The 72,089-nt window shown below is 45.0% G+C and overlaps 1 long non-coding RNA gene across 1 annotated transcript; it reads right to left on the reverse strand.

Moving 5' to 3' along the window:
* Window positions 1-9,542: 9,542 nt before the first annotated feature.
* On the reverse strand, window positions 9,543-24,140 carry LOC138521900 (uncharacterized). The gene is made up of 3 exons (XR_011283163.1): window positions 24,022-24,140; window positions 18,486-18,721; window positions 9,543-12,520 (listed from the first exon to the last, which is right to left on the reverse strand). It is a non-coding gene; the product is annotated as an uncharacterized lncRNA (long non-coding RNA).
* Window positions 24,141-72,089: the final 47,949 nt, after the last annotated feature.

Here is a 72,089-nt window from a genome sequence, read left to right on the forward strand (position 1 = left end):
GTGATTGATGTGGACCCATTTTTCCTATGTCTGTTCTCCTTTTGGGATGCAGATCTTGTAGGCAACAGGTGATATTTTATTTACAATTTCAAAGGTGTCATGCCAAGATGGAAGGAATTTTGGCTCTTTGCCTGATTCCTTTGAAAACTGTACAGCTAAACCTTGCCACTTACTTCATACTCTTTCTGAGTGGTCTTTAGGTCATAATGGGTCTTCATTCCTTCAGCTGACATTTCAAAATTGCGCTGAGCATAGACAAAAGCATGCTGGAGGTGCTTCCTTAAATTTTCAATGTACTCATGAGTAGTGGACGCATTTATCAGTGTCTGCTCTTGAGTTCGGTAGAGCAGATAATGAGGTAACACCATTTTTTGTCTGGCCATGAGCTCAAATGGAGACATCTTTGTTGCAGAAGATGGTGTAGACCGAAAAGCTATCAAGACAACCAGTAATCAGATGTCCCAACTGAGTCCAGGATTTGCCACAAACTACTTTAAGATACTCACAATATTTCAATGTGGAGTTTTCCTTTTACTCCTAGACTCTCCCACATCTTCGCCATCCCCTCACTGGTAAAATGGCTTTATCGGTATGACTCAATCCTTTGTGGGAGGCTGAAATGAGAGAAGATGTGGTTGATGATTGGTGCGGCAGCTTTCTCTGCCTTACAATTCAGGGCTGGAAGACCTTCTACCTACTTTGTGAACAAGCATGTCACAGTCAACATGTACTTGTTTCCTCTCAAGGAGCAAATCATTGGCACTAGGAAATCGACTTGCAAATCTGACCAAGGCAGTGTCAATCCCCCTTTTTCTGTAGGGGAGCTCTGTGTGTGAGTGAACTGTGTTGGAATTGAGCACAACAAGAGACCCATTTAGGTAAGTGTCAAAAGTCCTGGTCCATGTGTGGCCAGTAAGCAACCTTGTGCAAGATTTCTAATGTTGTGTGAAACCCCCTATCACCCGCAGTGGCCGTGTCATGGGTGTGGTTCAACACCAGGCTCCGGAATGAGGTAGGTACCATTGACTGGTCACAGCCAGATAGGGCTCTCCCTACCAACAAACAGTCTTGGATCGGGAACATCTTGGAGACCTTCATCAACTCCTGGAGACCCTCTTTTTCAGTATAATTTGACTATTAGATGGAAGCTCATGGGATCTTCGATATGTCAATACCATTTCCGAATTATTGTGTCCTCTTTCTGTCCAGTGATCAAATCTGCATCAGGGTATCTTTACTTCACTGGGCAATCGAGAGTTCTCTATTCGCACAAGTTTGTGACCTGTGACAGCATCAATTTGGATTTCTCACAGCAGGATTCCATTTCTATGAAATCCCCCTGCAGAGCTCTGGTTTTAGCCAGCTGATCAGACAAATCATTCCCAGTCTTATCTGGGCCCTCTACCTTGAATGTTCCCCATATCTTCTTCCAATAGATGGTCATCTCATTGGAGGTCACCAGATCATCAATTGACTGGATCAGTTTAGCATGTTTTAGGTGTTTATTGGTAGCACAAAGCATGCCTCGATTCTTCCAGTTAATCAGGTGCTCCACAAACCCATCCCTGACATAATCCAAGTCAGTGATTATGACCAGTTCATTGAGTTAGTGTTGCACTGCAATGAGGATAGCTTGATGAACGGCCATCAACTCTGCAACCTGACTACTTTGGGGTCCTATTTGATAACCAGCAGAGGGTTCTTTAGTAACATTCACCCAGGCATTCCCCGTTGCAATCAACATGGTAGGAGCACCCATCCAAATAAACTGTGGGTATCCCCTGATACGTGCCTCCTTCATAGACCTTGTGCGGGGAAGTTAAGTATGCCTCCATGTTGTTGTTGGTCATAAGGCTTTCGCTCTTGAGACAGTTTTCTTGAGCAAAAACATGTCCACCAACCCTTGCGCTAGGGGGACTCTTCTTGTTTCGGTCATATCTGACCTCTATAGGAAAGCCTTCACTAGACAGAATCCAGGAAGTCATTCTGAAATTACTAACATTCCCCACCCGGATTCTGTCACTTTGTAGATGTTGCAAAGGTTGGTGAGGAGTCTCGACAATTATGTCCTCCCCCTGGATGCATGGGTGGTAATTTTTTAACACCCATATCATTGCCAGGAGTGCCTTCTCGCAGTCATTACATTTTTCCTCCACACAGGACAAAGCCTTTCTCGCATACCAGATGATTTTGTTGACCTTGTCATGCTTTTGATACAACACCGCTGTTAGGCAAGTATCTGAGAACCCCATCTCCAAGAGGAACACCTTGTTCTTTATGGGGTAAACCAAATAAGGAGCCTGGAAAAGGCTTCTTTTCAGTTATTTACCTGTCTCAGATGGTTCCGGATCCCACTCTCACTTGACTTCAGCATTTAAAACATTTACCAATGGTCAAGTGACCTCTGCATAGTCTTCAATGAACTTCCAACTATAGTTAGTGAGTCCAAGAAGGCTTCTTAATTCTCGCAAAGTAGTAGGGTCTTTTAATTTCAATAAGGTTTCCACCTTCTTCGCCTGGGGATTAAGACCCTCAGCGGTGATCTCGTACCTAAGACGTTCACTCGGGTCTTACACCACTATGCCTTCTGAAAGGACAGTTTTGCTCCAGCTTTCTACAACTGGGTTAGGACATAGCAGATTTCTGCTATATGTTACTCAACAGTTGAGCTCTTGATCAAAACATCATCCACATAGGCTAGGTTTTACCTTTCAACAATTGTGGCATAGCCTTATGTAGGAAGATGTTGAACTCATTACTAGAGTTTATGTATCCAAAGCGGGATTGGGTCAACATGTACTGCTGCCCCCCGAATTTAAGAGCAAGCTTGTAAAGGTCTTCCCTACTCACAGGTACTTTCCAGTAACTGTTGGTCAGGTCAATGGCGAAGTACACCTTTGACCCTTGGATCTAGACCAGTCTGTGATCGATCTAGAGAAGAGGCCATCTTGACATGTGGACTCATTTGTTCTACTCCCTAAGGTCTGCACGTAGTCTCCAATGACCGTTTGGTTTGAGTATCCCCAGTACCAGGTTGTTGAAAATACTGTGGATCTGTCACTTCCCAGATAAAAGGTGGAAGGGACATCTCTCAGAAGCCAACAATTTTGCTCTATGCTTTTGTTGCCAATGGAACTTTTTAGCATACTCCTGCTACGGAGGAGATGTTTGGAATTTGGTGTTTCCGGACCTCCTTCCCATTTGTCAATCCATTTAAATGTGGGAATGGTCTGGTCTTTTGGGAGTTTCCTGAATAATTCTTCACTGATAAAGCTCCTTCCATTATTCAATCATACTCTGGCGAGCACCAACTCCTCCCCCTCATTTTACTGAATGGGAAAAAATAACTGCTCGCCCTTTTTCTGAATGTCTGCCAGACTCTGAGCGTGTTCCTCCTTGTCTGGTTTCACAGGACTCGATGTTTCTTCTGATTTTGGACTGGTGTACAATTTAAAGGGTTCCCATCCAGTGTGGATTGCCACCTAAAACTGGGAGCAAGGTTGTTTTTCAAGAATGGAGAAGGGTTCCCATCATCAGTTTCTTCTCCAACAGAAATGACAGTGATCTCTGGGACTTGGTTATTCTTGGAATGGAACTCTACATTCTCCGAGCATTGCTCAATTACGTGACTGGTACTATTCAGGCTTACATAAATGGTACTCATTTTTAATCTTATAAGGGGGGGTTAGTCTGAGTCCAGAGGACCTTGTTTACACAGTCGATCAGAGGAGATAACATCCTCAGCAGACCGTTCCTCAGTAAACAAGGTGTGCCCTCTGGAGTCACAACTATCACCCAATGTTTCAACGGATGCCATCCAATTTCTATTCCAGATCTGAAGTCCTTTCGGCCGAAATTTCATTCCAGTTGAAATGAGTTGTACGGGAAGTGGGGTGAGTGGAATTTGGAGGCCCTCCCCCATCCTGATGTTAGTTGGTCAAAGGCCCTTTTTGAAAGGAAGGTTCCAGTATCCACTAGAGCAGATAATTCACATTGATCCTGCATCTTGGCTGGTGCATAAAATCAGCCTTCTTTCTCCTGCAAGGTGTAAAGAAAGTGTGAGTTATTTGACGGCCCGGTGGTCATTTTCTTGATATTGAACTCTGACACAGTGTGATGTTGGGTAGTTTTCTGCATCAGAGTTCGGAATCTGTAAATAAAATGTGTAACTCGCAATGGGAGTTGTTGGAGAATCCACCTTTTCCCCAGCCCCTTGGCTATCCCCCGTTACCTGACAACATTTCTCAGGACATGGATGGAGAAAGGTCTCTCCCTCCGTTTAAATTCTGTCTGGCTCACATGTTTGGGGTTGAATAGTTTCTGGTTCTGAGTCGGTCTCCGTACTTACCCTGTCCCACCCAGCTTCTTTTGGGACCCATTTTATTTTGGGAGGGATCACCCATTTTTGAAAGAGAAGGTCTGCTTAACTTAATAATCGATGGATTCTTCTCTTTCTAAAGGGATAAACCAGAGTTCCTGCATAAAGTGGGTTCTTCTTTGGACTCTCCTGCATACCCTTTGCTCTTTGGGTCCCAACATTTTGGTGGTACAAGAGACTCTTTCAGGATGAGAGGTTTTAAGGGTTCTGTTTGGGTGATAAAGGAAGCTTCCTCAAGGGCTTGGCATCTCCCCTCCACCAGGACTCCCCCTCAGGAACCTGTGGTTTGTCGGATGTTTCCTCCCACCGCCCCCCGCCCCTGAGGTATCGGCCCTGGGTGTTTGGAGAATTCTGGAAAGTAGGGTTATGTTAAGAGTTGGAATGAGCCCTCAGCATGCACCCCAGAACATCGGTCAGTTGCTGAACCTGTCGCGAGACCTTGCATGGGTGGTAGGGAGGCCTCAAGTCATACCTCTGTTGCTCCCCAAAGGGGTAACTGTCCCTTCATCCAGAGTAGCTCGGGTCCTGGAAATTCCCCCCATAATGTTCTGTCCTGAATCTCCCTTTTCCCGGGTTCAGGGATCTATTGTCCTGGAACTGGGGAGAGCGAGTAGAATTGTTTTGGAAGTTCTGGTTTGGGGGATATCTGGGGGAAAGTTTCGGATTGGGAGGTGGAGTGATACTGCTCTCCTCAGGGAAGTAGATGAAGGTTTCCTGGCACAGTACCTACCTGATTGGTTCCCACCCCTTGGATCGTGGGAGTTTATACATACCCCAGAATTGGTTTGGAACCCTTGTACCTAGGGTTTATATAGGTGACAGGGTCAGAAGGATCGTTTTCCGGGCCCCTACCTACCATTCGATGTGGCCGGGTTGAGGGGTCCCTTCTGCCTTCCATTTTGATTGTTGGCAGGAGGATTACTTTTAGATCCCCTTTTCTAGGTCCAATGGAGAGGTCGTTTTTACCTCTGCCACCTTCACAGCAGCAGGGTTGTTAGGTGGTTTGGGGGTTTTGGTAGTATTTTTACTCTCAGCAGGCTTTAGGACCTCATAGATCCTGGTGGTCTATTCAATCGCCCAGTCCAGGGTCCTATGCTCATGCAAATCAAGCACCAACTGAATCATTATGTATTTGGGTAGCGCATGGAAATATGAAGTTATGAACTTCCTACTATTGTAATGTCTGAGCAAATGTTTGCTTTAAATTCTGCACATACTCCCTTGGTGCCTGAGCTTCCCCACACTGCAAGTTATATGCAGCATTACGTGCCTCTTGAGCGTTCCTATGTGATGAAACATTTTCAAAATGGCTGCCTTATAGGTGGACCATTTATAATGATGCAGGTCCTCCAGTCCTGCAAAGAAACTCAAATACTTATTTGAGAAAGTCCATTTAGAAAATGCTATACAATGCACATCATTTCTGATCTGGAATGATGCCATCATTTCCTCATAAAACTCTTAAGTGCTCCATTCTTATGGTAGGGAGTCACAAACCTCTTTAGGGCCTTTATATGTCACATAGTTTTTTTAACAAAACTCTTTTGTTTCCCTGTCTTTTTCTTCTACTGCATCAGAGTCCATTCACCTTTTGACTCAGAGCTGCTACTGGTACTCCCTTCCCTGTCTTCTAGGCGCTCCCTATCTCTAAGAGACTGAGAATATCTCCCAGAAACACAGGGTCTGGACTCCTCTCGCCTGGTACAAAGTGAACTCTCAGGGTCCCTCTCCCTGGATTTCCTTTCGGGCCCAGGATCGAACTCAGTTTTCCTCATCCCTCCTACCAGGGAGTCTGGGGAATTCCCCCTACTCCTGAATATAAAGAGGTTTTTAGAATGCCGTTCCTAGACTGAGGGTCTGGCTTTTCTCCTTCAGCGAAGCAGGCAAGGTTATCTCTTTGTAGTCACATCTTCAGCCAGTTTAGCTCCATGACTTTATCCTCATAAGAGTTTTCATGGTCTGAAGTACTTACAGTATTATTGCTTCCTTCCCAGGACACACTTGTCAGGCCCCGTTCCCTTCCGCATGGTATAGATGAATATTCATCCTTATCAGACAAGGACTGGCCTTCTGGATCAGTCGGGCTAAACCTGGGTAAGTCCAAGTGCCTCATGTTCCCCTGTTCTTTGTCAGTGGCCTACGTGAGGTTAGTTCCCATTTGTACTTGAGAGGTTGTAAATGACGGGCATGAGGCCCCTGATGGGATGGGAATCTCACCTTGATCGGTGGGCCTTGTCCGATATCCTGATTGGTCAGGGTGCCTCAGGGCCTGTTTATAATTTTCAGTTTCCTTGGTGAGGCTCTCACACGTGTGTCTCTTTCCTTAATTGCTGTTGGTAGTCAGAGAGCTGGCTTTTTAATTCTGACACTAAGGCCTGATTAATCTCATGCACCCTGCTCTGAGTTGATCCTTTGTTTGCTGCACCTCCTGCTGAAGTGATTAATTTTCCCTCTGTGAGCCTTGCATGCTGCATGCATATTCAAGATGCTTTTCCTTCAGGAGACGAATCTTTCTCTTGTTCATCCCTACATTTTTCAGCCTCTATAGTTCAGCTTCTATTTGCCTCACTCGCTCTACACGCTCATTCCTTTCTTCTCTAATTCTGGTCAGTTCCTGAGAACCTGACTGTTCCTTTTCTACCTCCATTTCCAACTGATTTATCCCCTGTAGTAGGACGCTGTTATCCTGATTCAAGAGTTATTATTTACCTGAATCAGCTGCATCCTCTGTTGTTTCAGAGTACTTATACCTTGGTGCATTTGATCAAACGCTGTTTGTGAGTCAATGTCTTTAATGATAAACTGACTATTTTCCATTTCTGGGGTCTTGATTTGTTGCTTGAGGGCCACAATGTCATCTAACAACCCCCTATTATGACCGAATTTGGTCATGCAATTGGCATTGAAGTCGATTTATGGTATCTGCACCCTGAGTGCATGCATTATGCAGTGCAGCAAACTATATCCCTCTCTCTGCACTAGCTTAATGGTGTGTTTTCGGCTCATGTTTGAGTTGCTCAAAAAGATCCTGGGACAGTGACAGGTCTCAGTCTGGTTCATCCTACTATCCTCACAATTTTGCCAACGCTCTCCCACTAACAGCAAATGAAAATATTACTGAGCAGTTAGCTGAGCCATTTGTTTCTGTTCATCGCAAGCAGTTGTGGTCATATAAAATGCCTCTAGTGCTTTGTACAATATTCCACCTTCAAGCCAAATATCATTGCTTAGGTAACCTCCCGCACAATTCTGGTTTGCCAGTTTCCAGCCTCGCCCTCAACCCAATCTCCTTTATGAAATAATTTAGCTAGGAGATGTGCCCTTGTTTCATCAATTTGTACAGTAGTCATTTTCATAATGGCTTTCTGCACCTTATTATAACTTTCTTCATGCAGCGGCAAAAATCACCCTGTTCGTGCTTGATTTCCTCACACAAATCAATTCTCACACAATCTTCATTTTTCAGCTATACACCTCCTTGGAACAAAGGGGTCAAGTCCTTGCGTCACTTTAACAAAACAGAGATGACTTTCCCTCCACCTTAATGCAATTTCATCAAAATGAACAGTATGTCACAATGTACTGGTCATGGGTCAGGAATAGGCAGTTACATCCCGGTCACCAGCCCCCAATTTGTAACAGTTAATTGAGAGTCCATCCTCAACATGGGGATTTCCTTCCCTCCCCACTCGAGGTGTCACGCAACAAACTGTTTAACAGATTCTTTTATTAAGCTCTACTTCAAACGCATATCATGCCCCTTTAATACCTCCCCCTGAGCTACCAATAAGCCAAGAACCAGGCCAGTGTACAGGAAATATATTTGTATTTATTTAAATTAAAAGTAATTGAAATCACACAACTACACACACCACCTTCTTTGTGGATCACCAATAACATCTTGTTACACAAATCAATTATACAAATTAGTTAAGAAAAAAAAAAACAAATCACAATTCTTTGCTTTCTACAAATTCACTTCAAGAAATAATGAAACTGAACAATAGCCAAAACCATTATAAATGTAGTGCATTGCAATTGTGATTTCCCAGCGGGCTTAAAAGGCTAGCAGAAGGGTTTCAAGATTGGTACAAATAAATATGGCAATTATGAGTTTACCCACACTTTTGGTTTAGAATAAACACAGGTTGCTTTGAATTAGCGGTTTGTTTTTCAGGTCCCCCCCTACTTTGGTCTGTGTTGGGGAAGTCGGATAGAAAAAAATTGAATGATTTGGGGAATTTGGGATTTCTGGCCCCTCTCCACTGAAAGGCATGTCTTAGGGGAATTTGGACAAAAAGGTTGAACTGATTTAAAACAAGGACACCCCTCTTCCTTAAAGAAGTCTGGGTCAACAGGGCAAAAAGGATTATCCAATTAAATTATAGGCTACAGTTTTTCAGCGCACACCGGGAAGTGAACTTTGCTAATTTTGAATTTTAAGAAAACTCACCCTGTAGTGTTCCAGTGAAGGGAAATTAATTAAATTAATCATTTTAGTTAACTAGGCTAAGGATCTACACAGTCTTGTCCCTGCCCACTATAAAGAGAAAGGACTTAAGGCAATCAGACCCCCCCACCTTTTGGTTTCCCCAGACTCAGTTCTACTTTCATAGAAAGCCTCTGTTTAAATTTCAGGACAGCCAGCTGCATGTCAAAACTCTCTGAAAAAATAGGGTAGGGGTCTGGTCACTCCACTCTCAAGGATGACCTCTCGCTTTACACCATAGGACCCATCAGCATTTAGGCCTTCCTATAAATAGACAGCTCCGCACAGATGCACTCTCAGCAATCCCCTCTGGTGTTTCCTTGCAGCTGTCAGATGTAAGTTGCAGCAACACTCTTTTGATGGTAAATTTCAGCAGCTCTCTCCCTTCCTCCTAGTGCAGCCCCCCTTATATAGCAGCGATGACACTACCAATTTTACAATCTTGGGGAAGTACCCCGCAAGTGTTCTCACAACTAGGATTGGACAGTTAACCTTCTCTCTCCTCCCAAATCCTGCATCCTGAACAGATTGGTTAAAGATTATGTAGCAGACATAAGGCAGCCCCATGTGCAATCCACATTTGTTCTCCTATCAGATTTTTGGCAAGAACTAGTTGTGAAAACAAAGAAATAATATGAGGCAGGGTAACCAAAAAGGAAACACACCAAACACAGGTTACAAAGGAACATACAAAGCACTTTATTTTATACTGAATCCAGTTACAAAAGAACAGAACAAAATTCAGATAGCTATCGACCCTCAGTACAACACAGCGAACTCCGGCGTGGTTCTGTGTGCTCAGTGAGTGCAAATATTCATTGAAACAGTCAGGCTTTTATACATTTCTCCAGCCTGTTGTCCAGACTTTCTGCAGGTTAACCATTCCATAAATAAGTTACTGCTCTAGGCCTAACATTACAATGCGGGACTTAATTTATACAATATAGTTAAGCAGGTGTTCTCATTCAATTATAGGTCAGTTTCGGTGATACAGGTAATCCATTGCACACAGGTCAGCAGAAGGACAAGGTCTCAGCTCATGACTCTAACAAGTGGCCTGCAGGCAAGTTATACATTAGCTGTACAGAGGTCATGACAATCAAGTTCTGTTCTGAATAACATAGGCTACCATTTTAGCTCACATGGTGACTTTATAGAGCAAACAAACCTAAAATGGCGGCTTGACCCAAAATGACAGTTTACATGGTTTCTAAGGTCAGGACCTTGCAATGCGAGTTTATTCACATGTAGTTTATAAGCAGCTTGTTAGCAGCTTGGCGTAGGCCAATATACATATATTCATAGCAATAGGAGGCACGATATCATTTCTAGTTTGACAAACCCTCCTTTTGGCCTATGCCAAGTGCTAAACTACTTCTGATCTCCCTGCAAATAACTCCATGTGTCATCGTCCATACACCCTGAATAGCTGTCAGAAATATCTATCGCCATTAGATCTTTTACTAAGATCTTTCAGTACATAGTCCTTAAAGTGTATGCCCCGGATAAAACCTCTATGTCCTATTGTACCTATCGCCTGAGCGCAACATCCCCCTAGCATTGAACATATACTTGGTAGACATTGGATACAACAACAAAGAAATAGCAGAATTCCCAAAATAATCAGCAAGACTGAAAGCACTTTCCAACCTCAAGACCACAAGATGTCCCAGAACCAAGCGCTAAGATCCCAATTTCCCTCGGGAACATGCACTTCTGAACTAAGAATGTGCAGATTCTGTATTGCCTTAAAAATAGTTGGGGAGGAATCCGGTATGAAAACACAGCAAGCGGACCCCACTAGTTTACATACTCCACCACGTTCAGCCAGAATGACATCTAATGCCATCCGGTTCTGAAGCGCTACCAATCTGATCGCTTTCTGCTCTAAAGTCATATTATAGAGTATATCTGTGGTCCGGTTGATGGTTCTCTCCAGTACCCTCGCTAGTTTCCTGATATCCTCGGAATTCGCTATCTGCCCAAAGAATGGAAGGAATGATTTCGCTACATCTCCTAAAACCTGTGCTGGAGTGTCGCCATTCTCGTCCCGCCGTGGACGAGCCTTCGAAACCTCTACAGTACTTGCTATAAACACCCCAGGTAACAGGATTCCTAGATAACAAGTTCCCTGCCAATCCCTGGGCAACCATGGAAATGCTACATTACCGCAAAAAAAATAGCCTACATACAAAGGTCTGTCTTCCCCAATCAAATTTGCAACGTTGGTACAACCTTTAAAATCTCCCATTGACCGGGTGCCATTCCTCCGTATGCAGAAAGAAACTGAATCGGGGCTATGGTTAACAGTATAAGAAGGAGGCACGGCATCCTTATTGCCTATCTGAGCCATTTTACAGGAAATCAAAGATTGGAAAGGATGAGACAGTCTATCAGAAGGCCTAATAGAAGCAATATTGAGCTTACTCCTATTTGCGAAAAGCGAGCATCCCAGGGGAGTCAGAACACGGTTCTCAAAACTATTCAAATTAGTGCCATCAAAGTTCCCCGAGATGCTATTGTTCCATCGGCCAAAGAACAGTGCTCTAAGTGAAGCATAACAAGCAGTTGTCAAAGGTAAAGGGTGAATATACCAACCTAGCCCCTTATCCCCATGTTGCGGTAAATGCAAGCAGATCCAACAATTGGTTCTGTTAAAGATTGCATGGGTAGCATTCATAATTAGAAGTAGAGTGTTATTTTGATAATTCCGTCTATGCAAAAGATCTCTAGGTGACAAGGTATGTAGTTGCACAGAAGCAGTGGGAACAACAGTTATATTTTCAACAGGTAGGAAATCATTCAAAGGGTACATTCTCTCCAAATACCAAAACCCACAACCAACAGTTACTAAAAGTCCCGTGATTATCACCAGTAGACAACAAAATGTTTTCGGGGCCCCCATACATATCTGCTTATTGTCTCTCCTAGTCACATTTTTGTCCAAAAGTTCAGTACGAACGAAAGCGGATGCGGGCATTGTCGTCTTCAATCGAGAAACACCAATTGTTCGTTTGCTGGCGACTCCAGTCGCGCGTCTTCTTAATGTCTTTTCCCACAACCCTTAGCCAGCAGAACCCTTTATGCAATTGGGCCAAAAAAAAAGGCAAGCCCTCAAATTCTTTCAATTGTACAGCAAGAGCCGTATTGCAAACCTATCTCCTTGGGCAGAGATTATACTTCACAGTTTCCGGTGCAAAAGAATCAGCAGACAGGATGGCGTCACTTCCCACAGGAGGTGGCGAGTGAACAGAAGTTGGATCAGAAGATGGATGATCCACAAACGATGCAGTGGGAGAGCAAGGATGCAAGATGGCCGTTTTGTCGGGCCTTAAAACTTCCGGAACGGCCTCCGATACTCTCTTTCCACCGTCTGCCATTTCGGGTACGTTGGTTTCAATGTCGGAAAGGGGATCTGCGTCTTCTGTATCGTATCGCACTGGGTGTGGGATCCGTTTGGTGTGGCTGCCGTGGATCCAGTGGCAACGTCCTCCTACCCACACCGCAGTCTCAGCGACCAGGAGCACCTGGTAGGGGCCCCTCCAACGTGGTGCGAGACAAGACGCTCTATCGAAGGATTTAACGAGGATCCAATCCCCTGGTCGTAGACTGTGACCGGGGCCCTCGTACCTTACCGGCAATGCCTCTCGCACCTGGTGATAAATTGAAAACAGGTTTTTAGTCAATTGGTTACAATAGTCAGAGAGAAGTACATTTTCTACATCGCGCAATGCGCAGCTTTTAGGCAAACCCCAAATATTAGCAGGTCTCCCCATTACCACCTCAAAGGGAGAGAGCCCAGTCTTAGTTTGAGGGGTTGTCGGCATTGAAAGTAACACGATTGGTAAGGCGTCCGGCCATTTTAGTTTGGTGCCGGCACACATCTTAGCGAGCTTGTTTTTTATGATACCATTGTGTCTTTCCACTAATGCGGCGCTCTGAGCATGTCTGGCCGAATGGAATCGCTTGTCAATTTGCAATGCCGTACATATCTGTAGAATTACAGCAGCGATAAAATGCGGACCATTATCCGACCAGATAACTCTCGGCAAACCGAACCGTGGGAAGAATTCCTTTAACATGGTCTTTGCAGTGGTCATGGCTGTAGCGTCTTTAACAGGGAAAGCCTCGACCCACTTACTAAAGGCGCAAATGACCACAAGGACATATTTTAGATTGTTACATCGCACCATTTCAATAAAGTCAAAGTGAATCACTTCAAACGGGACAGAAGGAAGCCCAAAGCTACCTCTTGGAGTTGCTGTCCCCTTTCCCACATTGTGTTGTAGGCAAATCATGCAATCTTGGACATAATGCTGGGCAATTTTTGAAATCTTATCATTTACCCAGACTTTCTCTAACATTCTCGTGATCTGTTGAGCGCACACATGTGTGGGACCGTGTGCCATGGTAACCATCATTACTATATAGGCATTAGGAAGCAACCATTTCCCTTCAACCATGGCCACCCAACACCCATCATCATCGAGTTTCCCCAAGCCCTCAGCCCACCTCTTGGATTCTTCTAATGTGGCATCGGCTTGGATATCCCGTACAGACCCAACACCCTCATCCATTGCATAGGCATCTACAGTCTCCCTTGAAACATACATCTCTGTGAAGATATCAGAGGCAGTTTGTCTAGCTATTTGATCAGCTAAAGCATTCCCTTTCCCTACCTCATCTATAATCTTGCGATGTGCTGCGCACTTGATTGCTAACTGACTAGGGAGCGCAAGCGCTGAAAGCAATTGTACTATCAGGGAGCCATGTTGGATCTTGGTGCCATGCGAAGTTAAAAACCCTCTCTCTGACCAAAGTCTCCCAAAGTTGTGAGCCACCCCAAAGGCATACTGGCTATCAGTATATATGTTTACTGTTAGCCCTTCGGAAAGCTCACAAGCTCGAGTCAATGCTATAATCTCTGCGGCCTGCGCAGAGTTATGCGTAATTCTCTTGGTCTCCACAACCGTACTCAATGTAGTGACTGCATAAGCAGCTGTGGATGTACCATCCAGTAGTTTGAAGCAGGAGCCATCACAAAACAGCTCCCCTTGTGGTTTATCCAAAGGAGTGTCCCTCAAATCAACTCTGCCTTTTGCATCTTGTTCAGTAGTATACAGGCAGTCATGTGACTCTTCGTCACCGCAAACAGCATTTTGCAGGAAAGGTAGGAGTTCAGCCGGATTAAGAACGCAGCACCTCCTAATTTGAATGTCGGGAGCAAACAAGATTAATTCATATCTTGTCAGTCGTGCGGAAGTGAGGTGTTGCGTTTGGGTTTTGTTCAATAGAATATCTACAGAGTGAGGCACCATCAGGGTTAAATCATGGCCTAGGACCATTCCCTCACTCTGTTTTACAGACGCAGCAGCAGCAGCGACAGCGCGCAAACATCTTGGCAAAGCGCATGCAACAGGATCAAGGGCGGAAGAGTAGTAACCGCATGGCCTATTCTTCCCTCCATGTTCCTGCGTTAATACAGCCAAAGCACATCCATCACATTCATGCACAAACACAAAGGCCTTCTCATAGTTCGGTGTGCCCAAAACTGGCGCCGAACATAATGCAGTCTTGAGCAACTCGAATGAATGTTGATGCTCCGTATTCCATGGCAATGGCGAAGAAATACCCTTCTTCGTCAAGGCCAACATCGGTTTTATCACTAGTGAGAAGTTTGGGATCCATAACCTACAGTAAGAAGCCATACCTATCAAGGCTCTAACTTCCTTTTGTGTATTTGGGACAGACATGCCAGAAATGTGTTTTATTCTTTCAAGTGTCAATCTTCTTCCCTCCTTTGACAGGAGATAGCCTAAATAGGTGACCTCCTGGCAACAATATTGAAACTTTTTAAGCGAAGCTTTGTGACCATGCTTAGCTAGATCGATGAGCAACAACACAGTGCCCTCTTTACAAGAGCTCTCATAGTCAGCGGCTAAAAGCAAATCATCAACATATTGAAGCAACGTACAAGTAGGGGGCAATCCAAGGGTATCAAGCTGCTCTTTCAAAGCCCTACTATAAATACTAGGACTCTTAGTATAACCTTGAGGTGCACGAGTAAATGTGAATGAGCGTCCCCCTAAGGAGAACGCGAACAAGTATCTACTATCCTCATGTATAGGAATACTGAAGAAAGCATTCTTTAGGTCCACAACACTGAAGTGAGTAGCCGTAGCTGGAATCATGGTTAATATTGTCGTCACATCAGGCACAATTGGAAATTGCAGAGCGACGACTTTATTAATGGCACGTAAATCAATTATAAAATGAAATGGAATTGCATTATCACCTTTTTTGTGCACGGGTAAAATCGGACTATTGCACAAACTTCCTGCAATCTCCTCAATCACCCCACGATGCACAAAATAGGAAACATTGCTCTTCAAAGCTCGCTCGCCTTCAACTGAGATCTTATACTGTGGAATACGGGGCAGCTTAATTCCATGTTTCAAAACTATTTTAACAGGCTCAATCTGCAAAACACCGACATCATTGTCATCAACTGCCCACAAATGCTCTGGTACATTACTGAATTCTGGCAGCAAAGGTCTAGTCAAGAATTGCGAAACAGAACATTGCTGTGGTGAAATCGTCAAACGCACTCCATCAGAAGAACAATGAATTACCGCATTTAATTCCTTAAACAGATTCAACCCCAGCAAATTCTCTCCACAATTCGAAGTCAAGAGAAATGGACAGTGGTCCGTAAAGGGACCCAAAGAAATAGGTACCGGTGAAGAAACCGGACAAACAACTGGTGTGCCAGAAAACCCTACAGAAACATTGGTTTGCCCTGACAGTGGAATGTTTGGAACCCGAGCACTTCTATGCTCCAGTGTCTATCAAAAATTGATGTTTCCTATTTCCCACTACTATTTCAACATAGGGACCTTTCTGATTAACGGGAATAGGTGTAGGTTCCAAACCCTGCTTCGGGCAATCCTAACGAAACAAAATATCATCAAAAGGAAACTCTTCAGATAGATATGCAGCAGAAGGATGATCAAATATGTTTCCAGTATCCACACTCGAAGCCTTATTATCCTGTGAAAAAGGTTGTTGGGGATCCTGTGAAAACTGGCCTCTACCAGGGCCCCCTACACCCGGGCGACCTCTGGATCGTCTACCCATATTTCCAAATGTGTTATTCGACCTCTGTGCAAGGATGGGGCATTGTGCACGCCAATGACCCTCCTGGCGACAATAGGCACACTGGTTAATATTCACAGGACCCAAGGGCACATTCCCTTGTGGAACATACTGACCTCTAATCTGCGAACTACCCCCTCTGGGGCCTCTAACAATTTGCTGTAACAATACTTTAGTCTTCAAATCACCTTTTCTCTTCTCGACTCTATCTTTTTCATTATTGACACGGTTCTCGTAGTACTGAGCCATGTGCAGTACTTCTGATTGGGATTCCGCCTGCCAAGCGCTCTCAGAAGACATAATTTGTGACTGGATGCCAGGCAGCAATCCACGTACAAATTTGTCCACAAATAATCTTTTCCCAGACTCTGTGCCTAAGTCTTGTCCACTGAAATCCGAGAATACCTGTTCGAACCGATTAAAGAACTCGGTAGCACCCTCAGATTTTCCTTGGACACAGGCCGTAGGCTTGTCCCAAATAATTCTCTTTTCGGGGATTATAGTTTTCAGTTTTGCAATGATTCTGTCAGGCAAAGTTAGTATCACCTGAGGTGGTCTCTCACCAGCTGGCCTTTCCCCATCAAGCCTAACTATGTTAGCCCATGTATCTCCCAACCCTGGTACATCGTCTATAGTCCTAACTTGTTTCCACAAATCTACAGGCAGGAGTACAGGGAATAGCAAATCAATGTCGCCTAGGGTAAACACTGAGGACTGCAAAACGGACTCTATCTCTTTATAGAACCCTGTCGGATTTTTCCTAATGTCAGGAATAGTTTGTCTAATAGTATTCACTTCCTGTCGTGAAAATGGGACGTGAACAAACTGCGATACATAATGTGCAGGAATGTCCACAGCAGGTGTACCTGCTGCAGCATAGCAGGAATCTCAACCTTTGGGACAAATGTCGGAGGAACCTCTCTCATAGGCAACTGAGATGTAGGCAACTGCGAACGCTTACTAAGCAACAGAGCTAAGTCGAGCGCTAAAGCAGTTGAAGAAGTGTCAAGTGAAAAAGCTCTCTTATAAATGCTCAATAACTCTGTGGGACAACTAACCTTTCTCTTTAAACATTCATCCTGCAGGTACTCTACCATTACCTGTATCACTTTCCTCTGCATTTCTAACGTATATTGACTGTATGTGTCATATACCTCAACTGGAGTTATCGATATGTCTGAAATCCATCTAATCGCATCTTTTGTACAAATTCGCGCCTCCTCAGATGTCGATTTACGACACGGAAGAAATCGTTTCTGTACATACATACTTTCTTCTTCGTCATCCTCATTCCGTAACCTTTCCAACTCCTTTCTATACTCAAATATCCTCTCAACATGCTCATGTACCTTCTCCACAGTGTCTCTTGAAAACGCTAAAGTATTCAGGTCCCTCAACCCTTGTGGGAGGTCTGCATTATTTAATTTACCCCACATTACACATAAATGAATCCATAAACCTTCAATGAAAACATTTTTCTCAGGAAAATTATCCATATTAGAAAGTGTGGCAAGAACATTAGCTCGATCATCTCTCTCCATACAATGCTTAGCCCATGCAAACAAATCCTGTTTCTTTTCTGTAGGAACAGTTTTACGAGTAACAATCCTCGACCCCGCACCCTGATCAACTACAAGCGGTACAGAACTACTTGGGAGTGAGGGTGCAGGCACATTCAATGGAGGTACTATTACTGGTGCAATGGGAAGAGGCAGAGGAGCAGGTGGAGGAACAACAACCGGAGGAATAGGAACAACAGGTTGAGCAGGAAGAGGTACAGCAGGAGGAAGAGGAACATACGGAGGTGGTGCAGAGGCACCAGGCCTTCGTTCATTTAACAATTTGTCAATAAACTCATCAGAAACATGAAGATCTTTAGAAGGATAGATTTTCTGAATACCGAGTGAGAAAGCCCTGTCCATATTCCTAACCGACTCAGACTGTTTGTCCTGATCATACAACAACGCCTTTTCAGCATTTGTTTTATGACGGCGCACATGTTTTTCCCTACTTTTAAGCTGCTGCAACGCTTCTCTTTTCCAATTTTGCAAAACATCAAATGCTGCAGGTCTGGCCTTGACTGATTCTAAATATTCAATACGAGGGATCTCAAAACTACCATTGACTGGCCACTGAAGTTCAGAGCATGTCTGGTTTGTCTGTGCCAAATTTTATTAAATACTACACTTCCAATGCCATGCTTACAGTACATAGTACATGCCGGTGACCCCTCCTGTGGTGCTGGACGGCTAAATTCCAAAGATTGTCTATCGCTGCGGAATAATGCCCTAAAGCAGCTAGACAATTCCCCAGGCATTTCTCAAATACTCGGTGTTACCTGGTCAATAATTGTGTCTGCAGATACAATGCGCCAAATTCAAATTGTCAGGGTTGAATTAAGAGTCGGGTAACGACTCACTTGACCAAACCTAAGGAGGACCGATCGGTTTACAAAGGACTTACCTAACGAATTTTACCTTGTGTATGGTGATTTCGGCAAATCTGCCCGCCTCAAAAAATTGACCCTCATCAAGATGCCGCCTCAGACCACACGGCTATCGTCCAGGGGACGGATCGTGCAGCGCTGTTGATATGTCGCGTCTCGTTCAGTCGGGCCCGTTATGTCACACCGTCCGATAGCGTGCGTCAACCTTCAATAATCCGGCATCAATCTTGAAGGTCCCTATTCCGGGCGCCAACTGTGAAAACAAAGAAATAATATGAGGCAGGGTAACCAAAAAGGAAACACACCAAACACAGGTTACAAAGGAACATACAACGCACTTTATTTTATACTGAATCCAGTTACAAAAGAACAGAACAAAATTCAGATAGCTATCGACCCTCAGTACAACACAGCGAACTCCGGCGTGGTTCGGTGTGCTCAGTGAGTGCAAATATTCATTGAAACAGTCAGGCTTTTATACATTTCTCCAGCCTGTTGTCCAGCCTTTCTGCAGGTTAACCATTCCATAAATAAGTTACTGCTCTAGGCCTAACATTATAATGCGGGATTTAATTTATACAATATAGTTAAGCAGGTGTTCTCATTCAATTATAGATCAGTTTCGGTGATACAGGTAATCCGTTGCACACAGGTCAGCAGAAGGACAAGGTCTCAGCTCATGACCCTAACAAGTGGCCTGCAGGCAAGTTATACATTAGCTGTACAGAGGTCATGACATCAAGTTCTGTTCTGAATAACATAGGCTACCATTTTAGCTCACATGGTGACTTTATAGAGCAAGAAAACCTAAAATGGCGGCTTGACCCAAAATGACAATTTACATGGTTTCTAAGGTCAGGACCTTGCAATGCGAGTTTTTTCACATGTAGTTTATAAGCAGCTTGTTAGCAGCTTGGCGTAGGCCAATATACATATATTCATAGCAATAGGAGGCACGATATAATTTCTAGTTTGGCATAGTTATGTAGCAAAACTTCATAATTTTACTAGCAACTGCCATAATATTTATATTTTTATTTTCAGTTAATCATGGGGAATAAATAAAACGACAGCCAGGTCTGCACCATGTTGAACAACCGTTTAAAAATTATCTGCCGTTTTCACCAAAAGCATATCAGTTATGAATATGTCATTTCCTACCCATATTCCTAATTTAACCCTTCACCAGTTCGCCAACTCTTTCATTCGTGATATTTTCAGATCAGCCAGGAATCCAGTTTAACTGGCCATTACAGTTCTCTAACACGCAGGTGCATTACGTTTATGTCTCTAAAGTCACCTGGAAAGTACCTAAAAAAAATGTACATAAATGAAGAAAATCTGTTTTATGGTTGCTGGGAAAAAGGCCTAAAATATAATAGTCCTTTTAAATTAATTATAACTCTGTATGTTCAGAAAATGGGAGATCTGCTGCATCCAGCCATCTATCTCTGTGGGCTAGCCTATGACCAGAGTTATTTTTTATGAGTCTCTTTGAATTTTGTGGTTTGCTCTTTGAAGTTGTAACCCCCATTTTCACACATTTTAGTCATGCTCCAGCCAAGGGGAACTGTCCTGCTATCACTGCCTTCAGAGCCAGCAAGCCTGGAGAACACTGGGTTTTCCACACCTTTATCAGGACAGACTTTTTACAGTTGTAATTAGATGGGGATGTAACATCCAGACTTGCAGTGGGGGGATTTCTTTGTGAAGTTTCCCCATCCACAAGCCACGAGGGTTTGCCTTGGGCTGACAGGAACGTTTTCATGGAAACAAAGTGCACTTTTCTTTTCAAATGATCGCAGAGGTGCATTTTTCAAATTTAAACTGCAAATCCCCAGGCAAAGCCGTTTTTCTGTCAGTGTTTAAAAATCCTGTTTTTCATGGAAAGGGACCTTTGGTACCTGCTTCTTTTGTGGTTTAAAATGCTGTTTTTCCTTCGGTAGTGACAGGTAGGCCTTTTACCAATGGCTCTTCAATTTTACTTGAAAAACACACATGCAAAGCCGTTTTTGTGTCAGTTTTGAAAAATCATGCTTTTCAGCTGAAAGGGACATTTAGTTTCGGACCTTTGAATGCACCCCACACCCTTAATTCCTACCTGCCATCGACATGTCATGGCGGCTAATGGGAGTCTGTAGATGGCTGCTTTAACGTTTGCACTTTCCGTCAAAATAAACCAATTACGTATACATTTATGTGCATATGTACATGTGTATGTGCGGTTTGGGGGTGAGAGGCTGGTGGTGTGGGCTAGAGAGGTAGGAGGGGATCCCCATTAAAAACGGGTTGAGACCAAAGCCACGAAAAGTGCACATGGTGCACACCTTTAAAAAGGTGTCTACGAATACACGTAGAAGCAATGGGAGTGTGTTTGATCTCAGTCTTATTAACATTGCCCATGCCTTGGTTTGGTCACCCATTCCTGATGATTTTCTCAACCTGTCTGTGAGAGATAGAACTTAACTGTTGAATCTTACAGACTGTGCAGCTTTTCTCTCCTGGTCCCTTACCTCCAAAAACCGCTTCCCAATATCCATACCACTAATTGCTGAATCATCTAATGTGTACTTGAAAATGTGTTGACATCCCAGCTTTGCCAGTGCCCTTTTAATACATGCAAGCCAAGGCAACTCGAGCAGATGCCAGACAGTAGTACATCAGGGGCCAGCTTGTGTGTTAGTTCCAAGTTTGTGTTATGCCCCAATCAAATCCAACAAACTAGAGGATCCACTGCTGCCTGGTCTTCCATGTAACTGAGACCCAATGCATGATGTGATGGGTAAACTGGAAAGCTCTGCGTGACTCCCAGAATTATGCATAGGAATTGATATTCTTCCATCTGCGATATAATATTTGGGGCCTACAGCATGCTCATAAGGTGGAGCCATGGGTCCCAACCACCGAGGGATCGGTTCTGGGTTGTTGCCTAATTGTAGACACAGGCACCAACAGAAAGCATCCCGACCACTGTCTCGTGTCAACTATCCCATGAGGCTAGGCTCTGACTGTGACTAAAAGACTAGTGCTCTGCAGGAGTACAAGGATGTGAAGTGGTTCCTCATTCCCACACCAGCACTAAACTGGCAATGATCACCATCATGAAAGTGAAATAGGTGCAACATGAATAGCACAGCTCCTTCACCTCCTGAAGGTAGCATGGGCATGCACTGGGCAAGGAAGGCTCTTTAGGAGGGGTGTGAGCCAGGAAGGAAGCATCCAAACCAGCAATATGTACAGTGGAAACAAAATCAAAGAAATGTCCAATAAAAGTTATTTCCAAAATCCAGGACTTTAAGCAAACTAAAAGGACATACAAACTAATAAAAGCACCAACAACCCACTCCTGACATTAAATACACAGACTATGCAGCATTTTGGTTGAAAGTGGCATTTTAGGTATGCAAACAACTGTGTTTGCCCCAATGTTCAATTTGCAAGTATATTGTGATGATTCACTAGGTGTCGTCACTGCTCACCGGGGGAGAACCCCTTCTCGTGAGGCTAGGGGGGTGAGGCTGCTAACCCATAGTCACTCTAGGGGTGGTTTAATGTGGAAGGACCGCATGGGGAGGGACTCCCCTACTGGAAATAAGGATGAACACCTCTGTGATAGATGGCAAAACACATGACGCAAACCTATGCAAAATATCTAGCACTCCTTCATAACCGCCCACCGGACTGACACAACCATGTGCTACTGCATTATCAGGTCCAGGTCAGTTTCATTAACTGAGATGAGGAAGAGGGTCCAAGAAGCAAAGGTTAACCTCAATGCAAGTACTGAGAAGAAGTAGCCCAAGGAGCTATGAAGAGTGACTCATGGAACGAGAGAAAACGTTCCAGTGCTCCGAAGCAGAGTGGTCACCAAAACAATGTATAAACAGATGATAGATTCAGTGACGGAGAGAACCGTCCTGGATGCGGGCCAGCCAAGAAGGAGAGAAGCACGGGAGACAGTACAGACCGCAAGAATCAAAGGTGGATCGGACAATGCTCCGTGGAAGCCGAAAACCGTCATCCGCTGGAGACGAGAAGCAGGCAGGGACAATCCTTTGTCCGGTGGAGTGCAGCTGGTCGGGAATGTGGCTGCTGGCTGAGAAGCGGTGACACAACTGGGAGAAGATGGACTGCGTGCTCCTGCAACAGCACCTACACCGCCTGGCTGATGAGCGGGAACAAAGAAACTGGAACTAGAGCCACAGACACAAGGAAGGACCATGCAACTCTCCCAAACAAAGCAAGGTCCCAGGGAGAAACAGCAGAGCATCCCGAAGCCAGCAGAGCTAACAGGTATAATGTGAGAACCAGTAGGGGCATTACACTTGAAAGTAAACACAAGTTCATTGGACATACAGAAGGCAAGTTAACTGATCTTGATGTAGGAAATGGGGAGCTGGTGTGAGGCATGGGGAGTTTTGTGGCCGGAGCCACAACACACGGGCGGTGTGTTGGGACCCCGGACCGCATTGAACTATATTTCCCAGGCGACTTGGGGCCTGGAGTAGCATGGTGTTTGGAGCAGCATGTAGGGAATGTGCACATGCACGTGAAACTGAGCCCTTATAAGCTCCTTCCCAGCCAGTGCTGCTTGCCACTGATTTTGCTTGATGCAAGCACGAACTTGAGTAGATCAGTGCAGTTGCTCGTGGAGTGGCCCTCACAGAGCGTGACAGCAAGATGCAAGCTGCTCGACCAAATAATTCCTTTTGCCCAGCCCGATCCCACGTTCCATGGGCGGGCATGCAGTCGAGAGATATAGGGTGCACCCACTTGCAACGCCTACCTTATTACCCCTGAGGAGGTGTCATCCGGACCGCCCAGGCCTCAGTTAAGTGATTTGTACTGCTCAAACAAGAGTGTTTCAGCGGAGCATGGGTCGACAAAGATCTACTGATTTCAAAAAGACAACTCAGGTCTATTATGCCCTCCCTTGGAACCAAAAGGCAAAAAAAACCATATGCTAAGAGAATTTAAATCACATAGAGACTAGAGAAGCATGCGCAGCGATAGATTTGTGGAAGACTTACTATTAGTTTCGTGGTATCCGCACTAATAGATATGTGCTAATAGTGTACTGCTGTGTATGCAGCTGTCATCCCCGGAACCAAGGGGGGATGCCACAGGACTCCTATCTTAAATTGGAAAGTTGTAGAGGCCGTTTATTAAATAGAAACAAAGAAAGAAAGACACAAGCTGAAAACATGACAAGCTGAAAAAATTCAGGCCATTATGCCCAAAGTATTGAAGATTGGGCGCTACAAAAAACATCCGAAATGCCAGATGGAGATACCTTGGTTATATATTAACAAGAAAAAAAAGCTGGATAGCAGGAAAAAACATTGAGGTGGTTCGTGGACGTGCAGGGTAGATATGCAGACCAGACTCATTAGAAAAGCGTGTCTAAACCTGTTCTTTAAAATAACAAAACAAACAGTCAGTTAGAGTACAAGGGGTTATGAACCCCAAGCAAAACGGCAATCTTAAGCAGAGCTGCACGTTCTGTTTGAATTCAAGTATCCTAAGTAGGAACGCACAGGGAGTGAAGCTTACCTCTGTAACAGGAAAAAACGCTGTCTGCCGCATATGACAAACCAAGAGTAGAGGCGGCCGGTATAAATGCGTCTTTACGCACAAACGTGAGCCATACATCTAGGTAACCTGAGGTCACATGACTTACAGCAATTGTGACGCGATGTGTTTTGCAGCCTTTCTTAAAGGTGCATAGACTTCTGAAGCGGTGATACAAATATACAGCCCGGAAGAAAGGCTAATATTTCCCAGCAATGCTGATACAAGTGGAACAACAAGCAATGTTTATTGTACTAAAATGATTTGCAACAAAAGAGTGCAATTCAGGGCTGTGTGATAAAATGATACACAGAGCAATCTATGAGACATATGTTAGAAAGTTAGTAAATAGAACAAGCCTGATGCCTAAATGGAACTGAGATCTGGGCAAGGACCTAGAGTAAGATGAAATTACTTTGTGCATTTTATTATTAGATAGGTCAAGTAACATACAAGTATTTCTGTCCATTATTAGACACTGGTCCAGATGAGAGTCAGATGTTAATTCTAAGGTCTAGATAGATAGAAAGAAACAAAATGGAGTTAGGTTAACAAATTATTCCATTAGACAGATGAATTCAAACCTTGATTTACTGTATTAAGATTGTAAATCCATCTTTGTTCCGCTAAACTCAATGACAGATCTCTATTGCCACCTCTAGGTGAAGGAGGTATTTTTTGAATTACAAACCACTGTAAGTCTGTGTAGCTATGTTTGGCTTTTATATAATGAGCAACAAGTGGTATTTTATCCATTTTGTTTTTAAGACAAGATCTGTGGTCACATATTCTTTGTCTTATTGCTCTGCTCGTTTTTCCAATGTATAATAAATTGCAAGGACATTTTATGCCACAGATTAGCCAATCTGAGCCACAGTTGGAAAAGAACTGAAGGTTCCATGTCATACCGTTAAGCTCTAGCGTTTTACAATTGGTGGTCAGGGAACATACTGAACACTGGCCGCATTTGTAGTGGCCAAGGACCGGAGGGAGGTTCCAGAGTGTAGCTTGTGTGGAGGGGGCCCGTTCTTTTGGGTAAGTGTGAACCAAAATATCCCTAAAGTTCTTCTGGCGTTTAAACGCGAACCTTGGTTGTGCTGGACAAAAGTCATCAGTGGATAGAATATGCCACTGTTTTTTGATGGTTCTTCGTAAAGCGTTACTAATGGGGCTAAAAGTGCTAACACATGTGACTCTTTCCTCTGAGATTTTGGACTCTGGGTGGAGGCATCTCTCCCTATTCGCATGTTTTGCCCTCTTGTAAGCTCTATTAATAAATTTTTTGGGATAGCCTCGAGTAATTAGCCGCTGTTTGATGTCCTTACCTTCTCGAATAAAATCACCGACCTAAGAGCAGTTTCTCCTAACTCTGAGAAATTGACCATCCGGTAAGTTTTCACGTAAACTCAGAGGATGAAAGCTGTTAAATCTGAGGAGTGTATTTTTATCGGTCGGTTTTCGAAACAGGTTAGTTTTCAAAAAGCCTGTCTCCGTTTTATAAATGGAGAGATCAAGAAAAGGAATGGCTTATAAATCATAGGTCATGGTAAACGTTATATGTTGATGGTGATTGTTGAGCCACTCTAGAAAAGATTGTAAAAGGATGGAATCGCCTTTCCAAATAAGAAAGACGTCATCAATATAACGAAACCATTTTGCGACGTTGTTCTTAAAAGGATTTTCGCGATCAAAGATGGAAGTAGATTCAAAAAAATCCATAAATAAGTTCGCTAAATCTGGGGCAAATGTTGCCCCCATACTTGTGCCATGTATTTGTTTGTAAAAACTGCCCTCATACAGAAAGACATTTTCAGTGAGGGCAATCTTGATTCACTCCATAATGACTGAAGTGGGGACTTTGCTGAGAGTGTCAGTACGTTTATTGAGGTATGACTCCATGATGGTCAAACACTCTTCCTGGGGACTGCTCGTATAAAGAGAGGTAACATTTAAAGTCACCAGGAGGTCTGTAGTTTCTAATTGGATGGAATCAATTAAATTGATCATGCTCGTGGTATCCTTGACAAAAGAATTAATTGATTTTACGAAGGGTCTAAGGAATCAATCGGCATATATGGACAAGGGCTCACAAATGGAATTGATGGCCGAGACAATCGGTCTGCCAGGAGGATTGTGAGAGTTTTTATGCACCTTCTGAAGGAGATAAAAATCAGGAATGGTGGGTGAGGTTTTTATCAAAAAATGATGTTCATCTTGATCAATCCATTCCTGAGATAAAGCATGGTCCTTTAAGCTTTTAATTTCCTCTCGTAGATGTTCAGTGGGATCTCTATTCAATTTTTGATAAAACAGAGGATTGTCTAGCTGGAGGAGAGATACTGTTTTATATAATGCAGTATCCCAAAGAACAATGCCTCCGCCTTTGTCGGCTGGTTTGATCCAAAAAGCTGGATTGTTTTGTAGTGTAGTGAGGGCCGTTCTTTCTGCCCTAGGTAGATTGTCTTTATGATGGTTCTTGTACCTTAATAGATTTTTAGCTTTCTCTAAGATCTTATTCTCGAAAGCTAAGATTGCTGGGCTAACCATGGAGTTCGATGTTTGTTCGTTCTGTGAGAAATGCCTGTGCTATGTTAAACTGTGTGTGACTATAATCGCTCAATCTCTAACTTCTCTAGAGTGGAAGTAGTGAGGGGTAATCAATTCTCAGTGCCTTTTTAGGCACCCCTTTTTTTCACGATACTTGGTCCCATTTGAGAATTGTTTCCCCATAAACAAAAAATTGGGAGTTTGCCAAACTTTCTTTACCCATTACATTAGGGACAGGGCTGACACCTTTTCCATTTTCTGTAATAAAAGTCTATAACCAAAAACATGCCACCTTTGTGCCAATCTCCTTCCACACCCTTACAATATGATGTTTGAAAGGGTAAGGATTGGGGCCTTCATTGTCACTGAGCCCATAGAATAAGGGTAGTGGTCAGGACCCTGGTAGGTAGCATGAAATCTTCTTTCTGGAGCTGCACATTGCCAAGCTGGACTTCTGGGCACTGCCTAGTGCATCGAATGAGGTTCAAGGTGGTTTAGCTGGTGCGATAGGATTCAGCAATGAGGGGCAGTTGAACAAGCAGCAACGTCACTGGGATCGAACGAAGCTTGGGATCAGGCAGGTGAGTGTTTGGTCAGCATTGGTCACAAGCAGTTTGATATTACAGAGAGCCACAGGCAGCTTCTTTTGTTCCTGGGGTGCTGCAAGGACCTGCCCAGGGTCTCTGAGAGACAGCGAGTCCTTCATCTGCCCCTCCCAGGAAGAGGCAGGACGTTTGCCAGGGACACTTACAGAGCTTTCCACATCATCAGGCAGTGTGTCCTGGGAACCAGTGTCCAAGCAGCAGGCAGGCTGTACAGCGCACCAGGTCTGGGCCTTAAGTGGGCCAGGGCTCAGCCCTGTCAGTCTCTAAATGTTGGCTCTGCCAGGGCTCTTCGAACTGACCTGTCTTACCAAATTTCTTTAAAAATATGAGTGACAATACTGCTATTTGCCAGTAGATGTCACCCTCAGTAATGTTTAGAATCACATCATCAATGGCATGAATGAAATGTGAAATTGGGCACTTTTCAAACAGGAAAGGGAAGTTATAAGAAAGACATTGTTTGATTTTTGCCACACACTGTATGAAAGTTTCGTCATTTGAATGGCTTTAATTCGTATGTTTGAATAATAGATTTCTTTCAGAAGAACTGTGGGGTTGCATGGTGTGCTGACCCCTTTTAATTTGATGTTCAGTTTCATATTTGAATATATTTATTTAGGTCAAAAGGTATATGCATTTACAATATTGAAACACATCTCTTAAACTGGATTATTGCCCATTCATTGCACATATGTGAACTCAATTGGCTCGGTTAGGTCCCTCCTTTAATTACACAGGCCACTCCTCTTAGAAATCTTTTAGCTACTTGGGATTTGAAGCTGTGCAAGACCCTTCTAAGCCCCGCCCCCAAAATATTGCATCACGACGCATCAGAGCTCCCCTCGATATCTTAAAGCACTGCACCAGCCCATTTAAGTGGTTCAATTGGCTGCCAAATGGATCCCATAAAGGGCCTTCTGGCAAAGGCATATTCTATGGGGGCCAGACCGATGGCCAGGGGTGCGTTTTCCGGTGTATGGCTGGTTAACTGTGAGTCACCCCGCCACTAATGACTCGTGAGGACAAATAGTGTCATTTTCTGTTTTGTATACGTGCAGAGTGTGTGTTTAAGAAACACAGGTGCCACGCCCTTGCATTTCCACCACAGACATAACATCTGTTCTTATGTGTGTAGAGTGTTGTAAAGTAGCAGGTGTTTGGTGATTATGACCACAGGAGCGATTAATTGACGCCTGCACTTTGCACAGCACTAAAATGTACAGCACAGTTCCTGCTTGCATCACACACGCAGCAGGATTGAAACTCTATACTTGTTACACTCAGCAGGACACTCTTCCATCAGCAGGCAACACTGGCAAGCCGCATCCCCACACACCATGCAGGCAAGCTACTCTCGCTTCAATTCCAGCAGTATTTATCACACAGGGCCAGAGGCATTGCTAGGTACACATAATGATCATAGTTTAGGATAATGGGGTGGCCAATCAAATTCCAGGGGCAGGGCAAGCAGGATCCCACTGGGGACAAGGAATGCGGGCAGGGGTGGAAGTGGAAAAAAGGAACTGGTGGTACTCTGGCTGTATCCAAAAAAGAGGGAGTTGGATGGTCATGGGTGCGGGGGGGGGGGGTGGTGAGTGGAAGTGGGGGCAGGGGAGATGTTGACCAGGATCACACACTTTGGCTCAAATAGTTGGAATACAAGGTTTACTGTAATAATGTTTTATAGCGTTTACTTACAAAAAAACACAAATTGCATAATAAAGCCACATGACAGCATGTAAATCCTTAAAGCGACATGTTAAGTTAAAAGAATATCAATGTGGCTTTAATTTTCACATCCAGAATGGTAAATTATAAGTCCCAGAATGCAAGACAAGGCCAACCTGAAAAGTCTAATTAACTCCACGGTACTTTCAGTGATTGAAGACATGCAATAAAAGAATTTGTTTAATTAACAAAGATAGATAAGATATGCAAATTCTATCACAAACTTCCAGCTCGTTGTTAGTCATGATGTTGATGTTGAAAACATTTGAATAGTGACTTCAAGAAACTTTATTGTTTTGCATAGCAAGATAGTAGACATCTTGGATGTAAACAGTTTTGTTTTGAATTAGTTTTTTTTATTTATTGATTCAATTGATTTACAATTTTTACAGAAAGAAAAAAAGAAAAACCTTTCCTTGTGTCCGCTTCTAGGTTTTGTCTATTCAGTCTTTGCATAATGTACTCCACTGCTTCGTCATCCTTATTTGTTCAGCTTCTTTAGTAGTCGACACTTTCTAAGTCACTTTGATTCCTTATTCGTTGACCCAGTTTCCAATGTTCTAATCAGTTTGTTGCGGTAGAATTCTATGGAAAACGGAGACCATGGCTATCACCAGCGAGGTTTTGTCTCTGTTCATCATTCTCTCCCACCAATCCTCTTCATCATATGCCTGGAATTTCGAGAATTGGCGGGCCAGGTTCATTTTCCTTTCGACGCTCCAGCCAGGGCAGTAGAGCAGAAGGTGCTCCAAGGTATAGACTTGATCTGTGGTTTTACTATAGTGACACTTATTTTCTGCAGACTTTCCCCTGATTGCTTTAATCTCGTTTGTCTGGAGAAGGTTAAGTCGTGTTCTTAAGAAGCTGTCACGATATACTCTGCATGGAATCTTTGCCAGGTACCCTGGGAGCTCGTTTAGCTTTCTTCTATTTATTGGTAAGCTCACAGTTAATTTGTGAGTGGCGGCGGTGGCAAGGGTGCGGAACCAGTCACTTTTGCTCAATTTCATTTTCACCCTTGACGGGTTTCACCCAAGGTCTTCTTGAGTACAACCGAGTTCTTCGGGTTTGGACCTGAGTTTGTTCGTCCATTTGTTCAGCATTTTGTTTGATCCACTCAGCAACTCTTCGTTAATGATATCCTAGATTTTTGGTCGATCTTTGAGATGATTTTTCTGAGTCGCGCCATCCTGTTCCATTCAACAACAGCTTCTATCGAAAGGAGGCTCAATTCCCGACGCATTATTGCTATTGGGGTGGAGTTTGGCAGGCCTAGGACTCGCCTCCAAAATAGGCCCTCCAGCCTGGTACTCATTTTCCCTGGTGTTTCTGGCAGCACTTTCACTGCATAAGTCAGAGCAGGCACTACTTTTACCTTGTAAAAGTTTAAGGCTGGAAGTAGGGAGAACCATCCAAAACTCCTGTCCATGGCCTTTGCCTGGCTAGTCAGGGTTTTGGCTTTCTCAAAGAGTGAGGTCTGCATCAGGAGCTCCACTGAGCTGTTATTAAGAATGACGCCAAGGTATTTGAATTCCTTCACTCGCTCAATCTGTGATTGGTCCAGGAACCATTGGAATTTCTCATTGTTTTTCACTGAATTTTCAAAGCACATGACTTTTGTCTTTTCTTTGTAGATTTCCAGGTTATTTTTGTGAATATGCTTCTAGAGACTGTTCAGTTGGCTCTGAAGTCCCACTGCTGTTTGATCTATTAAGATCAAGTCATCGGCGTATAAAAGGCGAGTAACCCGAATACCACTGACAGTGGGAGGAACAGATCTTGTCAATGGCTCGAATGACTGAAGTTCTGCCAAATAGAAATTGAGCAGTGCAGGTGCAAGCAGGCAGCCGTGCTTGACACCTCTTGATGTGGGGATTTCTGATGACAGTGTGCTGGCCCGATTTAAACATGCTCTCATTGAGGTGTTCGTATGGAGGGCTATCAAAGGTTCTAGCATTTCCACCAGGCAGTTCCGCTCCATTAACTTTCCCCATAGATTTTCGTGGTTGACTTAGTCAAAGGCTTGGACCAGGTTCACAAAAGCGACAAAGATCCGGGGCCTTCCCTCCCCTTCAAAATACTTAACATATATAAACACATCTATGGGCGCTTTGTGTTGCTCACTTTAACCAGCACAGATTTGCAAGGTAATTGGTGTTTTGCAAGCTCTTTCAGTTGGAAATGTTCCATCATGCATAGGAAAGGCTCTGCCACTGATAAGTGTTTGCAACCTGAGAACCTTCACACCCTGCAGAGCCACGGGCGCGTGTGTGTGTGTCTGCCTCGCTGTGACTTGGGAAACTGGCAGAGCTTAAATGTCTGCAATGACGGCATTTGGGGGTTGCCAGGGGTCGCTGCAGCGACCCCTGAGGTTTCCCTTGCTACCCCTGTGGCCTCCCTTGCTACCCATAAAATATATATATATTTCTTTTAATTTTTTTAATATTGACTCCTGGGCTGTGGCCAGCGCGATGTGACTCTTTGTTTCTGGAGTGGCTGGCTTTCTTGTTCAGGCCTCTTAAAAAAACGTGGTGGTTCCACAAGTGTAACACTGAATAGTGACCCAAAATAAGAAAGAATATAAATAACACACAATTGTCTTTCTGAAATTCTATACAATAATTGCTAGACTCATTAAGGGTTTATTTCAGGCACACTTCAGGGGTGAGTCAATGATTTAGTTTGTTCTTAAAGACCTCAACTCAGCCTCTCATCCTTCGGAGGTTGATAAATGAGTACCAACAAAGGTTGGGTGATATTGTAAGTATATTTTTTCTATATAAAGCGCTTAAGCGTAAGTGCTATATAATAAAACATCATTATCATTTGGCCTTGGACGTCTGCTTGCATTCACAATAATTTGAATCTTTGATTAAATGTATATCACATTATAGTGATATCGTAACCATATTTTTCGTAGTGTACTTAGGAACAATGCTATGTGAGGCCACTTCCTGTTTTGCCAAGGGGTGAAAGGTTGTGTTCCATCGCTTCGTGTGATGTCACTTCAGGGTGGGGGTCAAATGACATCACTTCCCGTGATGTCATCAGAGGGTAAGGGTCATGCAATGTCACTTCCGCTACCCCTGGCATTTTGGTGAAATGACACCCCTGATGTCCGGCCTAGGCCAATTCTAGCGTCAAGGATATGTTTCTTGAGGCTTTCAACTAAAGATACGCTCTGTGAAAATTAAAAGAACTAGTATTACGGAGTACCAATGATTTATTACACTTCTATCTAGGAAATTCCCAAGCACAGACTTCATCGCACCTCCCCTTACTTCGAAGTCTGACATGTTTGTTGGTTACATGGGAGTTGAAGGGGGTACTCAAACACAGGGTTCCTTTAATGTGGATGGCAGGCCTTCGGACCTGTATTGGGGACAGCAGGGCCAATGCAATCGCTCCTTCCCTTCCATAGAGACACCCAAACTCAATGTAGCTTTAGGAGAACAATCGAGAAGGGCCCGGCGAGTGTGAAACAGGGTCCTGCGCAGCCAGGCAGCAGAGAGGAGCTAAGAGCCCACAGTCAGCATGAAGTGAGGAGACCAAAGGAAGCAACCAGAATGCTGCTGCTCTGAGGAAGGTGGAGACCCCAAAACGCCAGGAGCCGACCCGGCGAGAGGGCGGGAGTCTCTGACTGGATAGACCGCTCAGATGTCGAGGGGACGGAGCTGCCCAGGCAGGACAGTCCTCCTCTATCCACGAGCCCGGCCGCTGGAAACAAGGTACACAGCAACGCAAAGGTTTCGGATGGAGGGCAGTGAGGACACACCGTAGCCCAGTCGGGCCTGAAAGAACAAACACCCCAGAAGGGGGTGATAAAAAGCAAGCAGACAGGGCTGGAGAGGCCCGTGGCCCAGTCGGGGCTCAGAGTGTAAACACCCTAAAAGGGGGTGAGCCAGAGCAACCAGGTAGGGCTGGAAGAGCATGCAGCCCACACGGGGCTAAGAGCAGGCCTCCCTCGACCTACAGCCGTCCTGAGGCTGAAGAGGAACCTGAGCCCGGCGGTTCCCACAGTCAAACCTTGTCATAGCTGCGAATCCTGGCAGGTAAGCCAACACCATCCCAGGAGAGGATACAGCAAGGAACTGTGTGGGGCCTTTAACAAAGACATTCTGTTGGCTCGAGCAAGGAACGGTGAGAGACATTCTGAAAGATATGACGAGGGCGGTCAGAAAACCTGCCACCACTGCAGATTATATGGGTGCAGTGCCCCTACACTAAGCCAAACTCGGGACCCTTTTCTTCTGCTTTCTTTCTGACAGCATTAGGGCTGTGACTTCAACATGTGGTAATGATACGCTGCCCTTAGAATGACTGTATAAAGGTAATTTATAACTAAGAAACATGGGTTTATTTTAAAAGAACAGAGAGATTGAACCTGCATTGATCTGTCTTAATTTTAACATGATCGTTTGATTATCGATTGACTACGTTGTGCACTTTTTTATTTTAATACGCGTTGTGTCATTTTTCGCCAGGTATTAACGTCGACTGACTACTCCTTAAGTTAAATAGGTCATAGGTGTTTTGTTTAAAAGGCTCCTTAACTACACAGTTCGCACCAGACAATCCTTATTGTTTCATGACCTTCTCACCTTAACCCACTTAAGCACTGCCTAACAACAATAAGGGAGACGCAGGAAGCATTTCAGGCCTCCGTGAACTTCCGCTCTGTTTAACTAGAGAAATCTTCCGGGTTCGCACACCTGCGGCGCCGCTGCCGGAAATAGCGCTCGGAAACTCGCGAGGGGGCGTCGACACAGTTGCCTGTGGCCAAGTTTGACCTGGTTTTGGAGCCGAGCATCCCAGGGCGGTTTTAGAGGGGGATGGGGAGGAGGGTGGGAGGTCAGAAACACTGGTGCTCTTTCATTCTCTTCTGCTGTTGGAGCTGAGGATGTGGGGGGCTCTGCGGGGACAAGTGTCATTATCTCTGCCCATTCCTTGCATGGCCTCTCGTTGACTGCGTTTCCTCATGGAGTGTGCCTTGAATGAGCTGTCTTGTCTTTAGGCGCTTTCTCGATAGAGAGATATTGCTTTAGGCTTGGTCTATCTGATGAGTCACTTGACTTGGATGATGAGAAGAGTACGGTGACTGGCTGTTGCCATATTTGTACGGTGACTGGCTGTCGCCATATTTGTACGCTGACTGGCTGTTGCCATATTTATCCAAACCTACGCTTAAAATTGGGCTTATTGCCTTTCAATCAATGCCACTTCCCAACCTCAGGTGACCTTGCGATTTCTTTTGAAAACATTTTGTTTTCAGCAGTGCCTTTCTTCTGGGTACATGTGTAGGCCATGTGCCTCCAAGACAGTCAAAGTGAGTAACATAATCCAGCATCCCTTTCAAGATTATAGCTTTCACGCCCCGGCTGGGGTTCGGACAGGGGCTTTAACGGCACGCCAGCCTGAGCTTTGGTAGGTCCAAGCGAATCAAGGCCCTTGGCTCAGGCTGAGGGGCGTTAAAGCACATGTCCGCCCCTCAGAGGGGCGTGAAAGCTATTCGCACCTCAGGATTTACCGAGGTGCAGATCGTTTTTTTTTCTCCGTCCGACGGGAGATCAGCTTGCGCAAGCCTATCTCATGCGGGGTAAAAAAAATGGCCACTGCCATTAATATGGAAAAGGGACTAGGTCTCTTTTTGGATGACGGCAGCCATAGAAAACAAAATGTCCACTGTCAACGGCAGTGGACATTTCTTTGCAGTTTTCTTTCCCCTGGGTGCGGGCGGTGAAGGCACAATCGTGCCTGGGACAGGCAAATTGTGATTGGTCAACCTGTCTTCCCCGGTGCAAATAGTTAATACCAACTCTCCTTGCTTAGGGTGGTTGATGTTCCATTGTGAAATCACTCTCGCTTTGGTGGAGGAGTTGTGTGGAGAAATGCTGCTTGGTAGGGTGGGACGCAGAATGATTTTGAAGTGGTTATTTTGATCATATCTTTGTCAAACTATTGTCAAATTTGATTGCATGGAAACCATCATGCAAGTGTTGGAGTTTGGGACTTTCTGAGTGTACTTTTAACAGCAACAGCTCACAGAAAAAGGACGCATTTTGCTTCAGTTTGTTTTCACCGGTGACTCAGAAGCGAGTCAAGGACCAGGGCAGAGTGAATCCACAGGGAGCAATGGACCAGAGGGGGATGGACCAACAGACCAAAGAAGAATGGCTCACCACAGGGCCAGGGACCAAAGGGGTGAGGAACCAGAGCAGTCATGGACCAACAGACGAAAGAAGAGTGGCTCACCACAGAGCCAGGGACCAGAGCAGTGATGGACCAGAGCAGTCATGGACCAACAGACGAAAGAAGAGTGGCTCACCACAGAGCCAGGGACCAGAGCAGTGATGGACCAGAGCAGTCATGGACCAACAGACCAAAGAAGAGTGGCTCACCACAGAGCCAGGGACCAGAGCAGTGATGGACCAGAGCAGTCATGGACCAACAGACCAAAGAAGAGTGGCTCACCACAGAGCCAGGGACCAGAGCAGTGATGGACCAGAGCAGTCATGGACCAACAGACGAAAGAAGAGTGGCTCACCACAGAGCCAGGGACCAAAGGGGAGAGGAACCAGAAAGTCATCTCACAAAGTTGGGTTTCCAGATGATGCCATGTAATGAGGGGCACCTTACTCCACTCCTGGGTTTTGCTTTTACCTTAGTTTTACTTCATTCAATTTCATTCAATTGAAGTTACTGCAGCCACATGATTACTGCCAATTTGTCAGATGCAAGTCAGGGCTTGGCACCTGCCATGTTGAGGCCCCCTTAATCTCCTCAGGATGATGGTGCACACTGTGCTGCCACACGTTGCCCTCACCCAAACAGGAAAGATGTTCCTTGTGTGGCTCCCCCTACCATGCCTGCATCCTCACCCCCTCACCTAAACGTATCGGCAGATCACCTTATGGGGGTCCTTGACCATGGGACTCATGCCAGCACCCATGGAGGATGGAACTGCATAACTTCCGGTGCTGGGGGTGGAGCTTGCCCTGGGAACTACATTTCCCATCAGCCCCTGCCTCTTGAACCACAGCCATCTTGGAATGGGCAGTTAGGTTCATTCCACATGTAATCTTCTGGAAGCCTTCTTGGGGGAGGATTTCTTTACATATCTAACTTTTTCACCCATTTCCTGCTCTACAACTGGGCTCTAACTAAGGGCGAGAATCATTCTGCTTGTTAAAATGTTGCTTCCTGGACTCCGGCTTCGTCTCCTGGATCTGCTCTGTCTTACATTGAAGACTTTGGTGTTTGGAAATTTGACTTCTGCCTGTTTGCGACTTCTTTTGGATTCCCCTATGGTTTGGACTTTGTTTTGCCCCCTCATTGGGGGATCCTGAAACCAGCCGACTTTGCATCTGCGTACCATCGGGATTGCACGCCTTCTGGACAGATTGCAATCATTTAAAGTCTGTGTGCTGTTGCGTCACCATCGGGATTGCACGCCTTCTGGACAGATTGCAATCATTTAAAGTCTGTGTGCTGTTGCGTCAGCTGCAGTTGGAACATTCTGGGAGGATATTTTCCACAGCAACCCAAAGGAGCACGTTGGATCGTCATCACGCCTTCTGTGACTCCCCGTGGCACCACAAGGTAAGGCCACAAGCACAGGTAGACCGGTATACAATGGATCAGATGCTCCGGCAGTGCAGTTGTTCTAGTACTGAGCCGGGCTATCCCCTAGAGTGGTTCCCTTGTTACTTGCACAACTACAATTGCACTGAGTTTGAGGATAGGTATGGGCGTGCCAACACATTGCATCTTTTTTTGCTCAATTAATGTTATTTAAACATATTAAGAGAAAATTATTCAATATCAATATAAAATAAAGAACAATAAAGAGTAACCTGTCATAGTTGTACTGACCTCCAGTACTATGCATATATGAAAATGGCATTTTTACCTACTGACACTTTTTAGGACCATTTGCAGTTCTAATGTAATGCCAACCACAATATGCGTAAGCTAGGCTTGTAATTGTGTTTTATTGTAAATGATTACTAAAAGATAACACCAATAAACAAGTACTAAAGAGATATGTGTGTCAATTAATATCTTGTTTAATTTGCATGCAACGTTGGAGGACAGATTGCTTAGATTTATTAATGTAATGATTGGCTATTTCTGTTGGGTAGGAAGACTCTGGTGCCATTTATGTATCATTCCAAGCATTGGCCACTCAAGCCACAATGCACAGAGTCAGTATAGCTTGCACACCAAAAGGTCAAGCCCTGCCCCGCCTTGCCTTGTGTCTCCCCTGCGGAACCACTTACACCTACCTCGGTCATGATTTTCATCATACCCTGCATGGGTGAGGATACCCGCCACCCCAAATGCGGGGGCGAAATGACCACCTGGGGCTGTGGCAGGTTTTGTTGCTAAGACGATTGCTGTACCTGAAGCAAGGCCCCGGAAAGAGTTGATTCTCTGCGCTTAGTGCAAGAGAAACTGCTGCCTTGATCCCCAGGCTAGCTTACTATTGGACAGCAATATTGTCAATGTACCTACCACTGGACTATCTAGGGACCGACTCCTGTCACCCCTGTGTGTATCATTAACATTAGATGTCATCAAAACCTTCCCTGCACAATTTTATCACTGAGCAAAAAAAAAATGTACGCTTGAAATTCAGTGTCTTTATAGCCATAAATTGAAACACAAAGAATGATCTCACTCTCTTGGTTAGCATTTATGTATATTTATTCTCTTGTAGAGAAAATAAATGTGTAATAGAAATAATGTAGTCAAACAATATGCAGTTCCCAATATTAGCAATAAAGTAATTGAACAGATTTGCAGCAGCCCACTGTTGTATTCACTTCTAAAATGATAAAGCAACCTCCAACCAATCAGCAATGTGTGTGCAACCCTCGTGGCACAGTAACACTCTAAATCCTACCCACAGTCGTGCCGTCAGGATTGGAAAGCCAGGGGACAGATGGGGTTGTACATATCAACCCCTGATTAACCCATTACATGGAAAAGGCCAAAACATCTTGACAAAATTGCAAGGGAAGTTACCTTATAATAGCCGAAAAAGAATCTAAAGCTATGGAGGAAAAAAAAAAACTATAGGTACAGCATTTTAAATCCCCCTGCAAATGTCCTCTCTTCCATCCTCTGTGCTTTCATGGATTCAGTTATCCTGAACTATATGGGGCAGTACAGGCTGACGTTATGGCACTGTGCCAAAACTCAGTATTGCCATAAACTCTGTGTTGCAACAGCACTGACATAGTTGAAAGGCTACCTAACAAAGATGTAACATCGTGTCTCTTAATGGTGTAACCATGAAAAACAACAATATTTGTTGCAAAAATGGCTTCAAATTGCTCATTTCAGCCCCAAAATACTGAAACAGTTCAAACATTAGAATTTGGAAGAATTTCCTACGTGCCATGTTTTGGGCCAGTGGGCAGATATATTCCATCTTGGGAAAGGTTTCTTCTTTACAAAGCAGTTCAGTTCTGTAATTTGATTTTGCCTCCAAATTATTGAAGCAAGAATTAAAGATTAGAATTTGGATCAAATGGCCAAATGCCAATTCTAGGCCCATTGGCAGAACTACTGTTATGGCCCAAGCATTGAATTAGCTGTTTGCTTTCTCTTATCCAGGCAGTCCATCTTGTGAATCAGCTGGGTCCTCCAAACTCTGCCCCCATCTGGCCTTTTCAGAAACCTGGCTTGCCGCTGCTTCTGTAGTCTACGAGCCCCTGCTGTTTGAGAAGCTATATATATATGGTGTAAGCTAACCCCTCGGGCTCATCTGATCCAGCCTGGTATCATTGCCAGCCAATCCTCGCTAGTTGGTCTTATTAATTGAATTACTATTTTTAATGGGCTGGACTTCATCATGAGGTCCTTGTCCTATTGTTTCAGGTTCAGGGTGAGAGTCAGGGTTCCCTTTGCTCACCTAAAGGAATCCCTCACCCCTCACTTTCTGTCAATTGTTCTCAGGACGCATAGTGCCCTGCCCACTATAAGGGATTTATGTATTTCCCTTTTCTGCTTTAAAGGCTATGATGTGCTTGACATTCTCAAGTTGTCTCCTGTCCTCTCTTCCAAAACTCTGAGAGTTTTTGTACCCTTCTCACACTAAAGGGTACAGTGCCTGGCTCAACCTGTATCCGATTCCCCTGCTCCTTTTTTATCTTGAAAACAAATAAGGTATATGATTCCCTTCTCAGCAAAGAGGTATAGTGCCTTCCAGATTGCTCTAGATCTCTGGTGTGCCCCTTAACCAGCATTTTCTACAGGCTCCTGGGCCCCTATGGGTGTATGACATCTCCTAGCATTTCGGCTCTTCCTGTCCTTCCAGCATTCACTCACAAGCCCCTTCGCTTTCTCTGGCCATTTGCTAGCCCTGGCCCCACTTCTCTCCAACCATCAATCTGCACTTCTGCTTCCCTTCTCCCGAAGAACTGGACACAGACCTTTTCATACTGCCTGAGCCAGGCACCCGGATTGGCTGTGCCAGCCAGATGTTTCTCTGTCACAGGCTCTTTGGCTATGATGCACTGTAGCTCAGGGCTCCTGTAAGGAACAATGTCCTGGACTGATCTTTGACAGTAAGAGATTTCCAGCTGGTCTTGGAGCTGTTGTAAGTGGAACATAGCCCCAGTTAGCATCCAAATCCTCTGATAGGAACAGGGGAGTTGTGTCCCCACTGGGCAGAGCCTGAAGCAAAAAAACACCAATGCAGAGAAAACCCCAATCCAATCGGTACGTGCTTCAAGGTGTTGGCATGGAGCTGAAGAGGAGTGAGGATCCACCAGAAAACAGCAGTTGGCTGTTCCTGAGTTCCCAAGAGCAGATCGGAGCAAGCGAGTGCAGGGAGGGTCTTGGAAGGCAGCACCCAAGACGCGGGCGGAAGAAACAGAGAGCAGGGAGCTGCAGGGTTGGAGTCCACAGAAGGCAAGCAGAGCAGCAAGGCTAGGAAAATGAAGGTCAAGGTAGCGAAGGGCAGGAGAAGAGGTCAAGGTAGCGATAGGGAAACAAGGAAACAATGATACCAAGAAGGGCTGAAGGCAGAGCGGCCAGTGCCGCGGAGCAAGGCAGAAAAGCAGAAGGAAACTAGCGTGTGGCTTAATAGAACGTTGCAAGGTTTCTCTGGAAGCGAACAAACCGTACGCCATCTTGAAGGTGAATACAGCCTTGAGGGATGTCTTCTCCGCCATTGCTGCCAAAGGGACCAGGAACTGGCAGCGTTCCTAACAGCTCCAGAAAGAGGGCTTTTAAAGGGATGGCAGCATTTTGAATGTATGCCATGTGCTTTTAGTGTTTTTATTTTACTGAGCAGCCTGCTTTCCTCCATCCCGGTGTGGCAGATGTGTTTCCTAGTGACCGAGGTTAGTGTCGGGGGATTTCAGAGTGTAAAAACGTCCCACACATTAGGCTTGGCGATTGGACTGGAGTAGCCAATAGGGGCAGAATGCAAACTCTTGTTCTGTGATGCAGGGCATAGAGGAGGTACATGGTGGGTTTCCCAGAGCCCCCAGACTGTCACTTTCCTTCGAAAGAATACCTTTTGTTGCTAGACACTGAATAACCCCAAACTATAATTAACCTGCACCCTGTAAGACAGGGAGCACCCTCAATGGGCAGGATTGGAAACTTGAGTAAGGACATTCAGTGATGTCGTGCCCTATACAAAGAAACAGGGTTTAGGGCTTGGACTTGCACCATAGACTCAGGGGTGAGGCCCCCTTGCAGTCTGCATTCCATTCCCAGAAAGTCAGCATGGACAGCAAGGTGGTAGAGAAACATGCAAACACTGAAAAGAGCAGGGTAACTCTTAGCCTCTGGACCAGAGTATTATAATAACATCACAAAACAGAAAGGATATGTCCAGAGCAAAGTATATTTAGAAAAAATGTATCCAAATTTATTTAAAGTGATACAAAAAATGAAAACTAGTGAATAAATCACAGAAAATTATTATACACTGATCATTTTAACATAGCAAAACAGCAGCAACAATATGCCAAAAATCGGCTAAAACATCATCACTCATACTCAACATACATGGTGCATTCATACACACACAACTCATCATACCGTGGCATACAACCAAAGTACCAAAAGACACAAAAAACATGCTAAAAACCAATGGGGAAGAGGAATTCATAACTAGTCCTCACAATGACACACATTATTGCGATGTTTACACACAATAGAAATAATTCACAAACAATTTATTGTCAGGGTGGATAGAAAGGACAGATGCAAAGATCACATCCCTGTAGAATTTATCTCTCGACCGATTTCGACGTGTAGTGGTGGTTAACTGGACGTCTTCCTCAGGAGGTGGGTATTACCATTCTGAAAAACAAGTACGCAAAAGCGACTATAAGCTACTACATGAACAAGTCTTTTCCGACTGCCTGCAACATACAATTGAAAAAGAGAAAAGGGACTGCAGCTAGCAGCCTGAGTTTCATCGGAAGACTGGCACACAGAATTATTGCATTCACCACCTGTGATGAACCTGTGAGTTTGCAGGGAGACCATACCAAGGAGCTGGGACTGCTGGCCAGCGACTGCAGAGGGAGGAGCCAATAGCGGGCCTTGCAAGAAATATTTTCCATTCAAAATGGCGGGCTTTCCTTTTTTGAACTTGGTCTGCGATTCTGCGCTTGTTAACATGAACCCTTCTGGAATAACAGAAAAGGATGATTCAAATTTGAGGGACCAATCACCATGCTTGGTTCTAGAGATATCACAGCAGAGCACAGTTCAGCCTTCTTGGTCCTGGGAGGCGGGCGCTTTGCCTTCACATTAGGAAGAGGGTAGTTGTCAGATAATGGAAGGCAAAAGCAGGACACGAGAAGGAAATGCGGGTGAGGAGAGGAAGGGAGAGCGATCTGGAAGAAGCCAGAGATACAGGTGTGGCAGGAGGAAGAGGGAAGGATGAAGTGAAAAGACGGAAAGGAGAGTGGAACGACCTGGAGAGGGGAGATGTTGGAAGGATGAGGTGACAGAGTGAAAGCTTTAACAACAGGGGGCAGGAACCAAAGAGAAGGCAACTGATCAAAATAGGGGAGTTCAGGGATGGGGAGGGTGGAACACCTTGCAAAAAAGAGGAGAATCCTGAGAAGAGGTGGGTGGGTGCGGTAAACAGGAGAGGGAAATAAGAGAAAGGTACAGAAGAGTCAGAGGAGAAAGGAAAGCCAAGGATGTCTGTGGTTGTTACTCAGCACAAGCAAGGAGGGTGGAGGAGAGAGGAAGCCAAGGCAAAGAGAGCAAACCACCTGAGCCATCAGAAGAAGAGGAGATGTGAGGAGAGGTGTGGGAGGGGAAGGAGGTAACATGGGAGGTGAAGTGGGCTCAATCATTGTGGAGCATCGAGAAAAGTATCCCAGGCACAAGAAAGATGTGGCAAAGTGTTCCTCCAGTTGTGGCACCGTGTACCAGGACCCCTTGAGCCCAGTAGGTTGAAGAGATAGAGAGAGAGAGAGAGAGAGAGAGAGAGAGAGAATTGATTGACTTTCATCTTGACCACCAGGAGAAGAATCTCAACTTTAGTGAGGGACAGACTGAGGAACTAAGGTGCCCAAGCAAGCTGAAATTACTCTTCTTTGATTTACGTGAGAAGGCCTTATTCCTTTACCCAGCACACCCCAAACCCCTGGTTCATTTGTTTTGTTCCCCTGTAAATCTTGACTTGGGCGTCTCAGTCTTTAAGGGTTTTGTATGTGAGAGGCATGCTTCTGATGGAGGGGCTGGGTTTCTCATTATGTCTCACTGTATCTCGCCTCTGGGGCACAGGAAACTGAGGCAGTGACTCCCTTGACATAAAGGGGGTGTGTTCAGTCTGGACGCGTGATTGGCAGGGATGGGCTTTCACCAAAGTTTAATGGAAGAGTGGAAATGTCTGTGGAGATCTTGCCTCATAACTAAGACCATGCAAACAATTTCAGCCGAATTTCAGCCCAAATAATCAGATTTTCACTGCTTTCAGGCAATATCGTTTTGGTTGAACTTTGAAAACATGTCAGTGACAGCTCTGGGTTAAGCTTGTGGCAGTTAATGCTGATGAAATATTGCTGTAAACAGTGGGATGAAGAGGAAAGACCTACCCGCCAGCACATGTTCAAAGCAAACAAAGTATAAAGTTAATGGAACAAGGTAGACTGTGCAGAACCTTTTCTTCCAGGGGTGCTGAAACAAGTCACAATGCCTCATTTTCTAATGGCTTGCACCCATTGGCGCAGGAACTAGCAGTGCTGGGGGCGCTGCAGCACCCTCTGGGTTTAGGGTGGATGGTCAGAAGGTGAGCAGGCTGAATTGCCGCCTTTGATGTGTATCTTACTTAGATAAAGTGAGCTTCATAGTGGAGTTAGGCAGAGAGCAGGGAACAGTCTGCTCTGGCAAATGATTGCTGTGTGTTGTATCTTCCCAATCTCTTTGTTGTAAAGAAAATTGAGGGCGTTTGGGGAACTTGATTCCAGTGGCACTGTTGCTGTGCCCAGGATATGGGGTTATGAAGAGGAAATGTCAAAGGTTTCTTCATTTTTACAAATGTAAGAAGCACTGAAAAAATAAATTTTGTTTATGTGTGTTTTGATGAAAAGTGTGTTTTCAATGTAAAAATTTGCTGTCTAGAGTCCCAAACAATAGTATGTCTTAAATGGTAAGAACTCTCAGCTGAGTTTGCAAGGATTGACTGGATGTTCAGACTGAACCATTTGTCTCGGGAGGATAGCTCAGGGGCAACGCGCTCTCCTTGGAAGCAAGACGACACAGAGCAAAACAGTTTCAATCCCCGGGTCCACGCTTAGAAACCTCTGGGTATTAAGCACGTTATATATAACCCTTTACATTACAATTTACAAGGCTCACATTTTTATAATGCACACTGACGAAGAGTGTGAAAGGATACCAAATTATCATAGCATGACCAACATACATGTTATGTGACAGTAACAGTAATTTCTAACATGGTGCTTATTTTCTTATTGGTGAAATACTCACATTTAGCAAGTCTGAAAAACATTGTCTCTTCTCATCATGCAGTCATACTTTAAATACATTAGACGTTCCTTCAATTCTCAGGTCACCTGAACTTCCCTTGATAGGACAGTTTCAGTATTTCTCAGCTGGACGGCCCTTCCTCTTAATTCTAAAGTGTGCTGCGACTTGTTGGCAGTCTCAGCAGTGAGACTAAGCATTTAATGTGCCTAGTTTCGGAACTACCCTCCGACACTTCCAGCAAGTAGGATGCACATTGGCCTACAGAGTGGCAAGCTGTCATTGCTCTGCAGGAATTAGGCTCCCATCTTGATCCTTCTCACCCTCATTTGCCTTACAAGTGACTTTCCACAGAGGGCAGTCGTTACAGATGCCAGTAAAGCTGAGACAGTTATGCCTTTCTATATGACTGACCTTGCCCCAGCCCTATAATTCTCTGAGCAGCACCGGCCTCTTTTGTAATATAGCATATTTGGTCAAAGCACCTGCTCCAGACATCTTTCAGGTTCTAATCCTGGCTATACAGCTTCTCAGACAAATGTGCTTGCTGCAACACACATGTGCTTAGCCTTCAGACCACAGGTTCGAGTCCCACTTCAGCTCACACGGCATATCTCCTCTCAGCAACCCTGCAATGCTGTCATTGGTACAGAGCAAACGCTATTCAGCACTGGTGCGTTTATTTAATTTGCAGTATTACTTAGTTTGCTTTTAAATATAACTTAGATTTGCTAAGAGTTGCTTTATTGTTTAGTTTAGTTTAACTTTATTTCAGCCTAAACCAGCTTTAAAAGTAACATACAACAATGTGATGAATACCTCTTTAAAATATAATCATGAATATGAATAAAACAACGAAATCTAGGGTAGATAAAATACAATGATTTTGGTAAAAAATTAAATATCCACATACTGGCCTCCTAAAATGCCTTGTAGGCGCAAAAATATTACTAAAAAATAGAACTCACATTATTTGAGTGTCGGCACAAATTCCATAGTCACATTGTGGCCACAGCATAATTACATCACTACCATTTTAGATTTCGACATACAAGTAAATGCACAACACCTGCCTCTCTCCGTCTTGAACCGGATCTCCATCACACCTTCCTGTTCACCTCCTCCTTCTCTCTCCCTCTCCCCTGCTGACCACCTATTTCTGCTCTCTCTCCCCTACTTCTGCTCTGTTCCGCTGACTGGCTGCCTGGTGTACCTTCAGAGAATCCCAGGTCCCAAGCTCTCCTCGCCGGTCTCCTGCACTTGCCCCTGGGCTTGCACTTGCTGCAGCACTACTGCACTTTGGTTACGACCCATGAGAGTGGTATCTCTCTGCACTTAAATATGTTCTGACGAGACTGGGCGCACTTGGTCCCAACTACCCCTCCTCCTCCCCACGCACTTCAAAATCGGAATGTACCATGTCTAGTAAGATTGTTTGTCTGGTGTTTCCCTATGTCTTCCCCTCCCTTGCATGGTTGCACTTTGAAACACTTGTGTATAAGTGCATAATAAATAATCAATCAATATTGTTCCATGTTTTATGTATATTTTGTTGTTCATTGCAAAGCGCCTTGGATTAAGGCGCTATATAAAACAATAAATACAAATACAAATATGCTGGGCAGATAGAAGTTCATGTATACAGTTAATGTGCAGCATAATAGCCTTCAACCTTCTCCTCCATGCCAGCAGCACATAGTTCCCCAAGAAATATGTTGCCAGCGGATCCTTATCAGCCAAGCACAGGTGAAGAGCAGCGTTTACCCTCCTAATTCTGTGTTGCTTAAACAGAGGTCTCCGGTACTTCCTCTTTATAACAAAATACCTCAGACATAAGAGGACGATGGGCCACGCTTTCCACCATACTTGAGCAATACAGGAAGTCTGGCGAAGTTCTCTCGTTCCACTTGTTTCTCGAGCTTGCGCGAGGGGGAATCCCCCATTCTCAGTTTCGTGTAGAGAGCTCTCATTTGCTTTGGTCGCGCTGCATCCAAATACGGTTCAACCCCGTAGGATTCCGGTAAGAGCCGGTATCTAGTTAAACTACGAGACTGTGCTATTTGGACTGAGGTGTCCCTTTCCCGTCTTACACCATGTGCTGCTTTTATTGTTGCTTAAGACTTGCCGGGATTCATTCTGGGTTGAGCCAGAAGTTACTCCACCTCATTGGTGAAAGTTCACCTGTTATTGCCCCAAACCAGGAACGGTTTTGAGCACCTGCTTGAGTCAGTAGGTCCCTTATTGCCTCCCTGTATTTGCCCAGATTGGGGTTGGACCAAGCCCCGGCCCAATAATGTACCAGCTTCACTATGCAGATAAAACCAATGTTATGCACATGTATTTCCCAGAAAGCCGGGAGATTTGGCACATTTCTGGTAGCCCCAGAATAGATTTTAAAATGTCTGTGTTAGGCAGAATCCTATGCAGTGCCCTTAGGGACCACTACACACAATTAAGACTACAGGTGGTGATACAAGTTCACCTTTGGTACAAGCCTCTACTACTATGTAAAGTGGTAGCAATGGCTGAGCAGGCAGATTTATCTCAAGAGTAAATGAGCAGTAGCAGAGATTACACAAAGGACCACAATTACTGTGACTCAAGCAAACACTGACTCAAGGTTTCTGGTTAAAAAATATAAGTACATTTATTTTTAAACCATCTGTTCACAAAACACTTCACTTCTATTAAATAAAATTACACTAAAAATATACTACAAACAACTAATTCCTCTTGTTCAGGTCAATTCAATGTAAGTACATTCAACTCTGATAGACTGGTGTTTCGAAAGAAAGACATTAATGGGGATTAAAACGCTATCACTTTTTGACAGTAATGACAGTTCGGTCTTGCGAAAAATAAAGCGTACCCGCGGAAAGTACTACACCCAAAGTTACACACACTTAGCACAAAGAATAAAAACAAGGGAATCGGAAACAACAATCATAGGCAATACTTTTGTCAAGGCAAATAGAATTAGAGGACACTTTCTAAGAAGTAGATAAAAGTGAATTGGCCTGTGCCAGTATCAAAATGGGACAGGAATCCTGTTGTCCAGGATCACATGGTTAGAACAGTTCACGATTCGAGATTGCCAGGAGTATTTGGATTTTGTCAAAGGGAAGTAAAAGTTATAAGAGGGAAGGAAGAAAGGACAAGCCTTTGGCGAGGAAAAAGGGTTCACCCCATTTCCTCAAGGTCCATCACAGTACCTTATTCGTTTGAAGAAAGCTGGTGCTACGGCAGTTGTTCCTGGTAGTTTCTGCAGACTCACGGTTCCTGGAGCTTCAGTCTTGGGGACAAGAAGGAGGACATCTAGAACGATCTGTACTACCCAGGGATGAAGCCAGCAGCAGCGAAGCAACAGTGAATAAAAGGTACGCTCCTTTAAAACAGGAGAGGGCTCTTCAGATGGCTATCCGGACCACTACAGCTGTGTGCAGCGATTACGACCAAGAAGCAGATTCTCTGATTGTGGAAGATGAGCTGGTTGATCCCACCAGGCTCAAGGGAAGAAGACTCCGGACTGGATCTTCCCTGTTGTTGAAGGGTAGTTAGCTCAGGACTGGAGCAGGACTTCACCGGGACTCGGGAGTTGCAGCAGCCGTCTTCTTCTTCGCTTCTCTTCGGTTCTTGCAGTTCCAGTGACGACTCTGACTTCCAGCCCAAGAGTCCTGCCTTTTATGCCAAAATCCTCCATTCGCACAGCCTGGCTGTCAGTCACTCAGCAGGGGGGTTGTCCGGCCCGGACAACCACCTCAGCCAATCAACACAAAGTGCGACCTGGGTCACCAAGGAGACCCTGTGCAGGGGGTTACTAAACCCCTCCCTCACATTCAACCCACCTAGACACCCAGATGCCTAAGGAGGGCTTCTGGACAGAAGCCGGCCAAAGGATGGCGAACAAAGAAGGCAAACCTGGTTTGGCCCAAAAAGTAAAACACAAGAAGGACTTTAACAAAAAGAAATGGCGACTAAACCCGACCGGAGCAAAAATGAAATGCATTTGGTCAAGCGGGTTTATGTTCGAGGCTAATACAATAGCCTGAAACAGTACCATGTTTATATACCATAATCGCGGTAGAAAAGTTAGGGTAGATACCACTGCCACCAGCCAAGTCTTAATGTTAAGGGAGCGAAACAAAGCTCCAAGAGGCACAGACAAAAAGGGGTAGGAATTAACCCTTTCCAATACTCCATGTAAAATGGGGTGTACTGGGTCTGCAGTTTAAAAGAGTCTACATAAAGTTAATTGCAACTTTACATGTTTCTGGGGGCCAGTAGTCAGCCCCAGAAACATGGAGTCAGTGGGAAGTCTCAAAGACAACCCTGTGTCACTGCACTGAAGGTGTTGTGTAACACACACACAAAGTGGGGCTCATGGAGTGGGGTGGCTCCAGATCACAAGATCACACAAAAGTAGGAATAAACATGGCAAAACACATGTAAGAGTGGGAAAGAGGCTCACACTCTTACCAAGTGGAAACAAAATAAATCCCAGAAATCCAGCAAAGCTGCTGAGGGCCTCACTAGGTGAGGGAAATTAGCCATCAATGAGATTTCTCCCCAGCAGTCTGCTCTACAATCTGAGGTTTCCCAGTATTGTTTATACCTCTCAGCTTGGCCCCATATACAGCTGCTTGTCCTTTATAAGTATCCAGGGTGACACTCGCTGCACCATCCCCATGCTCCATGGCAAATCTAGATATCGTGCACCTATATCTAGTCAACGTCAGTGTGTGCAATCTATTTGCCCCCCCCCCAGGTACTGTCAAATGGGAAATTATATTGTGCCTCCTATTGTGATGAATATATGTATATTGGTTGGCCTACGCCAAGCTGCTTGTAAGCCACTTGCGAAGAAATCCGTGTTGCAAGGTCCCGATCTTAGAATCAATGTAAACCGCCATTTTAGGTCAATCCGCCATTTTAGGTTCTCGCTCGTAAAGTCACCCTGTGTTCTAAGATGGTGGACAAATGTCATTCCGAATCCAACATGGCCGTCTTGACCTCTGTGTATAAACTAATGTATAACTTGCCTGCAGGCTACATGTTGGGGTCATGAACTGAGACCTTGTCCTTCGCTGACCTGTGTGTAGAGGATTACTTACGCTAACAAAGCTAAACCGCAAGCACATGTTAAACACAATGTATTCAAATACTGGAATATGAACACTTGTTTGACTATATTGTATAAAACTGTTTAGAAAGCTTAACATAGAATCCTAAGATACCCTGTCGCCATTGAGGCTTGTTAAGTGAATGCATTAAAGGTAAACCCTAAGTGCCCAGATGCGTGAACTTGGCACGAACCCTAGATCTGTAATATATTAACTATCATTAACTGTAAAATGGGTTGAACATCGTGTTTTCAAGGGTATAAAGAGTGCGACTATTCTAATGTACAGTCCCACTTACTGAGCACACCGAACCATGCTGGAGTTCATTGTGTTGTACTCAGGGCCCATAGCTATCTGTTGTTTTGTCTTTTGAAACTGTTCAGTATAAAATAAAGATCTTTGTATGTTCCTTTGTAATCCGTGTTCGGTGTATTTCCTTTTGGGGGTACTCAGCCTCGATATTTTCTCTTTGTTTTCACAGTTGGCGCCCGAATAGGGTCCCTCAAGATTGATGCCAGATTGTCAATGGTTGACGCACGCTATCGGACCTGGATCGGAAGGTGTGACAAAATAAAGGGGCCCCTTCTGCAAGAGACGTGACACCTCAGCAGCGCTGCACAACCCAATCCCTGGACGATTAGCTTGTGGTCCGAGACGGCATCTTGACGAGGGTCCACTTATCGAGGCGGGCAGATTTGCCGAAATCACCAAACACAAGGTAAGATTAGTTAGGTAAGAATCTTTGAAATCCGATCGGACCTCCTTAGGATTGATCAGGTGAGTCGTGACCCGTTTCTTAAGTATCCTGATCATTTTTTTTGGCGCATTGTATCTGCAAATACAATTATTGACCAGCTAACACCAATATTTTGATATGCCTGGGAAATTGTCTAACTGCTTCAGGGCGTTATTCCGCAGTGATAGCAATCTTTCGAATTTAGCCGCCTGGCACCACAGGAGGGGTTGCCGGCTTGTACTATGTACTCTAACCATGGCATTGGAAGTATAGTGTTTAATGATATTTGGCACAGACAAACCAGACATGCCTCCGAACTTCAGTGGCCAATCAATGGTAGTTTTGAAATCCCTCGTATTGAGTATTTGGAGTCAATTTTGTTAAAGAAAAAAGCTAGACCTGCAGCATTTGATGTTTTGCAGAATTGGAAAAAAGAAGAGTTACAGCAGCTCAAGAGTAGAGAAAAACATGCGCGCCGTCATAAGACGAACGCCGAAAAAGCGTTGTTATCTGACCAAGATAAACAGTCTGAATCGACTAGGAATGTGGATAGGGCTTTCTCACTCGGCATTCAGAAAATCTATCCTTCTAAGGACCTTCATGTTTCTGATGAATTTATTGATAAATTGTTAAATGAACGAAGGCCTGGTGCCTCTGCGCCACCTCCGTATGTTCCTCTTCCTGCTGCTTTGCCTCTTCCTGCTGTTATTCCTGCTCGTCCTGTTGTTGTTGCTGTTGTTCCTGCTCCTCCTAATGTTCCTCTTCCTCCAGTTGTTGTTCCTCCACCTGTTCCTCCACCCCTTCCTATTGCACCAGTAACAGTACCTCCATTGAATTTACCTGCTCCCCCTCTTCCAAGTGGTCTTGCACCGCTTGTAGTCGATCAGGGTGCGGGGTCAAGGGTTGTGACTCGTAATACTGTACTTCCAGAGAAGAAACGTGAGTTGATTGCATGGGCTAAGCATTGTATGGAGAGAGATGATCGAGCTAATGTTTTTTCCACACTTTCTAATATGGACAATTTTCCTGAGAAAAAATGTTTCTATTGAAGGTTTAGGGATACACTTCTGTGTAATGTGGGGCAAATTAAATAATGTAGATCTCCCACAAGGGTTGAGAGATCTGAACACTTTAGCGTTTTCAAGAGACACTGTGGAGAAAGTACATGAGCATGTCGAGAGGTTATTTGAGTATAGAAAGGAGTTGGAAAGGTTACAGAATGAGGATGATTATGAGGATAGTATGTATGTACAGAAACAGTTCCTTCCTTGTCGCAAATCGATATCCGAAGAAACACAAATTTGTACGAAAGATGTGATTAGATGGATTTCAGACATATCGATAACTCCAGTTGAAGTATATGACACGTATAGTCAGTATACGCTAGAAATGCAGAGGAAGGTGATACAGGTAATAGTAGAGTACCTGCAGGATGAATGTGTAAAAAGAAAGATTTGTTGTCCCACAGAGTTATTGAGTATCTATAAGAGAACTTTTTCACTTGACACTTCTTCGACTACTTTAGCGCTCGACTTGGCTCTGTTGCTTAGTAAGCGTTCGGAGTTGCCTACTTCTCAGTTGCCTATGAGAGAGGTTCCTCCGACATTCGTCCCGAAGGTTGAGATTGCGGCTAATCCTGCAAAGAATGTGGTTGCTGTGAACATTCCTGCACATTATGTATCGCAGTTTGTTCACGTCCCGTTCTCAAGATAGGAAGTGAATACTATTAGACAATCTATTCCTGACATTAGGAAAAATCCAAAGAAATAGAGTCTGTCTTGCAGTCCTCAGTATTCACCTTGGGTGATATTGATCTGTTATTTCCTGTACTCCTGCCCGTAGATTTGTGGAAACAGGTTAGGACTATAGATGACGTACCAGGGTTGGGAGATACATGGGCTAACATAATTAGACTCGATGGAGAAAGGCCAGCTGGCGAGAGACCGCCTCAGGTGATACTAACTTTACCTGACAGGATTATTGCTAAAATGAAAACCATAATTCCCGAGAAGAGAATTATTTGGGACAAGTTTACAGCCTGTGTCCAAGAGAAGTCTGAGGGTGCTACCGAGTTCTTCAATCGGTTCGAACAGGTATTCTCGGATTTCAGTGGACAGGACTTAGGCACAGAGTCTGGGAAAAGATTATTTGTGGACAAATTTGTGCGTGGATTGCTGCCTGACATCCAGTCACAAATCATGTCTTCCGAGAGCACTTGGCAGGCAAAGTCTCAATCAGAGGTACTGCACATGGCTCAGTACTAGGAGAATCGTGGCAGGCGAAGTCTCAATCAGAAGTACTGCACATGGATCAGTACTACGAGAATCGTGTCAATAATGAAAAGGAAAGAGTAGAGAAGAGAAAAGGTGATTTGAAGACTAAAGTATTATTACAACAAATTGTTAGAGGCCCTAGAGGGGGTAGTTCGCAGATTAGAGGTCAGTATGTTCCACAAGGGAATGTGCTCTTGGGTCCTGTGAACATTAACCAGTGTGCCTATTGTCGGCAAGAGGGTCATTGGCATGCACAATGCCCGATCCTTCGACAAAGGTCAAATAATGCATTTGGAAACATGGGTAGACGATACAGAGGTCACACGGGTGCAGGGGACCCTGGTAGAGGTCAGTTTACACAGGATCCACAGCAACCTTTTTAGCAGGATAATCAGGTACCAAGTGTGGATACTAGAAACATATTTGATCATCCTTCTGCTGCTTACCTCTCTGAAGAGCTTCCTTTTGACGATATTCTGTTTCGTTAGGATTGCCCAAAGCAGGGTTTGGAACCTATGCCTATTTCCGTTAATCAGAAAGGTCCCTACGTTGAGATGATAGTGGGAAATAGGAATCATCTATTCTTGATAGATACAAGGGCACAGAAGTGTCCATTGATCATTCACGGGTTCCAAACATTCCACTGTCAGGGCAAACCAATGTCTCTGTAGGGTTTTCTGGTACACCGGTTGTTTGTCCAGTTTCTTCTCCGGTACCTATTTCTTTGGGTCCCTTTATGGACCACTGTCCATTCTTTTTGACTTCGAATTGTGGAGAGAATTTTCTGGGGTTGAATATGTTGACGGAATTAAATGTGGTAATTCATTGTTATTCCGACAGAGTGCGTTTGACAATTTCACCACAGCAACTTTCTGCCTCTCAATTCTTAACCAGACCTTTACCGCCAGAATTCAGTGATGTACCAGAGAGTTTATGGGCAATTGAGAACAATGATGTCGGTGTTTTACAGATCGAGCCTGTTAAAATAGTCTTGAAACATGGAATAAAGCTGCCACGCATTCCACAATATAAGATTTCAGTTGAGGGTGAGCATGCTTTGAAATGCATTGTTTACGATTTTGTGCATAGAGGGGTGATTGAGGAAATTGCAGGTAGTTTGTGCAATAGTCCAATTTTGCCCGTGTACAAAAAAGGCGATAATGCGATACCTTTTCATTTCATAATTGATCTACGTGCCATCAACAAGGTCGTCGCTCTGCAATTTCCAATTGTGCCTGATGTGACGACAATATTAACCATGATCCCGGCTTCAGCTACTTACTTTAGTGTTGTGGATCTGAAGAATGCTTTTTTTAGTATTCCTATACACAAGGACAGTAGATACTTGTTCGCGTTCACCTTAGGGGGACGATCGTTCACCTTTACCCGTGCACCGCAAGGTTACACGGAAAGTCCTAGCATTTATAGTAGGGCTTTGAAAGAACAGCTTGATACCCTTGAATTGCCCTCTACTTGTACACTGCTTCAATATGTTGATGACCTGATTTTAGCTGCTGACTCTGAGAACGCTTGTATGGAGGGCACTGTGTTGTTGCTTATTCACCTGGCTAAACATGGTCACAAAGCTTTGCTTAAAAAGTTTCACTATTGTTGTCTGGAGGTCGCCTATTTAGGCTATCTCCTGTCAAAGGAGGGAAGAAGATTGACACCTGAACGAATAAAACACATTTCTGGCATGTCTGTCCCAAATACACAGAAGGAAGTTAGATCCTTGATAGGAATGGCTTCTTACTGTAGGTTGTGGATCCCAAACTTCTCACTAGTGATTAAGCCGGTGTTGGCTTTGATGAAGAAGGGCATTTCTCTGCCATTGCCGTGGAACACGGAACACCAGCAATCATTTGATCTGCTCAAGACTGCACTGTGCTCGACACCGGTTTTGGGCACACCAAACTATGAAAATGCCTTTGTATTGTTTGTGCATGAATGTGATGGATGTGCTTTGGCTGTATTAACGCAGGAACATGGAGGGAAGAATAGGCCATGCGGTTACTTTTCTTCCGCCCTTGATCCTGTAGCATGCGCTTTGCCAAGATGTTTGCGAGCTGTCGCTGCTGCTGCTGCGTCTGTAAAATAGAGTGAGGGAATGGTCCTAGGCCATGATCTAACCCTGATGGTGCCTCACTCTGTAGATGTTCTACTAAACAGAACTCAAACGCAACACCTCACTTCCGCACGGTTGACGAGATATGAATTGATCTTGTTTGCTCCTCACATACAAATTAAGAGGTGTTGTGTTCTTAATCCAGCTGAACTGTTACCTTTCCCGCAAGGTACTGCTTGCAGTGATGAAGAGTCACATGACTGTCTGTATACTACAGAACAAGAGACAAAGGGTAGAATTGATCTAAAAGACACTCATTTGAACAATCCACAAGGAGAGCTGTTTTGTGATGGCTCCTGCTTCAAACTTCCGGATGGTATATCCACAGCTGCTTATGCAATCACTACATTGAGCACGGTCGTGGAAACCAAGAGAATCACGCATAACTCCACGCAGGCCGCAGAGATTAGAGCATTGGCCCAAGCTTGTGAACTTTCCAAAGGGCTTACAGTAAACATATATACTGATAGTCAGTATGCCTTTGGGGTGGTTCACAACTTTGGGAGACTTTGGTCAGAGAGAGGGTTCTTAACTTCACATGGTACAAAGATCCAGCATGGCTCTCTAATAGTACAACTGCTCTCAGCGCTTGCGCTCCCTACTCAGTTAGCTGTCGTGAAATGTGCAGCACATCGAAAGATTATAGATGATATAGGAAAAGGGAATGCTTTCACTGATCAGATACCTAAGAAGACTGCCACCGATTTCTCTGCAGAAATGCATGTTTCGACGGAGACCATAAATGCTTATATAATGGATGAGGGGGAGTACTCCGTAAAGGACATCCAAGCCGATGCCACACTAGAGGAATCTAAGAGGTGGGCTGAGGGCTTGGGGAAACCCGATGATGATGGGTGCTGGGTGGACATAGTTGAAGGGAAATGGCTACTTCCTGACGCATATGTAATGATGATGGTCCTCATGGCTCATGGCCCTACACATATATGTGCCCAGAAGGTTACAAAAATGTTAGAGAAAGTTTGGGCGAACGACAACATTTCTAAAATAGCCCAGCACTATGTTCAAAACTGCATGATCTGTTTACAGCACAATGTGGGAAAGGGAACATCAACTCCGAGGGGAAGTTTTGGTCCCCTTCTGTCCCCTTTGAGGTCATACACTTAGATTTTGTTGAAATGGAACGTTGTAATAATTTGAAATATGTGTTAGTTGTCATCTGTGCTTTCTGTAAATGGGTCGAGGCTTTCCCTGTTAAGGACACTACAGCCATGACTACTGCAAAAACTATGTTAAAAGAATATTTTCCTAGGTTTGGGCTACCAAGAGTCATCTGGTCGGACAATGGCACACATTTTGTCGCTGCTGTAATTCTACAAATATGTGCGGCATTACAAATCGACAAACGGTTTCATTCAGCCAGATATGCTCAAAGTGCCGGATTAGTAGAAAGACACAACGGCATCATCAAGAACAAGCTCGCTAAGACGTGTGCCGGCACCAAACTAAAATGGCTGGACGCCTTACCGATCGTGTTACTAACCATGCATACAACCCCTCAAACTAAGACTGGGCTCTCTCCATTTGAGGTGGTAATGGGGAGACCTGCCATTATCTGGAACCTTCCGAAATCCTGATCATTAAAGAATGTTGAAAATGTCCTTCTTTCAGATTACTGTTGCCAGTTGACTAAAAACCTGTATTTGATTTATCACCAGGTGCGAGAGGCATTACCTGTGCGATACAAGGGCCCGGGCCACAGTATTCGGCCCGGAGATTGGGTGCTCACCAAGGCATTTGAGCGTTCTTCTTGCCTTGCACCTCGTTGGCGGGGCCCATTCCAAGTCCTGCTGGTCACACAGACAGTGGTGCGTGTCGCAGGCCCAAAATACTGGATCCACGCAACGCATCTCAAGAGACTTCCTCACCCAGTGCCACATGATACAGAAGAAACAGAACCCCTCGCTAACGCTGCAACCAACGATCCTGAAGCAGTAAATAGCATTGAGAGTGCATCGAAGATTCTCTCTGAGCCCGTGAGGCCTGGGGCACCTGCCATTTTGTCTCCACACTCTCCAAAATTTTCATTTCCGGAAACTGTCGTTCCGGATCTTGCCTCTTCACTTGCTCTTGATACACCGCTTCCAACGGGAAGTGACGACACATTGTTCTCGGATCAATCAGTACCGGGGACAACAAGGGACAATTTGCGTCCAATTAGACAGTTCGGCTGTGCATTTGAAGAAGAAAGGAAATTCATCAAGGGTTTGCTTTTTGCCCAAGTAATTGTTTGAGAAAAGGGGATTCTGTTGGCTAGGATTGTGGAAGGACTAAGTAGTCGTGCGGCTGATGGTCGCCACCTAATAACATTGGAGGTTTTTCGTTTGAAGACTGCAATGCCTGCAACCGCTACCGCTCGTACTGGACTGATAAATGATCGTGTGACCGGCCGGGAAAATGGACAAATCATTGGGGCCCCGAAAACGTAGTGCTGTATTTTTGTAATGATAATTGGTTTTATAATAGTCACTGTCTTAGGCCTTTGGCATCTCGAGGAAGTACATCCATTAGAGACCTTGTTACCGACTGAAAATGTACCCACTGTTTCTACTCCCTTCGTGCATTTGCATACCCTGTCCCCTAGGGACTCCCAGCATAGACAAAGATTTTACAACAATACATTGTTACTTATCATGAATGCTACACATGCCATTTTTAATAGGTCCAACTGTTGGGTCTGCTCGCATTTACCGCAACATGGGGATAAGGGGCTAGGTTGCTTCTATTAGGCCTTCTGATAGACTGCCTCGTCCTTTTCAATCTTTGATTTCTTTTAAGATGGCTCCTATAGGCAATAAGGATGCCATGCCCCCTTTGTACACTGTTAACCATAGCCCCGCTTCAGTTTCTTTCTGCATACAGAGGAATGGTACTCATTCAATGGGAAATTTTAAAGGCTGTGCCAACGTTGCAAATTTGACTGGGGAAGACAGACCTGTGTATGTAGGCGAACCTGTCTACTTTGTTTGCGGTAATGTAGCATTTCCATCGCTACCCAGGGATTGGCAGGGAACTTGTTATTTAGGGATCCTGTTACCCGGGGTATTCATAGCTAGTACTATAGAGGTTTCAAAGGCTCGTCCACAACGGGATGAGAATGGTGACACTCCAGCACAGGTTCTGGGGGACGTAGCGAAATCCCTTGTGCCATTTTTGGGACAAATAGCAAACTCTGAAGACATCAGGAGACTAGCGAGAGTACTGTAGAGAACGATTAATCGGACCACGGACATACTGTACAATATGACATTAGAACAGAAAGCAATAAGATTAGTAGCACTTCAGAACCGGATGGCATTAGATGTCATTCTGGCTGAACGTGGTGGAGTGTGTAAATTGGTGGGGTCCGCTTGCTGTGTTTTCGTGCCAGATTCCTCCCCAACTATCTTTAAGGAAATACAGAATCTGCACGTCCTAAGTTCAGAAGTGCATGTTCCCGAGGGAAACTGGGATCTTAGCGCTTGGTTCTGGGACTTCTTGCGTTCTTGGGGTTGGGAGGTGCTGTCGGTCTTACTGAACATTTTGGGAATCCTGTTGTTTGTTTGTTGTTGTATCCAGTGTTTACCTAGTATATGTTCGTTCGATGCTAGGGGGATGTTGCGCACAGGCGATAGGTACAATAGGACATAAGGTACATGTCCCAGATAAAAACTCCAAAGAATATGTGTTAAAAGAAATCTTAGCAACTGATCTAATGGCAATAGTTATTTCCGACAGTGATTCAGAGTGCATGGACGATGATACATGGAGTTGTTTGCAAGAAAACCGGAAGTAGTTTAACACTTGGCATAGGCCAAAAGGAGGGTTTGTCAAACGGGAAATTATGTTGTGCCTCCTATTGTGATGAATATATGTATATTGGACTACGCCAAGCTGCTTGTAAGCCACTTGCAAAGAAATCCGTGTTGCAAGGTCCCGATCTTAGAATCAATGTAAACTGCCATTTTAGGCCAATCCGCCATTTTAGGTTCTCGCTCGTAAAGTCACCCTGTGTTCTAAGATGGTGGACAAATGTCATTCCGAATGCAACATGGCCGTCTTGACCTCTGTGTATAAACTAATGTATAACTTGCCTGCAGGCTACATGTTGGGGTCATGAACTGAGACCTTGTCCTTTGCTGACCTGCGTGTAGAGGATTACTTACGCTAACAAAGCTAAACCGCAAGCACATGTTAAACACAATGTATTCAAATACTGAAATATGAACACTTGTTTGACTATATTGTATAAAACTGTTTAGAAGGCTTAACATAGAATCCTAAGATACCCTGTCGCCATTGAGGCTTGTTAAGTGAATACATTAAAGGTAAACCCTAAGTGCCCAGATGCGTGAACTTGGCACGAACCCTAGATCCGTAATATATTAACTATTATTAACTGTGAAATGGGTTGAACATCGTGTTTTCGAGGGTATAAAGAGTGTGACTATTCTAATGTACAGTCCCACTCACTGAGCACACTGAACCATGCTGGAGTTTGTTGTGTTGTACTGAGGGCTGATAGCTATCTGTTGTTTTGTCCTTTGAAACTGTTCAGTATACAATAAAGATCTTTGTATGTTCCTTTGTAGCCCGTGTTTGGTGTATTTCCTTTTGGGGGTACTCAGCCTTGATATTTTCTCTATGTTTTCACAGTACAATCATTGTTTACCCTAACCCCCAAGTAGTCGTGCCAACATGCTTGTTCAATAGGCCCATCACCCAACTTCAGCTCAAGTCTAGGTGCTTTCTAGGCCCTGTGCCTCCTGAATATCAGGGAGTTCGCTTTATGGGCATTAATTGCTAGCCCGTTGTCATCACATAATGTTTCAAGGATCTTCAATTACTTAGAGCCCTGGGGTTCAGTGAGAGCAGAACAGCATTGTCAGCAAATAAGCGAATTGGGGCTTCCTCAGCCGCCAGAGTGGGTGCATCGGTTTGTCTACACATCAGTTTATCCATGACCCCATGTATTTATTTTAAAGCATGTGGAGTGCCTTCCAATATATAGCAGGTCTCGCAAGCAGCTGGGTGGCACCGCCAAGGCGCAAGGTTTTATACTGGTCCTGTGCTCTTTCAAGCCTAAGGCTCCCAGAATGATTTTGTGAACTGCAAAGTTTAGAACGTCCTCAGTTTGTGTTCACTCACCAAGAGGTGAGGGCTGGGAACAGTGAAACATAGAGTTCCCTTACCTAGAGGGTGTGTCTCAGTGGGGTTACAGCACCACATGAATGGCTTCCACCACATTGCTTGCTGTGAAGAAGCAGGCAGTTCTGCACAGGTTGGTGCCTACTTTCTCCTGGTGGCATAGATGAACCTCAAGCCCTGTTCAGCAGAAATACCCCTGCCCTGGACTACCACAGGCTACTTTAAATGTTTGAGCACCTCCACATGGTCTTTCCCTCAGCAGGTGGAAGTGGAGAGACTATTTACCCTTCATTTATGGTTAGTTTTGTGGAACCTCCCCTTGGGGTTATTTTTGCTACAAACGAGAGTGCCGACTAATCCTTTACCCCCCGACCCCAGAAAATGCATGATCATGTGTGGGGTGTATGGCTCCCCAGCCCCTCTGCAGATGTGGATGGGTTTGGACAGGTTCAGGAAAGGACTCATGAGCCCCAGCGCATCCATGTATGGGTAATATGATATTATGCTTTTAGCACACTAGGGGAGGCAGTTGATTTGTGCCCCATCAGGAAGGATTTGGAAGCATGTTGTCTGGAAGGAAAAAACACCTTCTGTCTCAGCACTGCGATGCCGATTGGATATAATAGGTTATCTACTCACCTGTCCTGCCACTAGCAGCCCCTCATTCCTTTGACTGTGTTTACTTCGCCTTCTGAATAGGGCTCACAAAGGGGTCTTTAGGTTATTGATTTATTTATTAGTTATTTGTAATGCGCACTATACAGCAAAATTTGTGTTTCAAGGCGCTTGAAGAAAAGAGGGATAGGGATGAGGAGAAAAACGTATAAAACAAAACCAGAAACGTTCTTAAAAGATCTTGAAACATTTGGAACAAGCAAGTGCTGTAGCATGAGAGCAGGGTGGAGGGGGAGGAGGGGAGGTGCAGGAAGGGGGTAGAAGGGAAGGAAACAAACAACAATATTCTAACTAGGTCGTGAGACGCTTTGGAACGTGCAAGTGCTGAGCATGAAATGGGGAGAGGGGGAGGAAGGGAAGTGCAGGAGGGGAAGAGGGTGAGTGGTACATTAAATACAACACAAAGTTAAAAAGTGCAGAGACAAGTAGGTAAACTGCATTAAGTAGGTATGCGTGATTGCAGAATGGCAAAGCCTCACCTCAAAGAATGAGGGGCTACATCACGCATGCAGGCAAGCAATAAAGACTAAGCTGGTATGAGAGACTGCAGCCTGGAAAAGCCTTGCCTCAAGGAATGAGGGGCTACATCAGGCACGCAGACACGCAATTAAGACTAAGCTATGAGAGACTGCAGACTGGAAATGCCTCACCTCAGGAATAAGGGGCTTCATCAGGCATGAAGGCAAGCAATACATACTAAGCAGGTATGAGAGACTTCAGACTGGAAAAGCCTTGCTTCAAGGAATGAGGGGCTACATCAGGCACGCAGACACGCAATTAAGACTAAGCTATGAGAGACTGCAGACTGGAAATGCCTCACCTCAGGAATAAGGGGCTTCATCAGGCATGAAGGCAAGCAATAGAAACTAAGCAGGTATGAGAGACTTTAGACTGGAAAAGCCTCACCTCAAGGAATGAGGGGTTACATCAGGCATGCAGGCAAGCAATAAAGACTAAGCTGGTGTGAGAGACTGCAGACTGGAAAAGCCTTGCCTCAAGGAATGAGGGGTTACATCAGGCATGCAGGCAAGCAATAAAGACTAAGCAGGTATGAGAGACTGCAGATTGGAAAAGCGTCGCTTCAAGGTATGAGGGGTTACATCAGGCATGCAGGCAAGCAATAAAGACTAAGCAGGTATGAGAGACTGCAGACTGGAAAAACCTTGCCTCATGGCATGAGGGGCTACATCAGGCATGCAGACACGCAAATAAGACTAAGCAAGTATGAGAGACTGCAGACTGGAAAAGCCTAACCTCAGGAATGAGGGGCTACATCAGGCATGCAGACATGCAATTAAGACTAAGCTATGAGAAACTGCAGACTGGAAATGCCTCACCTCAGGAATGAGGGCTACATCAGGCATTCAGAAATGCAATTAAGACTAAGCAGATAAGAGTGACTGCAGCCTGGAAAAGCCTCACCTCAAGGAATGATGGGCTACATCAGGCGTGCAGACATGCAATTAAGACGAAGCAGGTAAGAGTGACTGCAGCCTGGAAAAGCCTCACCTCAAGGAATAAGGGGTTACATCAGGCATGCAGGCAAGCAATAAACACTAATCGGGTATGAGAGACTGCAGACTACATCAGGCATGCAGACACGCAAATAAGACTAAGCAGGTATGAGAGACTGCAGACTCGAAATGCCTAGTGTTAGGGAGAATTCTCTTATAAGGCTAATTTCCCAAACCTAGTGAGTCCCCCAGCAGCTTTGCTGGATTTTTGGGGTTTGTTTTTTTCTCCTGCTAAGAATGAGACTCTTTTCCTCCCACTCTTAGGCATGATTTGAGGTATGTCTTTGACTTATTGTGTGCTTATGGGCTATGGGGTCTTTTGCTCCATAGGGTATCATCTGTTTTAATGTATGTGTTAAACAGCACCCTCAGTGCAGTAACACAGGGGTGTCATAGTGACCCCCAAACATAGACTCCATACCCTGGGACTGACTACTGTCTCCCAGGGCATGTAAAGTCACCTTTGGCTTTACTAGTCCAAAATTGTGAACAGAACCAGTACAAACCATCATATTGTGGAAGTACTGGAAGGGGTTAATTTGATTGCCCCTGGGTCTGTTTCCATGGGGGCACTGTCCAGTCCCCCCTTGTCGAGTTTCTGGCTGTTGGCAGTGGTTACCACGCGAAATATTCCACCGGAATATGTCCTATGGGATTTTCCCATTGGTTTTAAACGCACCACTTTTTGGTGCAATTTTAAAGATACCGCAGGTTTATTTATTTAATATAAAATCACCGGTTGTGTCTTTTCGCCAGAACTCTTTTCTAAAATGGTGTTTGTGTCTGTCTCTGTAACTCCAACCAAGGTGGGGCCCTTTGTTTCACTTTTTGGCGGTCTTCTCCACAGAAGCCCTCCAACTGGTGCCACTCTGTCTGGGTTCCACAGGATGTGTGGGTGGGGGAATTGGCACCCTGGACTGCATTGCCTTAGCAACCCAAGTGCACTCTGTTCTGATTGGCCCAGTGGTGTGCCGCCCGGCTCACCACTTAGCATATATGAGTGACAGCTAGGCTGTTGAATGGGGGTTTTTCTGCATAAAAGCAAGGCTTTGAGGACTGGAACTTCAGAAGTCACCACAGGACCTAAGAAATCCAAAGAGAGGAGAAGCTGAGCCATCTGCAACGACAACACCACCGGTGGAGCCCTGCTGCAACGACCTCACCACTTTCCCGACGACAAGAGAAGATCTTCTGCTGTAAGAGTCTTCTCCCTTTGAGCTGGTGGGGACACCCAGTTCGCCATTCGCCTTCCAGGACATCCCTTGGTCGAATCGCCCGTGCCAAGCACCCCGGCGGCCGGATAGCCAAGCTTCACCACTGTGACCGCGAATAAAAGGAACGCACCTTGTTACCGAACGATCTCCGTGGCTGGTCTCTTCCCTGGGCAGTGCAACGACTCCAAGTTTCCTCCTCAATGATATCTTCTCTTCCCCTGGTCGAAACCATGAACTGCACCCGCTGCCAGGAAAAACTGCCACCGCTGGAGCTTCCTCACTCTTTAAGGTGCTGTGTTCCACCTGGCCTCCCTTTCTGTGGATTGCCTAAGGTGACCCTTAAATCCTTGGCTTTCCAACTAGGTTGGCCCCAGACCTTCTAACTTTACCTTTTGCATCAAACCAACCTCCTTTGAACATTTCTGCAAAGACTTGAGTGATTTTTAAACTGTGTGATTTTGGGCACATTTCGCCTTGCTCCATTTAAAGTGGGCCTGGCCTATGAACTTAGGCTCCACAGTAGACTCTGCCTTCACTAACTTGCTGTGGTCTTAGAAAAGTGTTGGAAACTGTTTATTTTCATGACCTGCCTTTTTCTCTCCCTTTCACCTAATTATTGGAGTGCCATCTAAGTTATGCGCTCACATCTGTTTTTACAAATAGTGGTGTTTTGACCTAGACTTGTCTAATAATTGTTAAGGGAGGTGTGTATACTTTATCTAACTGTGTTTGAACTTGCTTTAATTTAGAGTGCTTAGTGTATTTCCTAAAGTGTGTTTTAAATTTATAATTATATACTTTTGATACCAAGCTCTGGTCAGTGTTTGCTTGCTCTACTGTGTTTTTAGCCCTATTGTGTATCCTCTGTATACTGCCCTTCTCATCTTGAGAGAGGTCTGACTGCTTAGCCACAGCTACCAGGTAAATCTGGGTGGTGCAGACTGCTACCAATTGGGTTAACTGCTTACTCCTGTAGTCTTAATCTTCTTGCAGTGTTCCCCAAGGGAACTGCACAGGATTCTGCCTAACACCTCGCCTCATGGCATGAGGGGCTACATTAGGCATGCAGACACACAAATAAGACTAAGCAAGTATGAGAGACTGCAGAATTAAAATGCCTAGCCTCAAAGAATGAGGGACTACTTCAGGCATGCAAGCAAGCAATAAAGACTAAGCAGGTATGAGAGACTGCAGCCTGGAAAAGCCTTGCCTCAAGGAATAAGGGGTTACATCAGGCATGCAGGCAAGCAATAAACACTAATTGGGTATGAGAGACTGCAGACTGGAAATGCCTCAACTCAGGAATGAGGGGTTACATCGGGCATGCAGATATGCAATTAAGACTAAGCAGGTAAGAGTGACTGCAGCCTGGAAAAGGCTCACCTCAAGGAATCAGGGGCTACATCAGGCATGCAGACATGCAATTAAGACTAAGCAGGTAAGAGTGACTGCAGCCTGGAAAAGCCTTGCCTCAAGGAATAAGGGGTTACATCAGGCATGCAGGCAAGCAATAAACACTAATCGGGTATGAGAGACTGCAGACTGGAAATGCCTCAACTCAGGAATGAGGGGTTACATCAGGCATGGAGATATGCAATTAAGACTAAGCAGGTAAGAGTGACTGCAGCCTGGAAAAGGCTCACCTCAAGGAATGAGGGGCTACATCAGGCATGCAGACATGCAATTAAGACTAAGCAGGTAAGAGTGACTGCAGCCTGGAAAAGCCTTGCCTCAAGGAATAAGGGGTTACATCAGGCATGCAGGCAAGCAATAAACACTAATCAGGTATGAGAGACTGCAGACTGGAAATGCCTCACCTCATGGCATGAGGGGCTACATCAGGCATGCAGACACACAAATAAGACGAAGCAGGTAAGAGTGACTGCAGCCTGGAAATGCCTCGCCTCAAAGAATGAGGAGCTACTTCAGGCATGCAGGCAAGCAATAAAGACTAAGCAGGTATGAGAGACTGCAGCCTGGAAAAGCCTCGCCTCAAGGAATAAGGGGTTACAACAGACATGCAGGCCAGCAATAAACACTAATCAGGTATGAGAGACTGCAGACTGGAAATGCTTCACCTCAGGAATGAGGGGTTACATCAGGCATGCAGATATGCAATTAAGACTAAGCAAGTAAGAGTGACTGCAGCCTGGAAAAGCCTCACCTCAAGGAATGAGGGGCTACATCAGGCATGCAGACATGCAATTATGACTAAGCAGGTAAGAGTGACTGCAGCCTGGAAAAGCCTTGCCTCAAGGAATAAGGGGTTACATCAGGCATGCAGGCAAGCAGTAAACACTAATCAGGTATGAGAGACTGCAGACTGGAAAAACCTCGCCTCATGGCATGAGGGGCCACATCAGGCATGCAGACACGCAGATAAGACTAAGCAGATATGAGAGACTGCAGACTGGAAAAACCTCGCCTCATGGCATGAGAGGCTACATCAGGCATGCAGAGACGCAAATAAGACTAATCAGGTAAGAGTGACTGCAGCCTGGACATGCCTCACCTCAAGGAATGAGGGGCTTCATAAGGCATGCAGGCAAGCAAAAAAGACTAAAAATGTATTAGAGACTGCAGACTGGAAAAACCTTGCCTCATGGCATGAGGGGCTACATCAGGCATTCAGATGACCGTGCAAACAAGAAGATGGCTACATCAAATCAGCAGGTACAGGAAGTGTAGAGGAGGTCCCAGATATGACCCGCACCCCTGCCCCACATTGCGAGGTGTCAGTAAGGTACTCGCCGTGGTACGTGACGTATGAGGAGCAAATAAACCAACAGAGAGCCGCACTGGGACTCTGCCCCTTGTACGTATGGAGATCAATACCGGTTGAAGCAGCCATAACACGACAACCCTGGGCCGCACGATACCCTATCAGACAGCCATACCAGCCACTGATACGGACGAGGAATACCTGCACACGGTCCATGAGGAGACCCCTAAGGCCTTAATGGAAGGCCAATGAAAGGAAACCAAGGGCCCGAGCAGCCCTGAGAACAAACAGGCTTGGCTACTGAAAGCACGAAATGCCAGTACTAGTAACCGCAAGGATAATGATAATGGATGCAGGGGAGAGACACTGTTAAAACATAAGAGAATGGTGCCATAAGGCAAGATGGAAGCAACCGCCCTGTTGAATGCGTGTGAATAAGCTTGAAATGCAAGAGGCTAAGAAATCGATACTGCTTGCAATACCTAGTAGGAGAGTAGAGCGGCAAGCGCCAACCATATATCTACCTCAATACTGCACAATGTACACGTGCGACTCTATTTTGTGAAAGCAGAAATGTACCCAGATGGCCAAAGGCCTGACAGGCCGAGTTTAGAAACCCAGCAAAGACCAGAGAAGGAGCTGAATCGAAACTCAACAAAGAGAGGCTTATGCCGGGGAGATCGAGGTCAACCAGAGAAGGGGAGGTGAGCATGAGCTCACGAGACTCCAACTACAGAGAATACCAGCCCACCCGTGAAGGTCAAGATAAGAGAGGCCCATGCGGGTGGCCAAGCACACACAGAATTAAATGCACAAAAGGTTGGAAATTGAAGCAGATTCACGGTGAACCAACACGTGTCCAGACAGGCGCGAAGATGTAGCACCGCCTGATGTCATCCAGAACCAGATGGTGCCATAACTTTTTCTGATAAGAGACTACAGATCTGAGGCCTTACCCAGCCAACTAATTGACAGCCCTAAAACACTGAGTGATGGAAGGGAGGAAGGGTGAATCTTGGGACACTGGGCACCTGGGTGTCTACTCTAAAGCTGCTAATTAAAATGGAGATTTTTGTTTAGGGGTGTAACTTGCCCAATCACAAGGGACCATGTAATCTGGGGTCCTATAGACAGTGTAACCAATGAGAGGTTGTACTTGTAGTGAGGTCTATCACGTGTGGTGTAGAGGGAAGGGCGTAGATGCCCACCCGATAAGAGTTATCCAATCCACTTGCGTTATTTCCATATACAGATATAGCACCTATACTTAAGTTACCTTTCCCAACCAATTGTATTGCATGATGATTTTTTGTAGAATTAGACGTCAATGATGACGGATTTTGCCCATAAAAGAGGCTGTTGGACTAATGTTCGGGGAAGTCGGGGTGAGGCATGTGATCGCGATGCTGCTGATTTCCATTTGCTGATGTATGTATCATTAAACAGACTTCCCTTTGCCAATTTATTGAGTCCTGATTATTGGATCTTGCCAGAGTATGTCAATCCTGCACTCTGTCCTCACCTGGTGCAGGTATCTTGTATAACTAGTTTTCGAGGGTGAGTGCTGATCAATGGGCCCGTCAGTAATTTCCTCTCCTCGCCAACACTTGGTAGCGTGAGGATGGTTTCGGCCATCGATTATAGATTATCGATTGATATAGTATAAGACACCTTTAGACCGACGGCACGAAGTAACTCTGGGCCTTCGGTTACATCATGAGTCCTTTCGCTATTCCGGCTGAGTAGGCTGAGAAGCTCCCCGTGGACAATGATAGTGTAATCATTCCCAAAAAATCTGCAGTGGGTCTGAAGGAACTCGCCTTTCCAAGCATAACCCTTCTCATTCCCACGGGCAGCGGATCGGACGAAAACCATAAAAGCAGCAAGAGGAAGGGGCGGTGATCCTGAAGTTCCAGAGAGGAAAAGAGGTGATCAGTGAGTGAAAACAACGAAACTCGTTACCTTAGCAAATGTCTTATAGGCCTTAGAGTAAGAAGGGGAAAGGTAACGGAGGGTGGTGGAGAAGTTTAATACAGTTAAAAGTAGGAAAGACTGTAGAGCTATAAAGGGTAAAAACCCGGGCACCTGAAGTAATTGGAAGGAATACCAGGGGGGCACCCGAGATAAAAACTGTAAGGAATACCGGGGGGGGGCACCCGAGAAAAAACTGTAAGGAATACCAGGGGGGGGGGGGCACCTGAGAAAAAACTGTAAGGAATACTGGGGGGGGGGCCCTTAGAGAAAACTGTAAAATTCGCCTTGTTCCTGCGCTTTAAAGAGTGGTCAGAAGGAACTTGAACCCAGAGCCCACAGAGGGGGGACTTTAGGCTATAATGACGTTTAAAGACTTCATAAAGGGGTTAGTTCAAATCCCATGACGGGGTAACAATTAGAAGGCAGGTATACGTATGACCAGCTGGTGTCCGTCTAGTCTGTCAAGCGTCTGTCCTATATGTTCTGTGTATGCTGAATGTGGAATTATTGTGTTATTAACTAATGGCAATGTATTTTTGCTTTACGCAATTCTGTAAATGAGAGGGAATTGCCACTGAATTGATGTGTTTTGAGTAAAACTGTTGGTATAAAATTTTGCGGAAAAATTGGATTGGAGCTCGCGTATGTGGTGCTTACTCATAATAGCGTAAAGTTGAAAAACTGTATGAACATTGTTGATGACAACATTAAGGATGGAAGAAGTTACCCCACTTGTACACTTATGCAAGCAGTTGCCAAAGCAAAATTGAAGAAATATAGCCAGGAGTGGGTTAAGGGCACCACAAATAAAAATGTTTATGCCGTGGCCCCAAAATGGGTCATTGTCAAAGGCTGTTTTACAGCACATGACCACCTTCCTACATGCCACATATAGCGGGAAGAAACTCGAAAAACACCTTGCTGTTCTCGAGCTTTGGAAAATGTTTGAACAAACAAAAGAAGAAGAACCCCCCGCAGACTGGATATTAAATGTATGTACGGAGGGGGGCGAGACGCCTACCGCGCCACCTGCCCTGCCGGAACCAGTTGTTGAGGGAAGTAAGTCGGAGGGTCTTTACCCACTAAGAGAGTTTAAGGCAGCCACAGATTACAGCAACCCTGCAAATGAGTCACCTGCGTGTAGCAGTGACGAGATGAACGAGAAGGAACAGGAAATTGACTCAGCCTCCACAGTCCCATGGGGAAAAGAGAGGCGAGGTGAGGAAAGGAAGGACCAGGCACACACGAGTGCACCTCTAGATAGGGAGAGAGAGGGAAAGAAGCAGAAAGGAACCGATGAGTTAACATGTACAAAGGACGAATGGATCAGAGGGCAGATACTGTTGAAGTTAGATGGAAAAGGAAGTGATGGTGCAAGGCCAAGTGAACGGTCTGAAGAGGCACAAAGAAAGGAAAGGGAAAAAGAAGTGGACATAAGAAACGAGAGGGCAAGAAAGAAGGATAGGTTGAGGCGAGAACAACTATATCGCGAAGAGCAAGGTATACCGCTCAGTCGCAAGCAATATACAGCCTATGAAAAGTACAGGCAGAACATGCTAAGGTTAGAGGAAGAGAAGAGAGTGCCCAAAAGAACGGTAAAAAAGCAAGAAGATGAGGAAAGTAGAAGGACAAAGGAACGTAGAGATGAACGGATGAGGGAAGGTGATAAGGCTAGAAAGGAAGCGAAGAAGCGAAGAGAAATGGATGAGGAAGCAGAACGTAAATGCAGGCAAAGGGCGCGAGATTTAGAATTCTTGCAACGGGAAGTGAAAATACCCAATCCTGTTGTATACTGGGAAGACATAGAAGAATTCTTCCCTGCATGCGATGCGGTACCAGGTAAAAGCGGGACAGTTATTGATGATGACTTCAACACCAGAAGCATTGGGGAAGCAATTGATAAAATAAGATGAGATGGGGCTGGAACGAATCTCCCAAGAGGGAAGGGAAGAGTAGCGCTTAGAGAGCACTCAGCTATATGACACTGAGGATGTCACCCAAAGTAGTGGGAGTATGGGACGTTCCCTAGATAGACTAGAAGATGGGCAGAACGAAGATGATGCAAGAAGTTGTGCAAACTGGGAGTATTCAGAGTCAGACACCGATGGAGAAGCGGAGGAGGTGATGTATGACGAAGGGAGGCGGTGCGAAATGCGACTCCCAGGGAGTCGAGAGGTACGGTGGTCAGACGCGAGCGAGTCCATAAGTAGGACACCGAAGTCCGCTGGACAGTCCAGCCGAGATGAAGACACGCACCCCGGTCAGAGGGGGGAGTCGGCACCTGCCTATACTGATAGATTAAGGGCACTGCCAGGTAGACGGCAAGGCGGGAACGCCACCCCGGCGAGAGACCGAGGGGGTGTAGAGAAGGGAAACGAAGATTGTGCATTTCAATTCCCACTGTTAGAAAAGGGGGAGCAAGACCGCAATATATTCCATGGCCACACATGGACCGAGAGAATCTCAAAAATAAGCTTCCAATGTTGACATCGGGAGCCGGGAAGTAGATACATGACCTAGAAAAAATTGACGGGTGCCGCCACCCTAATCATAGGGGACATCAAGGGTCTCATAATTGCTATACTCGGAGAAAGAGCAGATGATGTGTGGAAAAGGGCAGGCTACCCTAGGGTAACCATAACTAACACCTCTCATGACGGTGCACCATTTAATAACTGTAGAGCAGCAGTATGGAAAGCGCTGCGTACGCTATATCCAGACACATCTGATATGGGAGCTATAATGACTCAAAAAATGTCAGAGGATCCGTTACTTTATATCCAGAATTTTCAAGACGCATGGGTGCTCGAAACGCATGAGTCTTGGATGAAATCGATCCCTGTATTCTACCATATTTTGTGCCAAGGGTTACCAGAACCGGTGAAAAAACAGTTAAAAAAATTGGTAGGAATAGAAGCTAAGCCGTGGGCTGAGATCCAGTTGACAATTGCACATTACTGTAGGCTGTTGCAAGAAAAGCATCGAAAGAAAGAGGCAACGCATAAAGGAGAAGAGGCGAAGCTAGTGCAAAGGAAGCTCTCAAAATATGCTCTCGAGGGAGCCATGCTAACAAGCGCAGCCGAATCGAGTGCACAGCGTGCAGCTAACCCGCCCCAGAATAATCAGGGTAACGCGTGATATTACCCGAGAGGAAGGGGATTTGGAGGAAGAGGATGGCAGAGCAATCAGGGAGGCTTTAGAAGCAACCAAGGAGGTTTTCAAAATGTTCAAGGTGGTATCCAGAACGCACCAATGGGCAGTCCAGCTATGCCAGATGGACAGATGGCCTGACCACCGCCAGTGTGTTGGCTATGTGGAGTGACAGGACATGTGGCGCGCATGTGAAAAAGCCAAGGCATGTGGCAGAACAACCAAGGGATGGGGACAGGCATGGTGAATCAACCTGCTACCCCACAAAAGGGCAATGCACAAAACTGTACTGTGCAGCAGCAGGCAGCTGGCTTGCAGCAAGGTGCACAGCAAATGGTCCAACCACTGAACATGGGGAATGTACCACAGGGATAACCCCAGCAGACACTGCCACAAGTGGTTCAGGACACTAATCCAGGTGGAGGAAACCCACAGGTATACAATGGACCGAACCGATATATGAAATAGGACGGCTCACAGGGAACTCTGATGTGTTCTATCCTATCAGTGACATCAGACCCTAACAGGGAACCAAGGGTAAATGTCACCATAGGGGGGAAAGAATATTCCTTCTTAGTTGACACGGGTGCAACAGGCTCGTGCATACGAGAAGGCAAGTTCTCCTTGTCCGGCGAGGCAATAGATACCCAGAGTTTTACTGGAGCTCACAGCAGAGTTCCCTTTACTGATGCACTCCCAGTTTCCGTGGGAGAGTGCGACATGAATGTACCTTTATTGTATTCTCGTCAGTCCCCAGTAAATATCATGGGTCGGGACTTGATGACAAAGTTGAATATGACCATCTCATTCACTGAGTATGGCATAGTGTGCTCCACCCAGGAATGCATTATTCAAATGTGTGCGAAATGATCAGAGCATACTCTGGACGTGCAGCTATGAGAGTTGTACCGCTGGAGACAGAAGTATTCGCATATGGCGTACGAGTGCTTATGGTGGGGTTGCCAGGCCTCGCAGACAAAACTATGTGAACTCCGGATGAGTTTCTATTCAGACTAAGAATACCCATGCACGAAGAGGAGGGACAAGTATTTCCCTTAATGTTACACTCTGCCGCAGTGCGAGGAAAAGTGGTATTGGTTGAGGGATGTGACGATGAGGGCAGACCATGGTGTGCGATTGTCGCCATCGAAGAAGGGTATCGAGTGACTGACGTCACCGATGACGATCTGTTCGAAGAACACCCTGACCTAGAAGAGACGTGGGTGGAAGTGAGTCTAATATTTTGGGTCAAAAATTATCAGGCGGGAGGTACCGCAGAGGATGATGTTAGCTTTAGTATGTCCAGAATACTTTGATAACGACATGGCCCTGGTGCCGGCCAAAGTATGGACTACAGGGCCCTATGATGTAGGTCTCCTGAAGAGGGCCGGCAAAGTAAAAATTAAATTGAAACCAGGAGCAATTCTGCCATGGGCACGACAGTATTCCATGTCCAGAGAAGCGGATGAAGGGATCGCAAAGACAATCTCTGCCATGATGGAGCAGGGCATCCTTGTGATGTCAGAATCGCTGTGCAACACGGTGA

Source organism: Ambystoma mexicanum, chromosome 13 (genome assembly GCF_040938575.1).
Source record: "Ambystoma mexicanum isolate Mex_15411 chromosome 13, UKY_AmexF1_1, whole genome shotgun sequence".
Taxonomy (NCBI): domain Eukaryota; kingdom Metazoa; phylum Chordata; class Amphibia; order Caudata; family Ambystomatidae; genus Ambystoma; species Ambystoma mexicanum.